The 60948-nt window shown below is 44.6% G+C and overlaps 1 protein-coding gene and 1 pseudogene across 1 annotated transcript; one reads left to right on the top strand and one right to left on the bottom strand.

Annotated features, from left to right (window-relative positions):
• Positions 1 to 4417: 4417 nt before the first annotated feature.
• On the bottom strand, positions 4418 to 36159 carry TRIT1 (tRNA isopentenyltransferase 1). The gene is made up of 11 exons (XM_083173791.1): positions 35797 to 36159; positions 16997 to 17137; positions 16815 to 16910; positions 16543 to 16709; positions 13385 to 13527; positions 13099 to 13210; positions 10143 to 10255; positions 9902 to 9979; positions 7485 to 7594; positions 6827 to 6944; positions 4418 to 6682 (listed from the first exon to the last, which is right to left on the bottom strand). Exons 1-11 carry the CDS (start codon positions 35929 to 35931, stop codon positions 6456 to 6458), a joined length of 1440 nt encoding a protein of 479 aa, XP_083029917.1. The 5' UTR covers positions 35932 to 36159; the 3' UTR covers positions 4418 to 6455.
• Positions 36160 to 50480: 14321 nt separating this feature from the next.
• LOC146058490 (piRNA biogenesis protein EXD1-like) lies at positions 50481 to 52157 on the top strand (annotated as a pseudogene).
• Positions 52158 to 60948: the final 8791 nt, after the last annotated feature.

Below are 60948 nucleotides of genomic sequence, written 5' to 3'. Positions count from 1 at the left end.
GCCGTCCGGCACCCCAGGTGATGACTTTTCTAATCTCAGTCAGTGATTCGAGTCTGAAAAATCTGTTGAATTGTTTATTTTAGACTGCTCCCATCATTTTGTGCCTCCACAATGCTGCCATGTATGTGCTGTCTGCTGGCTACACGTTATGTGATCTTCTACGGTAACTTTCTGGGGTTCCATAATTATTTTTATTGTCTGATGGGGTCCCAGAGCAAAATAGTTTGAGGACCCCTGACCTAGATCATCAATCATTTCTTTTACCACTCCTGGTGTGTCTACCCTGTTGCATACCTTTGGGTAATCTGCAAAAAGGCATATTTTACCCTCAATTCTATTTGCAATGTCACCAATAAAGATATTAAAAAGCACTGGTCCAAGTAGATCCCTGGGTTACTCCATTGGTAGCCTTTCCCTCCTACAACTTTGTTTTCTATCCTGCAGCCACAGGTGAGATTCAGTTAAACAACAAAACGAAAGAAAAACTGTCCCACCACTGGCTTACAGGTTGTCATGTATGCAAAGGCTGTAAATGATTGTGCTCACCTTGGGCCACATGCCAGACTGCAGGGAGTGTCAAGCTTTCCCCGCGTACAAAACAAAGACTTTGCCGCCAAGAAATGTAGAGCGCAGAGTGTGGCGGGAGTTCATGTGACCAAGGAGGGTGTGGAGAGCAAAGAAAGAAGATGTTGGAAGAGCAGTGACAGTTAAAAAAAAAAAAAGTATTTCTAGGAAAAAAAGCCACAACCCTGTACATAAGACAGACAGGCTGTAAGCACACACATATACTGGTTAAACTTGACAGTCCAGGAAAGGAGTAAACTGACAGCTCTGGTTAATGCACAGAAAATACAGTAAGAGACTGATTTAGGAAATACATGTGCTCAAAGCAGTCTATGGTTGTATATTCTTATATATATTCTTGTATATTGTCCTAACTCTAATGGAGCCTACACACATAGCGATTAAGGGGTATTTTCGGTACTTGTTTCCTAGCACGGCCACAACGATCATAATCGCGGTCATCGGGGGTAAAATCGGGGCCATCGCGGGCATCGCATGCGCAAAAAAATCGGGTGCGATGGGCCAGACGCGATGCCTGCGATTTCCCCATAGAGAACAATGTTAAATGCCTCAATTTACCCGCGATGACCACCATTTCCCATAGGAAACAATGTGAAATGGCTCAATTTACTCAAATTATCATAGGAACAATGGTAAATGGGCCAAAAACACCCCTGAACATTGAAATGTCCCCCCAAAAGTAGTTTACGCCACCACGTGATCAACGTGAACCCGAAGCGTGGCGAGCACAGCGAGCCCGCGAGGGGCGGCGGTACACGTCCTCCGACCTATTCATACCCCTACTATCCACTAGGGCGTGGAGTTGAGAATAGAATAGTGTGGCGAGCGCAGCGAGCCACCGAGCCCGAAGCGTGGCGAGCCCCGCGAGGGGACGCGGATACCTGTGAAGCCCGCGAAGGGACGCGTTTACCGGTGAAGGTATCCGCGTGCGCTCGCCACGCTTCGGGCTCGAATATTCTATTCTCAACTCCACGCCCTAGTGGATAGTGGGGGTATGAAAAGGTCGGAGGACGCGTACCGCCGCCCCTCGCGGACTCGCTGCGCTCGCCACGCTTCGGGTTCACGTTCATCGCGGGGTGGCGTGAACTACTTTTGGGGGGACATTTCACTGGTCAGGGGGGTTTTTTGGGCTTTCTGGCCCATTTACCATTCTTCCCTATGATGATTTGGGTAAATTGACCCATTTAACATTGTTTCCTATGGGAAATCGGGGTAATCGTGGGTAAATTGAGGCATTTAACATTGTTCCCTATGGGGAAATCGCGGCCATCGCGGGTGGACCATTTAAGCATTTTTAGGCGCACACGACGCGACCGACCCGATTTTTCACTGTTTTCAATGCATTTCAATGGAAAAATCGGGGGCATCGCGTCGGTCGCGTCGCAGGCCACTAAAATTACCCCCGATGGCCAAGATTTGTGGCCGTGCTAGGAAACAAGTACCGTATTTTCTAAGTGATCTAACTACATCGCTTAGAAAATGCCCCTATATCACTGTGTGTAGGGGCATAGAGATAGTGATTTGTGGACCCGCGCGTTGCTATCGCCCCGGCGACTAATATCCAATACGCTGGATAAATCTAGTTAATCGCCAGGCACAAGGCCAGTGTTCTCAATGAGAACATTGGCCCTGGCAGATCTCTTAGCACCACATCACGGTGCAGCGCTGTGTGTGGAGCGCTCTAGCATTGCTCAGAACGCTCATCGCTACGTGTGTAGACCCCATAGGACTGTCCTTCATTTGACTTCAGATTCTATAAGGCAGTGCTGCAATCTTATACTTATGCAAGTGAGCCACCAGCTCCTGTGCAATTCTGCTAGCGGCATGGGTCTTTTTGGCAAAAATGCATTTCAGTTGCAACACAATGTGGCTAGGGGCCATCAGAAAACTCTGCTGATTCATTTAATATAACACTTGTATATTGCATGTGAATGAGGAGGGTATGCAATCCGGCCATTTTCACCGGCTTCCAACAGTAATTCGAATGTTGGTATTCCAAGTATCGGAATTATCAGAAAGTCCTGAAATCGTCAAAAATGATTTGTCGAAAACCAGCCGTGAATTAGACAATCCATGGCCATTTCCAAAAAACAGATCTGACTTCCATGCTGTCAGTAAGGGTAGTATTGAATAGGCTGTCGGGAAACATTGGCACACATTAAATACCCAGAGTCTGTATACAGAGCACAACTTGTTTCAGAATAAAATGTGTCATATCAAAGTTATCTTTTGCCTGTTGACCAATAGTAGTTGATCTATTGACTGTCGCCTTAATGATCCACGCCCATCTAGACCATGTCGGAATTCTGGACACTGAAATTATCATTATATAAGGAACAAATAAATGTTTTGTTGTATATTAACATATCAACCAGATTTATTGAATCAATTCTATTTACTAGTTTGAAGAAATGAACCAGCAAATAAAACAATGAAACAAATAGATACTGTACTGTATATTAAAATTATATTAATATTCTATAAGTGTGAAGAAAAAAAAGAGGTAGGTCAGTGTCTTCTAAAAATAACAATTTCTTGGATTCTAAATATATAATGCATAGTCTATTTTATAAAAAAATATATATTAATAAGGAAAAAAACTGATTGACAATAATAGTGCATATTAAAATTGCCACAATTTTTAAGGAACACTCTAAAGGCCCATACACACTGGGCAACTTTGATCTGAAATCCGCTCAAAACAGCAGGTTTGAGCGGCTTTCAGCTCAAAGCCGCCCAGTGTGTATGCCCCAGCGGTGAGCGCTGCTGCACGCTCCCGTATCATCGCTGGGAAAGCCGCTCATCTGCTGGTAATACCAGCAGATGAGCAGCCTTGAGGACGGCTTTGCATAGCTCTGCGGTATGCAACGCTGTCCTCCCCTCTCCGTCTGCGCCGGGAAGGGGGAAAGCCGCTCAGTGTGTATGCACTGAGCGGCTTTCCCCACAGCAGTGATTGACATCATCGCTGTCCATACACGCTGGGCATAGTCGCCCAGTGTGTATGGACCTTTTCTGGATTTGGCTGACTAGGACATCTCCAATATTAGGCAGCAGGGATTTACCAGGTGGCTGTAGGAGTCCCCATATATAGTGAGCGGTTGTTATTTCCACAACGGTAGCTTTTAGGAGCGATTCCAAATGCAAGATGGGTAAACTTGGATGCAGTTGCAAGTCTGTGGCCGCCAAGGAATTCCTTTTGAAGTATTCCAGTGGAGAAATACTAAAAGTCCAAATGTCCTCCAGATAATAGTGTGACGCAATCCATATATCCTCTATAGCTCAGCTCAACGAGTTTTCTCTGGGTTAAAAGCTTCCCAGCTTCCTCAAGAGCAAGTGAACAGCTCACATGTCTAGAGAAATGGCGCAGATATTAATTTGCGCCTTTCTTGCAAAGTCTCTGCTAATCGGTAACGTGTGGGCATATATTCCAAAACTCCTTATAAATGATATGCCCAGAAAATAGACCAGGGGTTGTCAAACTCGGTGCTCAAAATATTGGAGCTAATAATTTCACTTGCATTTCTGAGGAGACTTTGAAAACATGAAATCTTTGGGGTCCTGAGGACAGGGTTGGAGAACATATGGAAGAGACCATATCCCACTCTACACAGATGTCTAATGAGCTACTTATCTCCACTACTCAGAGCTCTCAGATTGGCAGGTTGTAATCAGTGGTTAATTAATAGATGTTTTGTGTTACAGTGTCTGCTGTGTAATTAGAGCACAGGGATTATCGACCAAATCCACCATCGATACGGTTTAAAGCGAGAAAGAGACAGAGGGACATGCAGAAGAAAAGAGATTAAACAAACATATATTTACGTCAATAAACTAAAGAAAAACAACTAAAGTTATTACATACAGTATTTAAACTTTTTGAGACCTTGCAAATAACCACAGAACCTTTCAGTAGAAGTAAAAGCTTTACCCATTTCCTCAGCCCATTTCTCACTAGGGCTTAACAATTCAGATTAAGGAGTGTTTTAATGCTGGTAAAACAAATATGCAATGAATATAAAGCATTTAATGGGCACAATTACTATATTTTAGAGCAGGGGTGGGGAACCTTTTTTGTGCCATGGGCCATTTGGATGGGGGAAAAATCCTTCGGGGACCATATGTAAAAATGTATCTTACAAATTGTCCTGCTGCAGCCGTCCCACGCTCCGGTGGCTGCAGCTGAATAGGACTGACAGTCCTCTTAATCAACAGCTGCTGTTGATTAAGAGGAATCTCGCGAGAACTACCGACGTCTTGCGAGAATTACCCTGTACTTGACTCCCGGCAAAGCCACCGGGCAGGGGGGGGGGCGCATACGGCCCCCGGCCCGGCGGTTCCCGGCCCTGTTTTAGAGATTATTGGTTGAGATTCAGAGGTTGTTGCAAAAGGTGCAACAGCACCATCTGCAGCAGAAGGCATCTTGTATTAAAAAACAAACACTGATCAGATGCCTGCATCCTAAAGCGCAGTATTGGAACACTATCTCAACCATCGGTTGCAGCACCAGCACTCTATGGGTGCCACATCTTCGCTGCAGGAGCAAATAAATATGTACTAGAAGGTGCAGTCACTGGCTTGATAATACCATAAAAAGACTTCTCTCCAAATAGCAAGAGACTGTCTAGCAGACTGCGGTGTCTGACACTACAGCACATGCGCACTGCAACTGATCGGGGACTATTAAAAACTTTGAGGATGTCGCCTAACTCTTTGAGTGAATTTGTCAAAATAGGTGTGAAAATTGGCAAGCAAACATTTTTATTTATCATAATGACCTGTAATTTGTGCCTTTTATAGGAAATATAATCTTTTTTTAACACAATTTTTTTTACTTGAATTTATATAACAAATGTGAGCAACAATGGCATTTTTTGTGGACATTTTGCGCATCTATCACAGAGATGTTGGAACTTAAAAGGTTAATATATGTGAACGACATCACCATTAATCTTGGTACAAGTATATTTGATGTACACACAGGTAGACTAGTTATAAGGCTAATGTGTATCTTAATCAGAGATGGGAAACCTTTGGTGTTGTAGAACTACGCATCCCAGCATGCCCTGCAACAGGTTTAGCATGGCCAAATAGCAAAGCTGTAGCAGGGCATGCTGGGATGTGTAATTCAACAACAGCTGGAGGGCCAAAGGTTCCCCATCCCTGATCTAAATGTACAACAATATCTCTGGGTAAAAAAATATATATATTTTTTCCTATAAAACTTTCAGTGAAATTATCTTTTTCTTAAAATAAAACAGAATTTTGCATAGAAATGTAAATAACATATTAAATTTAAACATATAAACATGGCAAAAATATCAATATGGAAGTAAAGTATATTACAGAGAGAAAAGCAACAGAAGTATAAACAGATTTAGAGGGTATGCAATGTGCCGCCGCTATTTCCGACGTGGAAAATAATGGCGGCTCCCTATTCAATGCTGTCTTTAACCACAGCATTGTTGCAGGATCATGGCAGAACGGGCCCAACTACAGAAGCCGTCGGGCCCGTTCTGCCGATAATGGCTGTGGATTGTCACACTCTCCCGGGAGCAGATCGACAATCCGCGGCCGTTTTTATGGCCACGCCCCCTTTGCACCCAGCGGCAGGTGGGACATTGAATCCTGTCTGTTGTTATGCGGTCGATTTGACCGCAAATGGGCCTGGATCACTGCAGTCGGCGGGGATCACCAGCCGTGATCCCAGGTCGCATACTCCCCCAAGTCACTTCTCCCCATTTCTCTAATTACTATATTGTAAAGGAATTGAGCATGGGAGGAATTGGCATGCAATATAAAGGTTATACAGAGGCTGTCATGTACATCATTTATGGCAAAATAAATAAAATGGTTGGTACAGGTGGTCCTAGTTATTGTATAGTACTTTGTGTTTGTTTCAGAGAATTATTTTGGATGTCAGATGTAGAGTTTATATCATGGTTGCACAGTCTCTTGTCAGGGTGAGACGTCCCTTCCAGAACCAGCGGTAGACTCTCTGCATCAGAGCTAGGCCCCATCTTCCTCTTTTCTGCATTTCCTCTATTTTCTTCCAGTTTCCTCTTTGTTTTTGCATGATGCGATTTAGATTTTGTGTGAGCTATAAAAAAAAAAAAAAAGAAGTGCTTTGAATCGAGGAACGTCTCCTATTGCATTAATTATATATTGATGTTTTGTATTGTGGTGATATACAACTTTAATTACAATATTAATAATAATAATAATAATAATAGTTGCCACCTACCTGCCCACTCCCGATCACCAATGATGATTCGATTGCACACGTGGCACAGTCTATTACTTCTCTTGTTCTCACTATTATCAGAGCTAATCTGGATAGGTTCCATGATAGGAGGAAGACCCTACGGTTACATAAATAAACAAATAGAAACACTTGCTGAGGAAAGGCTGGGGACACAGCTGGCTGATGGGTTGGCCAACCTATCAATGGATTGGATAAGGTGCATAAGGTGAAATGCTCTAATGCAGTGGTTCCTAAACTGTGTGCCGTGGCACCCTGGGGTGCCTTGGGAGACTTGCAGGGGTGCCCTGGATTGGTGGTCCAGGACCAATTCAAGTTTTTTTATGTCCATTATAATAGTCAAATTGTGGAAAAACACAAGGGAATCCTGGCCATTACCACATAACTGATCCTTTGGATGAGATATTAACACAATTGATTTAACTTAATATTTGTTTCTTACTTTCTAAATGAGAAACTTTTAGCCTAAGGGTGCCGCGAAAACATTTCTGATGCATTGGGGTGCCATCATTCAAAAACTTTGGGAACCCCTGCTCTAATGTGAACATTATAGCCGTAGACCACATAAGCATTATGTTCAGTATTAAAAAGAGGATACAAAGACCAGCTTATCGTGCCAAAATCAGGTGAGGGCACCAACCTGCAACATGCTGCTGACGATCTGGACAGAGGGAGAAAGGACACATTTGTCCCAAGCAGAAGTATCGGTCACGTCCAGCCCATACACACTGGGCACGTTTGGGCCAGGCCCTGCAACATACAGCAAAGTTTTGGGTCGTTCATTGATATGGATTATGTAAATACAAGCTCAGCTCCAAAGAGAGATCACAAGCATTGTTTAAATGTCTTATAAAAAAAACTACGAAAAGCTGTTTTAAGTATTAAATTCCATAACTCAGTTTTTTTGTTCATTTCACAATTATTTTAATGTAACAATTGACATTTACATTCAGGTATTGTGTTTATTTTCTCAAATCAATTACTCATATAGTTTTCATACTGATAGTTGAAGTATAACAAATTAAAAATACGACTGAAATAACGTTTGTCTCATATGTCACTATTCTTATGTACTTCAGAGAATAACCTTCATCCGCACTCCCTAACTGAAAGAAAGTGTGCCACAGTCCTGTTCAGTGGAAGGCAGCAGCGCAGCACAGAACCGGTCTTCCACCTGCTCTTTTCATACAGGAAGCTCAGCACAAGTCGAGCACCTGTCCCACACTCCTGCTTGTGGCTCAACACTCGAGTAGCAGCTGCTGACACTGGCTTTAATCCAAGAGAAGTAGGGGTGGGGCGAAGAGCCAGTACAAGACTACAACATAATCACATGGCTAAGAAAACTCAGCCACAGTATAATGGCAAATATAGAGGGGCCTATTTATCAAGTCAGTGTACATACAATTATGCAGAAGTTGCTTCAGTTTATACATCGTTAACTGCTTTGTAACACAGGAATGTCCTGCTTCACAGAAAACTCCTGCACAAGGTTAACCATGAATGTCAATGGGGACTGTGGAATGACATCTATGTACCAAACTCCTTCATACCAATAAAGGCATTCTGATGATCCCTCTCCCACAACCTCAGCCCGGGTAACACTGTGCACATGCGGAGTGACAGGTTCTCAGGAGAAGTCTTTAAAAAAAAAAGGGAAAGACTTCCCCCTACTTTGGGAATGTCACTACCAGGGACAGTAGTTTGCACTACCACTCTCCATGCAAGTTACATTTCATTTATAGCGGTAATAATCATGCAACCAATTCCGCAATGTAAAATCAAAACACAGTACAACAGCACTTACGCAATGTTTAGCACATAGGGGAGGGGGTGGGGTAAGATGAGCCAGTGGGTAAGTTGTTCCAACCCAGAACCCCCCCCCCCCCACCCCCCCCACCAGCCATCATTTTAGCATGGCTAAGATAGAAAGTATTTATTTCACCAAAAAAACTGCTTTTTGTAAGTACCTTTTCTACATGTCAGTATAATAATAATAATAATAATAATAATGACGCATGCCAGATAAAATCCTGTGGCCAAATGTAAAAGGGTGAGAGTTTCAGAAAGTGAGAGATTTTGGGAGAGTTTTCCCATGTTTTTTAAAGCAGCAATCAATTACATGGCAAAATCAACCTGGTTTTGCAGTGTAATTTATTGCTGCTTTAAAAAAAAAAAAAAAATATGGGAAAACTCTCCCAAAATCTCCCACTTTCTGAAACTCTCACCCTATTACATTTGGCCCCTGGAGAGCACTAGCAAAGAGAAACATGTGCATTTAAATTAGCATTTCTCCCACAAATGCAGACTCTCACTCTCCAAGATTTGATAAACCTCCCCCAAAGTGGTTTGCTGAAGAAGGCTGGGGGAACGGCAAATACGGAGCAACTATCTGTATTGCCCTGCATCGTTGATGGGTGAAAAGTTGTATATGTATTGAAATGCTATACAGAGGATGTATGGGAATTGTTTCATCTTTAAATTATAATTTAAAACAATATAAAACCAACCAAATAAAGTCTATCTGTAAGAAAATAAATTAGACTATTTGAAAAAGGAAAAGGCATTAGTAAATATTAAAATTTTAATGATGCTCATGTTTAGACTTCAAGTCAGTTGGTGAATTTAACCCATTGGATTAATCGATTTGGCTCAATTTTCCCTAATCTTGGGCAAGCTAAACCACAAGACTACTTTTCACTGCCGTCTCATTTATTCTTGCCTAGGGGATAACATAAGTAACAAATGTCTCATCTTATTACACTTTCCCCAGAACAATAGAACTGGAGAGGGGGGAGGAGGGGTGTTCTGCAACTGGTCACAGATTGTGGACTGGGAGCAACAATCAATCTCTTATATCTAAGCTGGTTTGTAATGTTTGGAGTTTGGCCCAGCTGATTAACACCATCCTCCGATATAACTTTTCAAGTAATTTCATTCATCAAATTGTTGATGAGATATTTTCTTCAGTTTATTAGTCACAATATGAACAGACCATTAAGGTTAGTAATAAGAAAAAATGAAAAAAAAAAAAGGAGAACAAAGTGTAAAGAAGCATACGTTTCAAGAATCTGTTCTGCACCCATTTATTCTGTTTCCTGGCATACTTCTGTGTTCTTTGTTTGAGTGCCTCGATACCTACAAAAAATTACTTGGACAGGTTACACCCTCATCTATTAAACACAGATTTATGGATTATTTCCACATCTGTCATAAAATGGGTCAGGATTTAGATTAACATCTCACAACTGTATTACAACAGCGTGGCACACTGCACACCCACAATTAAAACACTGTTCACCTCTCTGCAAAAGTATCTCCACTTGATCTGGAGACTTGCTGTCCTTGGTCATCAGATAATCATGGAATTCCTTGAAGCCAATTGATTGGAAAATGCCATGCTGGTAATCCTGGCTGAGTACAAGAAATTGTAAATGATTATTGTTGAGGAGTTAGGTGCCAAATACTTTCCAGTATAGAGGAGAAGGGCTGCCGCAATGCTGCCCCCCCCCCTCCGCTGCCGCTACCATCCACCAGCATGCTCCCCGGCCGTGCGCGCTCCCGAGTCCCCTGCACGGGGCCAGCGCATGCGCAGTAACTTCATACATACAGCGCATGCACTGGCCCAAGCCTCCGGGGGCTACCTTTGCAACAGCCCCCGGAGGCTTGATCGGGTCCCCGGGTTCTGGCGCATGCGCAGTATGGTCCGCAGTACTGAGCCAGTCACAGGGAAGCCTGTGCAGTAATTAAACTAGGGAGATAAAACGTAGGCAAAGGAATTGTGAAAATAAAAAAAACAAAGGATAGTGGTAAGCGTACCACTGTAGGCTAACAGTCTAGCAATAAAATCATATCAGAAGTAGATATAAAATGGCACAGAGGAGAGTATTTAAAGATAGTGTCATCCTAATTTGGCGGCTGTGGGGGATGCCAGACAAACTGACTTTTATTTAAAGGAGCAAATACTTAAGGGTGTGGTATGGTGGTCCGAAATCAGGATACCGATGGTCAGTATCGGAATCCCGACTGCCAATGCTCCGACAGGGGGGTGAGTGCAAAGAAGCCCCTTGTGGGTTCGCAGTGCTCACCACAGTGCAGGTTCGGTGGCTTGCCACGCTGCGTACTCTGTGGCACACTTCGCTTGCCACAGGTTCTATTCTCCCTCTATGGGGGTCATGGACCCCCACAAAGGAGAATAGCCCCTGTCAGTCGGGATCGCGACTATCGGGCATTTAAACAGTCGGATTCCAATGTTGGAGTGCTGGCTGTCGAAATCCCGACTGTCGGCATTTTAACAGCTGGATTCCGATGTCTGAGTACTGACCATGGGAATCCCGACTGTCGGGCAGTCATCTAGCACCCATACTTACAAGGCATATTTTTGTCTTGTAAGTGAATGCCTCTTTAAAAAGAAAGTCAGCGTTCGTCCGGCATCCTGCACAGCCACCAAACTCGGGCGGCAATATATTTGGCCCAGTATGAGATGGGCACAGTGGTGTCGCTGGCTTTGGAGAAAACAATTAATAATATTAATTGAATTTGGGAGGATATGGGTAGCTAGTAGATTGATTTACAGAAGAGTGCAGCAGATGTACAATGCTTAGAAAGGAAAATCTGTCTTGCTGCAGACTGAATGTGAGGAATACGTGAGAGGAATCCCAGATACAAAAGGACTTCAGTAGATATAAAATGGCACAGGGAAGAGAATTTAGAGATATATAGTGGGCGAAATATCATGCCTATTTTTAGGCTTGTTTTTACCAATGCGAATTCCTTTTTTATTCAAAGTCGAATTAGCATTGGCGAAAAGTTTATAAAAAGAAAACACGTGAAACGGCAAATTACTCTGCGTTTTTCAACCGTGACTTTTTTGACTAGTCAAAAAAATGGCACTTTAATTGAATAGTTTGCATCTAAAAAGAGTCTAAACGCTGAAAAAGTTGACTAGTCAAATAAAGACACCTAAGGAGAACATGAGTGGTAAGATGAATTTCAGTGTTATCAGTGTGGAGGTTGAACCCAGAGTTTCTTTGAAGGAGTGCAGTTTGGCACAGCCCCAGCACCAACGTTTCTGTAGTATTAAGAAAAAGGACACCAGAACTCCACTTTACTGCAGCCTCTTTACAGGCTGTACATTTTGATAGCATTTTGCACTGCAACTGGTGACATGTTCCAGCCGTTCATTATTCAGACAGTGCAGACACAAACAATACAAGCACATTTTTGTAGTGTATAAACGCTGGCAGCTTGGCCCGGTTCTGGATCTGTCTCAGCGCAGATGTATATTGATGGCCAGATGATCAAATTAGAAGACATGTACTGTGAGAACAGCAGACAGCACATATAATGAAGAACAAGTCCCACCCACTAATTTGCAAAAGGTCTATAACGTCATTAGTATTTGACAGCACTGAAAAATAGTCTTCCTGGCCAAGTAGCTATTGGCCTTACTCAGACTTGTATGCTAACTTGAACAGGTCCTGCGTATTTGCATGCAGTGCTCTCAAACCCCAAGCCTGCCTGACTGACAGGCTAAGGGCATTTGAGGGCGTGGATGGGGCAGTGATGGGTCAGCTTCTCAAAACAAAGGTGTCTGCATCTGGTAAAACAGATTTACTGACCTCGGATGCAGACCGGAGACAGATATCTGAGTATCTTGAAAGTTTGTCAGATGACTGATGGTCATACAGATCTGACGGTGCGTATTGAGACTCAACAGCGGGTCAGTGAAGCAGAGAGGAGGCATCTATTTACACCCGACACCCCTTGCTGCATTTGCACATACTGGGCGTCTTCGCCTGGCAGGAGGGTGGCGATACCCTATAGAAGCCTATGGGCGTCTATCGCCGTCCGCGCGCCCCCCCTCCCGTCCTCCTTTGATCTCCTCCTTCCCCAGCAGGTGTCACAGCCGGGAGGACATCCGGCTGCAGGGGGAGGAGGAGACGCAGGGGGACACTGACAGCCGCCGGGATGTGACTGAGACCCCCGCAGACCACATCTCAGGTATCGCGGGGGTCTCAGTCACCGCAACCCGATGCTAGCTGCATATGTTAGTACATATGTGGCAGCATCGCAGCGGCTGTCAGTCGAAGGGCGGCGATGTATATTAATACATCCCGCCCACTGTAGCTGTACAGTATTGTACAGCTGCTTCTTTGCAGCCGTGCAATATCGTACAACTTTGAATCAGGCCCTCTGTGTATAAAATCATCTATAACTTAAACATACATTGTGTCATTTTCTAGGGATTCACTTACCCGGATTGTGCAATGACCTTCTCATTGTAGCGCGTGTGGAAGTCTTGTAGCTCCTTAAGCAGTCCCATCCCTATCATTTCATCCACTCTGGCACGCAGCCTGGTATTAAGAACTGAGGCACAACAATAGAATAAAATCAACTGACATTGACTAACGCAATCAGAATAATAACAATATTACTACATCTCCATAAACACACATACATTTGGATATATCAATAAGCTTGACTGATCTATAGTAAATAAACCAGTTTATTTTGATTTAGTCCTAGAAGGATAGGTTTTACCTTCCTGGTCTGAATGTAGCCATAAGATGCAGGGATGTGGATACCTCAAAGCTCCACCTAAGGGACCACCTCCTTCCTCCTCCTGTTGGCGTCTCAGGTGCTCCGTATGAGAGATACCCGTTTCCTCAAACACCTGAAGGCTCCTGTGTGGAAAACATAACATCACTTGGCCATAAAGCATTTTTATAGGGCATGGCAAAGTCCTCTATGCTAAACTTACAGAGGTCCCTTTCAGCAGTAAACAAAGTAAGCCACAGACCTATGTTCCTGCAGCCCTAGGGAAGGGAGAAGTTAAAGTACACTGATTTCCTAAATGGGTTATAGCGAGTTAGTTCTTGTAGGAAGTATGTAACTAGACTGGCTAAGCAACTACTAACCTACAATACACACTGATAAACTTTATACAAAAGGAAAACAGGAACCACATACTGTAGCTGTATAATGTTGGATCTAGAAAGACAAATAATATATGCACATCTTACTCAATGAGTGAGGTCTGGGGGGTAATGGACTTATTTATAGAGTACCCCTGGTCCACATTTTGCGAATTATATTATATATGTACATACAAACTGACATACACACACACTATATAGAAAAAAGTATTCAGACAACTGACCATTACACCAACTGTAATTTCATTGTATTTAAATACATATTTAAGATGGAGTTGGTCCCCCTTTTGCAGTTGTAACAAGCTCTTCTTGGAAGGCTTTCCACAAGATTTTTTTTGGTGTTTCTGTGGAAATGTGTGCCCATACATTCTGTAGAGCAATTGTCAGGCACTGATGTTGGCTGAGCAGACCTGGCTCACTATCTCTGTTGCAGTTCATCCCAAAGGTGCTCATCGAGGTTAAGGTCAGGGCTCTGTGCTAATATCTGGTATGCTGAAGCATTAAAATTGCCCTTAACTGCAGATAAGGGGCCTAGCCCAAACCCTGAGAAACAGAACCATACAATTATGCTTCCTCACAGTTGGCATAATGCAGTCAGACAGGTAACGTACTCCTGGCTTCTGTTAAACCCAAACCATAGAAGCAAGAACACATTTCCACAGTCCAGTGTAAGTGTGGTTTATACCACTCCATCTGATGCTTGACATTTATCTTCGTGAGGTAAGGCTTGCGTGCATCTCCTCGGCCATGGAAACCCAGTCCATTAAGCTCCAGCTGCACTCCAGTTGTACTTACATTAATGCCAGTGGAATTTTGGAATTCCTCAGCTATGGAGTCAGCAGAGCATTGGAGATTTTTACACACCACTCACCTGAGCAGTTGTTGACCTCACTCTGTGATTTGGAGTTTGTTCCTAAATGCTTTTCTCACAGTTGACCATGACAATAGCCAGCAGGCATGAAATTTCACAAAGTCTTATTGCCAAAGGTGGCAACCTATCACTGTACTACGCTTGAAGTCGCTGAGATCTTCAGAATGACCCATGTTATATCACAAATGTTTGCAAATGGAGACTGCATGGCTAAGTGCTTGATTTTATACATCTGTGGCAAAAGGTCTAAATAAATCACCTGAATTCAATAATAAAACAGGTGTAGCCAAATACTTATAGTGTATATCTACACAAACATACATAATTAATAATATTTTTAGGCAGGTGTGGAAAGAAAGGTTGTAAAGTAACAATGCTTTCAAAAATAGAAGTGTCAGTAGTTTATTTGATATCAATTAACAAAATGTAATTTTTATATATTAGACAACGTATACTAGAGTTTCTACAGGGAGTTAAACTGGTTACATTACAAGGGCATAGAGCATATACTGTAACTGATACTATTTGATATATTATTAAACAAATTAACAAAGTGTGCATATACAGGGATGCACAGATGGTGCAGCTCTCACTTCTCCTGGCAATTCTATCGCCAATCGTCATCTGCCATCCTCCGACAGAAGGGGGCACGCCACCCGTCTCCCCAGCTACCTGCCCATCCGCAGCAGCCTGCTCCCGCTCCTTGCCCATCTCCCTGAAGGGCAAGAAATCCGCTCCCCGCCGTTTTGCTGACAAGGATGCTCGAGCGAGTGAGACCCAGTCAGCCAGTCCGCCTGGTTGACGGCGGCTCCATCTGTACCTAGAACTTTGTAGGCCCCATAGCAAAAAATTGAAGCATATAGAAATATGGGTGAGGGCTGAGGTACAGGATTTCACACACACACACACACACACACACACACACACACACACACACAGGGGTAGGGGGGTGTACAGTTTCATACACGGGGGTAGGTGAGTGCAGGATGATACACATAAAGGTACAAGAGTGCTGGGTGTCATACACATTGGGGGAGGTACAAGGTGTCATACACATGGGGGTAGAGAGGTACAGGGAATTTATAGGTAGTCACACACAGGAGTGTATACTGTCTCCTACAAGGGGCCAGGGTAGGGGGGTACATGATATCTCACACACACACATACATGTATGTATGGGGTGTAGTGTGCTACACATGGGGAAGGGTGTAGTATAGAGTGTACCAGCTGTCATACACACAGGGGTAAGTGGTACAGGGTGTCAGACACAGATGTACACATCATCCCTATATGCTCTGTTCGCAGAGTTAAAAACTTCCTATCCCTGTATGCTCGTATCTCGTTTAAGCCAGACTGCTTCTGTGATCCACTGCTGCGTCTGAGAACACACCATTATATTATCTGCGAAAACAGTGGCCATCTGGGTGAGCCTGGGGCTACTCAGGTTGGCTGTCACAGCTCCATAGCAAAGACTAGGAAATCTTCTTCGGAAGATGCAGACATTGGCCTTGGCACTCCCAGAAAATGGAGGTCATTTGCCCCTCTTTTTCAACAATACTGCCACTGGCCCTCCCCCCAAACAGATGCATTATGTCAATCAGGCTATGGCTTTTGGAGAACTTTGAGAGATCTTCCAGTCAAAAACAGAGCGTGCACAGTACAGATCCTGCACATGCGCTAATCCTCTAACATTGGAAAAAATATGCAAACCATCTGAATCAGGCTCTTTCTTTAGCTGAATTGAGATCTATTGTATTACTTACTTATGTTGTCACCTGCTAAGTGCATTGGAAACTGAAGTTTATTGAACTTCTACAAGAAACAAGGTCATACATTGAACTGATAATTACAGCAAGGAGACAGTAAAGTGCCCTACAGCTATCTGTGCCCACCTTGCCACTTTACGTTTATCATGTGGATGTAGCTTGGCTGCCATCTCTGGGTCCACATTTTTCAAGCGTGCATGAAGTTCGTGACTGTCTAATGTCTCCAGTTCCAATTTCCTATCAGTTGCGATCTGCTTTTGGTGTCCTCTAACACTAGGCTTTGTGTCAGGTCCCTGTAGGTCAAGCAGCAGTTAGTTCATAAGTTAGGGAATATATAAATACATAAAATGCAAGTATGTAGCAACAGGAACAGCAAGATTCAAGCATGAGGCACGTACCGTGTTAACTAGGACTTTCCACAGTAGTGACTCAATGTAATAGTTTGTTCCGCCCACAACAATTGGGATTTTGTCTCTAGAAAATATATCTTCAATGTGCATAGATAAGGAGCATATTTCAGTAGCAATGGATAGAGGAATATTGATGCAATGGAAGGAGCATGCGGAAGTGTAAAGGATATCAGAGCCGTGGCTTTGTTGCGGAAGTCAACTACAGTAAAATTGGTAACTAGAGGATCCAAAAAGCTGATCATGTGATGTCTGCAGAGAAGCTGCTCCTCAGCGGTCACCTTATTTGTGATGATATCCAAACCCTGGTACACCTGAAACAGAGACCATGAAGTAGGTCATGCTGACAAAAATATCATCACATCCCAAAGCAACACAATTTTGTTTCTAACTCATAATGAATTGCAAAACTGTCTGTGCAGTGAGACCTACCATGATTACTTTTGATGTTAATTACTACAAGTAAGAATTGATACTACTGAGAAGTACTAAGTGCATGCATATGCAAGAGAGACGCAGAGGAAAGCATTTTTGAAGCTTGATGCAGCAGACACATCAGGGCACTAATGGTTACAGGATCTGTTACATAACGGATCTGTTCACCTTAATTAACAGGCCCCTAGACTAGCGGAACCCAATCTGTGTTAAGTACACCCCATTGGGCTTAATGCTCATCTAATTGAATAGCTCAGGGCTGACAATTAGACACTAAGTAAACCTGCCCCTTAAACTGGGTACACACCTAAAAGGCATATCTGTAGATATCTCTCTAGACGGATAAGGCAGTGTGTTCTGTATACACGCTGCCTGATCCCTCATTAACTGATGGCACAACTGGACCAATGTTTACATGTACCCACCCAGTTGCTCTGTCAATCACTGCCAATTTGTGCAGGAATTGTACAGCTTGTCGGCAGAGTCTCTGTACACACAGCACGATGGGCCGATATATGTTTAGATGTATTGGTCATTGGCCATGCAATCTGTCTGAACAACCCCATTCACCTCCAACGGATGAACAATATATTAGCCATTCAGTTGATTAGCCGATATATCTGCCAGTGTGTACCCAGGATTAGGGTTTAACTATTCTGTTTTGACATTATCTTTAATTGGCTTTATAGGGTCACATGGAATTTTGTGATGTCAGTACATTTATTAGAAAGCAACAGTACACATTTTAGTTTTTTTTTTTGCGATTTTGGAGTAAACTAAAATTTACAGGATTTCATTCATAAGGAATGTTTTCTGTGAAATTAAAAAGTAGTTACATCTTATTTTGATTTTTTATAATATACTTTGAAAGAGAGCACCGCTATTAAAAAAAAGAGCGTTTACACCAAACTAATAAGCAGGTTTACAGCTAAAAGTGGGATGGAGGTGGTGGGTGGTACAATAACTACATTGTGCCGTACAGAACAGTACATTACATTGCAAATACCCATATTAGCAATAATCAGCTATTTTGACTACCTTCTGTCAACAATGCAGCCTAGAAAAACAACTCTCTAGCTGTACACACCATACAAAAACACATCATTCGAGATTGGGAAACAAAGGAATGGTGCTATGGAACATTTATGAAAAATTTATATAAACAGTTACAAAAATTAAAAAAGTAGCACCATGAGAGACTTACTAACAAAGATGAAGCAACTCCTCACATCACTCAACCCAAAACAAGTGAATATACTTAGAGGGGTATGCAATCTGCTGCCGCTATTTCCGATGGGGAAATAGCGGCGGCTCCCCATTCAATGCTGTCATTAATGACAGCATTAATGCGGGATCACGGCAGAACGGGCTGACTTCAGAAGCTGTCGGGCCCCTTCTGCTGATAACGGCCGTGGATTGTCGTTATCCAGGCCGCAGAGCGACAATCCACGGCTGTTTTCACGGTCACGCCCCCTTTGCGCCCATCAGCAGGAGGGACATTGAATCCCATCAGTCGTTATGCGGTCGATCTGACAGCAAACGGGCCTGGATCACGGCTGTCGGCGGGGATCGACAGCGGTGATCCCACATTGACATTTGTCCAACTTTTCTGATTAAAGTGAAAATCTGGTATGGGACGAATAACCATTTGCTCCAAAAAGCTGGAAATTGGACAAAAATGGGTCATTTGGATAAATTGATAAATCAAATGGATTTAACTAGTTTGTCTGAACATCCATGTTTTGGTTGTTTTCCCAGTGTTTGGGAGCAAATGCTCAAATGTGATTCACTCCCATACATTAACAGATTCTCGTTCCAACTAGAAAGATTAGACAGATAATCTTATGGTGTGCATCCAGCTTTAGGGGGTATTCCACCCCGGATTATGACTGTCGGGATGTCTCGACAGTCGGTATCCGGGCCATTTTTTTGATCCTTCTGATAGGAACTCAACAGTCTGTATTCAATGTATCGACTGTTGAAAAGTCTGCAAATCGCCAAAAAATGGCTGCAGAATGACAAAAAAATGCTCTGAGTTTGACAATCCGCAGCCATTTCTGACAAAACAGATCAGACTTGTTTTAAATTCGGATCTGTTTTGTCGGAAAATGCCTTCAATGCTGTCGGTCATGGTGACATTCAATAGGCTGGAGATTGGATAGCAAGAATACGAACTATGAAGGCTACAGCTTTACAAAATCTTTATATTCGAGGCCCAGGAAAAAGCAGTTCTAGATCTTTGAAGGTTTGCACATTAGTTTTCTATATTAGTGGAAATATTTTCAGCTGTTTAAGTAAGAAAAATTAAACATGATAAAAACTATCATTTACATACAGAAAGAAAACGGAGTAGCAGCTGAAGATTGTATTAAGGCATGGGTCCTCAAACTGCGGCCCTCCAGATGTTGTGAAACTACAAATCCCAGCATGCCTTGCCACAGTTTTAACACTCCCTTATAGCAAAACTGTGGCAAGGCATGCTGGGATTTGTAGTTTCACAACATCTGGAGGGCCGCAGTTTGAGGACCCATGTATTAAGGTATGTCACTCAGGAAATGTTTAATGTAAAATGTGCTTGATCCTAACAGGTGAGAAGGGAGCAAATTGCCATTGCAAAATGTGGAAACAACGGTAACTGCAATACACCAGTCGCAAGCTGATTGTGCCTCAAACTCACAGATTTCTTAACATAATCCTAATGAGTTACCAACAAAAATCAGCAAGTCCAGAGTTACCGTAAGTGCTAAGGCTTGTGAGAGAAAGTGGAAAAATTATGCCAAAATAAAGAGCATAAGAAAAATGCTGATCACCTCCGGGGCCTGTTCGCAAACACTCCATGCTGAAATATGGGTGCCTGAGGCAAGTCTGTGCTGGTCCCACAGCAGTACCTTGTCTGATGATAAACAACCCACGAGCTGGTCCCACAGCTTTAACCACTGCCATCAGATACAATTAGGGATGGTCATCAATTTACAGGTACCAAATCCAATCCTTTCTATCCTCTACCACACATAGGGCCTTATTCTAGTTTACTCTTTCTGACAAAATCCTTCTTATGGTGTGTACACACGGGGGGGGGGGGTTCTAATATCATGGGCAATATGGTGCGCGCTCCCGTTTTTTCCCCGTAGTGATCGCTGGTCGCAGGAACATGCTCCTGAGACCAGCTGATTTCCACTGCCAGGCTCCCACGGCAGTTTGTTTTTCATCAGCGACCATCTCTGGTCGCTGATGAAAACGGGATACTGAGCGATATATCGCCCCGTGTGTACAAAGCTTTAGATGGACAAAACCATGTGCACTGCAGGTGGGGCAGATGTTACTTGTGCAGAGAGAATTAGATTTGGGTGGGGTTTTACTTCAAAGCGAGATCTATATTGGAGTGTAAAAATAAAGCAGCCAGTATTTACCGTGCACAGAAACAAAATAACTCACCCAAATCTAATTCTCTCTGCACATTTTACATCTGCCCCCCCCCCTGCAGTGCACATGGTTTTGTCCATCTAAGAAGGATTTTGTCAGAAAGAGTGAACTAGAATAAGGCCCATAGTGACAGGAGACGTTAGTATATAACAATTAAACAATTAAAATGTTCCCCTCCTATATCCCTATAGATTGTAAGCTTGCAGCAGGGCCCTCTTACCTCTAATTCTGTCTGTTGTTACACAGTTTGTTTTATCTCTGTTTACAATAGTAAAGCGCAACGAAATCTGCTGCGCTATATAAGAAACTGTAAATAAATAAATATTTAGTACATACATTGTACATTAAGTTATAATATACTACACTAGTGTTAGAGTAGTATATTATCTCCTTTAAATGCCATGTAATCATGTATAAATTACAGTATATAAAAGTTTTATTTTTGTTAATTAATGGTGAGCAAGGTAGATTTGGGAGAATTTAATTAGGCATGGTAATGTACAGAGCGTTAATTGATCCCCCGGGACCATTCAAATCAGCCCTGAATGAAGCCCGCAGGCTGCACTTAACAGGTATTTATTTTTGGTACGAGCAGGCCTGAAAATAAATCCTCGATAAATAGCCTATCGGGTGTTAACACATAGGTCCATAAACTTATGCTGATTATATGTGTTAACACCAGATAACAGTAAATTAACCGGTGATAAAAAGAGTTCCAAAATGTACAATGACCACCTCTCCTCTACAAGCCCTACACGGACTCCCCTTCTGAATCCAATTCATGCTCCTCACACTCATTTAAAAAGCCCTTCCCCATTCCTCTCCCACTTACATATCTGACCCTATCTCTTTACACTCCCTCCCGCTCTCTTCACTCCGCAAATGCACACCACCTCTCCTGCCAACTGGTTACCTCTTCCCACTCCTGCCTCCAAGATTTTGCCCATTGTGCTCCTTATCTCTGGAATTCTCTACCCCTCCCTATCAGACTCTGCACCTCCCTACAAAACTTTAACTAGGCTTTCAATACACATTTCTTCATTAAGTCCATCCATCTCTCATCCTAACCTTCTGTTTATGACAGGCATGTCCAAACTATGGCCCTCCAGCTGTTGTGAAAGTCCCATCATGCCTTGCCACAGTTTTGCTACTAGGGAATGCTAAAACTATGGCAAGGCATGCTGGGATGTATAGATTCACAACAGCTGGAGGGCCGAAGTTTGGGCATGCCTGGTTTATGGTTACTTCTATCCCTTCTGTAAGCAAATTAGCTTATTTATTAAATGGCACAGATTGCACAAACTGCAAGCCAAATCAGCCACTAAGATTCAAAAAGCATTTTTTTAGTACAGTAAAGCCCTGACTTAAGTCCTTATCGAATATGAAACACATTCTGGGTGGTTTATAGGAATTATGTAGGACTGATCGAGGATCCTTTGGGCCAAATCTTATAGGTCAGAGTTTTCTGTGATTTTGCTACAAGATTTGTTTGATCTTTTTAAAAAACTTGCTTTAAATCCTGTGGCAATAACAGAAAAATCTGCAAAAACAAACCCAATTACATTAGGTCTTTTGGTGTGTACACACGGGCCGATATGGCTTCCGATGTTGCCGATATAGTGAACATCGGAAGCCATATCGGATACATATCTCATGGTGATTGTAGAGTTTTTAAGGGCTTGCGAGCCCGATGCGCGCTCCCGTTTAAGTAAAAATCGGTGGTGATATAGTGAGGGCAGCCAACACTATATAGTTAACATCGCAAGGTGATTGCATGCATAGTATGTGCCTTGCGATCACGATGCGATATACCGGGACCTGTCACTCACCTGGCCCGGGTGGGAGAAGACGCAGCAAGCCAAGCAGCATTTCGGTGAGTACAAGCCGCTTATCCACTGGTCACCATGTATGGAGCATGCAGCGGCACTGCCGTCTGCTCCAGAAGCCAACCCTTTTTTTCTTAGTAAAGTCCAGCGCCCCCCAAATCCCGCCAGCCTGCCCGCCAGACGCAGACTTAATAGGGGATATGGAGCTATGGGGGGATGCTGCGCGCTGCTCGGATCTCTGTGGATCCGCGGCACTGCACCCCCAGCTGACTTCTGAGCTGTCTGTGCACAACGGAAGACGGCATACACCCGCCGCATCTAACCTGCCACCCGGCTCCCACAACGAACTGTAACTAAAGGGACCCGGGGGGTGTGTTATGGGGTGTATATTGGGGGACAGGATAGAGAGTTATGGGGTGTGTATTGGGGGACAGGATAGAGAGTTATGGGGTGTTGAGTTATGGGGTGTATATTGGGGGACAGGATAGAGAGGGTGTAGAGTTATGGGGTGTATATTGAGGGACAGGAACTGAAGTGTAGGATGTGTTGGGGTTAGAGGTATATAGGGTGCTTCTAGGAGATAGGGGAGTAAGGTATGTTGGGGGGTAGAGAGGTATGGGGTGCATGTGGCAAGACATGGGACTTATTGAATCATCCATCCCCAATCACAAACCCCCCCCCCTCATCACCCCCCCCCCCCCCCCCTGCATCATCCATCCCCAGTCGACACCCCCGCCACCCCCCATCATCCAGCCCCTCCTGGCAGTATCATCCCCAGTCACCCCAGCGGATCCTCTGACAGCATCATCCAGCCCCAGGTCCAGCTGATGGACGGATGGATGGAGACCTACGTACGGGGTCAAGATAGGTAAGTTTCAGTTTGTATGGGCTGTGTATGTAATAAAGTTTTATTTTTATGGCGTCAGTGTGTTTTTATTTAACTATTGGTTCTGCTTTGGAACTAAGAGTCCCAGCAAGCCCATGCTGGGCCGCATGCTGGGACTTGTGGTTCTCCAAGTCCCAGTATGCAGTGCAGGCTTGCTGGGACTCATAGTTCCACAGCAGAACCCAATGGTTTTTTCTATCTGTAACAAAAAAATCAGCCAGGACGCAGGACCCCCGGACCAGGACGCCAGACCAGGATGCCAGGACCAGGATCCCTGACACAAGACCAGGACCGAGGGCTACCTACGGACTCAAGATAGGTAAGTATCAGTATGTATGTGCTCCGTGTGTATTAAAGTTTTATTTTTCTTATGTGTCAGTGTGCTTTTATTTAACTATTGGTTTTGTTGTGGAACTAAGAGTCCCAGCAAGCCCATTAATGGGCTGCATGCTGGGACTTGTGCTTCAACAAGTCCCAGTTTGCGTTCCAGGCTTGCTGGAACTCATAGTTCCACAACAAAACCCAATGGTTTAATCTAATTTTTTACACTTTATCAGCCCGGTACCCACAGCCCAGGGGTACCGGGGACAGCACCAGGCTTCAGCCTGGCCAGGTAAGTTCTGGAGGAGGGGGACCCCTTTATTGGGGGGGGTCCCCACTCCCCTAGGACCCCTGGCCAGGCTGACCGGTCACAGGGATGAATGCTTTGGCCGGGGGGACTTGTATTAAAAAGTCTCCCCCTGGCTGCGGCATTACCCTGTTGGCTGGTTGGGGCTGGTTCTTAAAATATGGGGGACCCCTAGTCATTTTGTCCCCAGTATTTTGGGAACCAGCCCTGGCCCTGGAGCCTGGGGCTGGTTTTAAAAAAATACAGCGGAGCTCTGTGCAAATTGTTCCCCGATTTTTTTATATCAGCCCCGGCTCTTTCAGCCTGGTGCTGGTTAACGGCCGTGGGGGGGACCCCACGCCGTTTTTTTCATTTATTTATTTTTCTATATTTACACTGAAGCCTGCAGGGATCTGACTGATCCGTGCAGGCTGAAGCCAAATGAAACAGGAAAATGAAGTGTATTTTTCTGGTGTATTCGGCCAGCAATTAGCGAGCGTATCATGATAATTACCGTCCGTATTGAAATTACGGTCGTTTAGTAAATTAGGAATCACCATTCTTTTGAATAGTGATTCCTAGTCGTATTCTATCGACGTATTTGTAAATACAAATACGAATGTCCCATCAATACGAATAATCGTATGTTTGGCATAGTAAATGCCCAAAAATATAAATACGCAATACGATTTTTTTTAAAAGAATTTTGTTTAGTAAATTTTCCCCTGCCCACCAATGTGTTAATAGGGGATACGGTAATTTGGTCTACAGCATTTAGTTCTACAAGCATTAGGTCAACAGGAATAAGATCGACATGGGGAAGGTCAACAGTCAAAGATCGACATGGGGAAGATCGACAGGCAAAAAAAAAAGACATGTTTTTTACTACTTTTTTTTTGAGCCGACATCATGTGCAGACAGGCAGTATTTCATGCCCTACCATCCACTAGGGCGTGGTGGGAGAATAAAATAGTGTGCCCGAAACATATTGAGCACAGCGAGGGGACGTGGTGCTATGTTGACTGTATCGATTTTTTCACTGTCGACCTTACCCATGTCGCCCTAATGACCCTGTTGACACTGTCTACCTCAGCCATGTCGATCTAAATGCATATCAACCTAACGATTGTCGACCTAAATGCAGTAGACCAAATGATCCCATTCCGATAATAGTTTGTCCTCCCCACCAATGTTTCAGCATGCATGCTTCGTAGGCCACTGGCCACCAATGTTTGTTGTATGCACCCCCTGCCCACGAAGGTAGCATTGTAGCAACACAATTCCATAAACTTCTGCTCTCATTGAATGCATATGCACAGTAGGGATGTCCATCGTTGCCATTGCCATCGATGGTTGCCATCGATGGCAATTCTGCAACTGCCCATCGATAGTCCTAAACTATGCAATTGATGACCATCGATATTTCTACATATCGATGGTCATCCATTGTGTTTGATCGATTGGCCTGTGGGCCAATAAATACACGGGGCCGGGGCTTTGCGGGTGACGACGAGCGAAGCAATGCTCCGTGTCCCTGCACTTTGAAAACAAGACATTGTTCTGCTGTTCCAATGTTTCTATTGAGAAATGCTTTTAATTAGCTAGAAATAGACACACCCCCTCTGCAAGTAAAGAACACCCTTTATTCAAATATACAGATCTTATAGCAAATCTTATAGCAAATCTCATAGCAAATCTCAAGCTGATCTCACATGAGTAGAGAAAAAAGGGAAAAGCAAAAATCGGATGAAACATCGAATCGAACATCGAATCGCATGGCACATCTCACCATGTGTACACATTATAATACCCCTTTCCCACTGCAGGCTTTACACGGTAAAATGCCGTTTTTTTAGCCTTTTTAAACGGCTAGAGCTGCAGTGGGAAAGCTCCAGGTTGCTTTACACGGGTAACAAATACCGGTATTTGTTAACCGGGTAAAAAGCAGTGTTTTTACCGTGTAAGAGACGTTTTTTCACCAGTGGGAAAGGGGTAGCCCTTTACCCGTTAAAAAAAAAACGGCATGGGGCCCCCCCCCACTGCCTTAACCAGCACCAGGCTGAAGGAGCCGGGGCTGGTATTAAAAAAAATCAGGAAACCCGACAAATAGGGGTTCCCTGATTTTTTACAACCAGACCCAGGCTCCAGGTCCGGGGCTGGTTCCCAAAATACGGGGGAAAAAATGACTAGGGGTCCCCCGTATTTTAAGAACCAGCCCCAGGCACAACCAGCCAGCAGGGTAATGCCACAGCCGGGGGACACTTATTATATAAGTTCCCGCGGCCAAAGCATTAACCCTACCGACCAGTCAGCCTGGCCAGGGGTCCTGGGGAAGTGGGGACCCCCCCAATGAAGGGGTCCCCCCCCTCCAGGACTTACCTGACCAGGCTGAAGCCTGGTACTGTCCCCGATGCCCCTGGGCAGTGGGCATCGGGCTGATGGAATGGTGTAAAAAAATAGAATAAAAACTATTGTCTTTTGCTGTGGAACTATGAGTCCCAGCAAGCCTCCCCCGCAGGCTGGGACTTGGAGAACCACAAGTCCCAGCCTGCGGGGCATTAAAGGGCCCGCTGGCACTTGTAGTACCACAGTAAAAGAAAGAGTTAAATAAACACACTGACACACGTGAAAAATAAAAGTTTAATACATACATACAAACACACTGATACTTACCTATCTTGAGCCCGTAGGTAGCCTTCAGTCGGTGTCGGCATCCGGTGTCGGCATCCTCCTCCGGTGTCGGTGTCCGGTTCCGACGCAATCCATAGGTGTAGCTGTGGAAGGAAACTATACTTACAAGTGTCCTCCGGCGAAGATCACGTTTTCTTCTGTCCATGTAGCATCCCCGGGACTTGGCAACATAACAAACCGGCTTAACGCGAAACCCACGGACTGTGAGCAGGAGCCGCACGAGTGTTTGTTTACATCGTGCGGCTCCGCCCCCGAATGCCGCTATTGGCCGCCTTGCAGCCTAGCGGCTCCTGATTGGCCGCTAGGCCACAAGGCGGCCAATAGCGGCATTCGGGGGCAGAGCCGCACGATGTAAACAAACACACGTGGGGCTCCTGCTCACAGTCCGTGGGTTTAGCGTTAAGCCGGTTTGTTATTTTGCCAAGTCCCGGGGATGCTACATGGACAGAAGAGGACGTGATCTTCGCCGGAGTACACTTGTAAGTATAGTTTCCTTCCACAGCTACACCTATGGATTGCGTCGGAACCGGACACCGACACCGGAGGAGGATGCCGACACCGACTGAAGGCTACCTACGGGCTCAAGATAGGTAAGTATCAGTGTGTTTGTATGTATGTATTAAACTTTTATTTTTCACGTGTGTCAGTGTGTTTATTTAACTCTTTCTTTTACTGTGGAACTACAAGTGCCAGCGGGCCCTTTAATGCCCCGCAGGCTGGGACTTGTGGTTCTCCAAGTCCCAGCCTGCGGGGGAGGCTTGCTGGGACTCATAGTTCCACAGCAAAAGACAATAGTTTTTATTCTATTTTTTTACACCATTCCATCAGCCCGATGCCCACCGCCCAGGGGCATCGGGGACAGTACCAGGCTTCAGCCTGGTCAGGTAAGTCCTGGAGGGGGGGGACCCCTTCATTGGGGGGGTCCCCACTCCCCCAGGGCCCCTGGCCAGGCTGACTGGTCAGTAGGGATGAATGCTTTGGCCGCGGGAACTTATATCATAAGTGTCCCCCGGCTGTGGCATTACCCTGCTGGCTGGTTTGGCCTGGGGCTGGTTCTTAAAATACGGGGGACCCCTAGTCAATTTGTCCCCCGTATTTTGGGAACCAGCCCTGGACCTGGAGCTGGTTTTAAAAAATCAGCGAAGCCCTATTTGTCGGGTTTCCTGATTTTTTAATACCAGCCCCGGCTCTTTCAGCCTGGTACTGGTTACGGCAGTGGGGGGGGGGGGGGCCCATGCCATTTTTTTTTTTTTTTTTTAAAACCCCTCCATCTTTACTATAATTTTAAACGGGTCTTTAAACGGGTAAGTGGGAATGGGACAAAAACGGCTTTTAAACGGTAATTTACCGTTTAAAAGCTGCAGTGGGAAAGGGGCTTTATGGCTCTTACACGTTTAAAGACCCGTTTAAAAAAAACAGGTCTTTACCCGTGTAGGCAGTGGGAAAGCAGCATAAGTTACTTAAGCCTTCCAACTCAAAGTGGGGGCAGTTATGGCTAGGCTGCAGGAGGGAGATTGGGAGGATTAAGGGTATGGATTAGCCATTAAATACTTGCCAAAAAAAGTGTTGGGATACCACTGACAGGATCAGGCCTGTATAGGGAATATTGCCACCAAAGACGTAGCAACAAATATTTAAAATATGGGTCTAATATATAAACAAATGTTAATTCCAGTGGCATGTTTAGTTTAGGATTACTACAATACTAACCAAAATGCCATTGGTATTCAGCATTAATTACCTTACCAACAAGGTCCAGAGATGTCTCCCATCTCAGTGGTAACCTCCGCTCTGCTGCTAGCATCTATTGCTGCCAGAGTCAGGATTCCGACTCAAACTAGAGCTGGGTAAAATGGATCATTAAGCTGAACCGGGACCCGCCGGATCTCTCAGAGAACCGATACGGATCTTTTAGACGGGTCCTCGATTCACTTTAAGAGAAAAAAAAAAGGGGAATATACATGACCGAGTAAAAACACTGATCGATGGCTGGGTGCAGAATCGCCATCGATGGCAACCATCGATGGCGTCTGCACCGATGGCCATCCCTGGCAGCAGCAGCTAATCTTTCGATCACTTGTAGTCACAGCCCTGTACTCATTCAACAGAGGTAGTACATCTCAGCTGCCACAGGTGGCAGCACTGAGATTAGGGAAATGCATTGTAAACTGAAACGGATCACCTTTTTGGGCTCGGCGGCTCATTCATTCTTGCATGGGATCCGTCCAAAAGATCCGGTTCGTTCGCGAACGACCCATCTCTAACTCATACACATCCACAACGTCATGTGCATGACAGTTTTATCCACTGGGGATCCAGCAATGGGGCCCGTATATCTATAGGTGACGAGAGCAGTAAAGGGGCAAGAAGTGGTAAACTTGTTTGTTGAATACTGAAAGGAGGACATAACCCCTTTAGCCAGTAAATTATATCAATGGAGCACTTCATTTCTGAGTCTAAATAGAACCAATAAGCAAAAAAATCACGTGTGTTAACATCGGCAAATTGATTTAGTTGGCTGCATTTTCATACACTGCAAGCTAAAATGCTTTACATAATATAATGTCATTCTGTAGGATAGCCGGCATATTGTAAAGGATCTTGATGAAAATGTGCTGGTATACATCCTATTTTATCCAATTTTTCACCGTATGTAAAATTTGAATGGCCTAAATGTAGTTATTTACATTTTTTTATATAGCGCAGCAGATTCAGTTGCGCTTTACAATTGTAGACAAAGACAAAACTGGGTTACAACAGACAGACTTGGAGGCAAGAGGGCCCTGCTGCAAGCTTACATTAATCTATAGGGACATAGGAGGGAAACACAAGGACAGGTACCAGTAATAGCATAGCAGTCCCACCAAGTTGCAAGTCCAGAACAAAGCTATATAATACATAAGTGCCTCAGAAAGTTATGTGTGTGAAACTTAAATATGATAGGCTTGCCTGAAGAGGTGAGTTTTCAGGGAACGCATCAAATTTGGAGGCTAGTGGAGTCTTATTGGACGTGGAAGGGCATTCCATATGGTGGGGGCAGCCCTATGAAAGTCCTGTAATAATGAATGGGAGCTAGTGATCCGTGCAGAAGAGAAATGCAGGCAGAGTGAAGTGTTCGAGACGGGAAATATTTTGTTATAAGTAAAGCGATATATGCTGGTGCAGTATGGTTAATAGCTTTATATGCGAGTAGAAGTGTTTTATATAAAATACATATATAATATAAATATAAAATACGGTAAAATAAAGGCAACCAATGGTGGGACTGGTAGAGCGGATCAGCAGATGATGAGCATCTTGCTGGGAAGATCAGCCTAGCAGCAGCATTTAAAATGGATTGCAGTGGAGAGAGTCTGTTCTTGGGAAGACCAGTTAGGAGACTATTGCAATAATCAATGCAGGATATAATGAGTGCATGGATAAGAGATTTAGTAGTGTCTTGTGTGAGATAGGGTCATATGTTATATGACCCTATGGATATGTTTTTTAGATGCATGTAACATGATTTGGAGACAGATTGAATGTGAGGAACAAAGGACAGTTCAGAATTGAGGATGACCCCTAGGCAACAAGCTTGTGGGGTAGGGTAGATTGTCGAGTTGTCAACAGTTATGGAGATATCAGGATGGTAACTGTTCTTGGCTGGTGGGAATAAAAGTAATTCAGTTTTGGAAATATTGAGTTTGAGGTGGCAGAGAGGCATTCAGAAACTCAAACCACTTGTGACAACTCTAGGGTTGATAGATAGATTTGAATATCGTCTGCATACAAGCGATACTGAAATCCGAAACAGCACGGATTGTGTAATGGTTAGCATTACTGCCTCACAGCGCTTAGGTCATGGGTTCGATCCCCACCATGGCTTTTACTGTGCGGAGTTTGTATATTCTCCCCATACTTGTGTGGGTTTACTCCGGGTACTCTGGTTTCCTCCCACAATCCAAAAATATACAGATAGGTTAATTGGCTTCCAACAAAATTAACCCTAGAATGTCTGTGTGTGCGTGTAGATGTAGTAGGGAATATAGATTGTAAGCTCCACTGGGGCAGGGACTGATGTGAATGTTCAAATATTCTCTGTAAAGCGTAATATGTATGTGCTATATAAGAAAAGATAGAAAAGATAAGAAACTGTTAATAATAATTAGTTTGCCAAGAGATGAAGTATAGATTGAGAAAGGCAGAGGACCTAAGACTGAGCCTTGTGGAACTCCAACTGACAGAGGTAGCGAAGAGTCAGAGAAGCAAACACTGAAACAGAGATCAGATAGGTAAGATGAGAACCAGGAAAGGGCTGTATTAAAAGACCTAGGGAGTACAGTGTTTGTATGAGAAGAGTGTAATCAATAGTGTCAAGTGCAGCAGAAAGATCTATAAGAATAAGTAGTGAGTAATGGCCTTTAAGCTGGCCATACACACACAGATTTATCTTCAGATCTGGCTGGTTGGAACAAAAACATGGTTATGGATGAGAGCAAATGACAGTTGACCAGTTGCTTGGAAATGCTGGAAAACTGACAAACTGTCACTCATCCATAACCATGTTTTTGTTCCAACCAGCCAGATCTGAAAATAAATCTTACTAGTGTATGGGCACCTTTAGACTTAGCAGTTACCAGATCATTCACCACTTTAGTCAGTGCTGTCTCAGTGGAGTGTTGGGAATGAAAGCCTGACTGAAGTGGTTCTAATAGGGTGTGAGAGTTAAGAAAGTGTGTGAGGTGAGAGTAGACAAGTCTCTCGAGTAGCTTGGAGAGGCATGGGAGCTGAGAGATAGGATGGTAGTTAGAAAGATAGAGTTATGGTCAGAATTGTGTTTTTTTCAGAATGGGAGTAAACACTGCATGTTTGAACAGAGAAAATTCACATCTGTTCCCTATACATTTGTAGTCAGTGTTACTGATAAAACATTTTTTTTTTTTTAAATTATATACCGGTAATATAATATAAAATAGTGTAGCATTCTAAACTACAGTAGCACTCATTTGCACATTTTTTTTTACTGTGGCTTGGGGTTAATAGCTTTGTTTCCATACTTCAAATACTGTAACATTATACTCCTGACTATTTATTTGCCAAATGCAGTGGCCAGGGATAAATTAAACAAAATGTAGAAAATTAGACAAACATTGTAATAATGAAGTCTCTTATAAGTTATTTATCATTAGAAGAGCTCACACTAGGTGATTTTAGCAATGCTTCATGCACATTTTGCACACAGTAGAATGCACCCTGCCCCCTTCTAAAGCTCCGCGGAGAGTTGTTCCTGGAAGTCACCCCTCCTACAGAAATCTTAATTTCTCGCTATAAGTGGCCATTTTGGAATTACTGCCACGGTCAGCACACATCGCATCACTCTGTGGTCTCATGTATATTGGGCACATATATGCGGCATAGCATGAATTTTGGACGCTGTAGTGTGGTATAATATTATTAGGACTCTGTAGTGTGGTGCAGCATATACTGGGGGACACTGGAATGTTGTATAATGTATCAGATGTTTTTAGTGTGGCATAAATATGTATTGGCCACTTTAGTGCGACATCGTGAATTGGGGCAATGATGTCTAACAATTTTGCATTTTAGGCACTTTTCAGAGGCATACTATTTAGGGGTGTGTCAAGTGGAGATAATATGACTTGAAGACACTGCTATGAGGCATATTATGTATTTGGGGACATTGTACTGAGGCATATTATGACTTGGGGCACTACAGTGTGGCATGTTACTATACATGTTCAGCTTTAGCGACAGGTCTAAAGCTGGCCATACACTAGTGAGATTGTGCTTGATGTCACCAGATTCCAATGCATCGGTTAAGAAGATCATGTGAAATCAAATGTATTTAAAATCGGATCCAATGACGGTCTCGTGAGCATTGGATCGAAGACCCTTAATCGCAAGTGCTGCACATAGGATCTGTCAGATTGGACAGACTCAGGCAGCCCTTGTTGGGATTGTTTGCAATATATATTGCATGCAAAAGGACCTCATGCGATATATTGCTTGGGATCCTACCACTGCTTTCCGGATGAAGAAGTCACAGTAATGCACGAAGGCCTTAACATTTTGCCCTTTAAAATTAATATGCGTCTTCCTAAGTAGACAGCACCCTGTATAGAAAAGATATGACATTTATATTATACCGCTCCGATTCTTTCTCCTCCTACTATTCAAATACAGCAGGGTTGGCGACTTTCAAATTCTCCTCTCCGGGAGAAGCCCAGAGAGGAGACTTTCATTACCCGTTCGGGGGGCGGGGCTTGACTGTGACATCATTAAGCCCTGCCCCCATTACGGGAAATAGTCTAAATCACTGATCTCCATGAAAGGGGCGGGGCTAAAAGGACACGTGTGTGTCCTTTTAGCTCCGCCCCCTCCTCTGAGACCCGCGGATAGCGGCATTTAAATGCCGCGATCGGGGGGGCTCAGTGGGGGTCCCCCTGATTCCGGGAGGGTTGCCCACCCCATCCGGGGGGCCGGGAGGGGGACACGATTTTCGGGAGACTCCCGGTAATTCCGGGAGGGTCGGCAATCCTGAAATACAGTACATGACCTCTCATTCACTTCAGAGCTGCCTCAGTCAGTCTCATGTCTCAGGCATCATCTTTTCATTCTTCTGACTGGTTCATAACAATTTTTGGAAGAGGAGAACTGTGGAATTTAAATAGGTAGCCGTAAGCAGGGCTGTAATTAGGATTTTTGTCACCAGGGGCAAGACAGTAATTTAGTACACCCCCCTCCCTCAATTCACAGTATAACCCCTTATTAATGTTACAGTATATAGTGAGGGTAGACAGCGGGTAGGTGTGTAAAGTATATAGTGAGGGTACGCAGCAGGTAGATATATAGTATATAGTAATAGAATACAGCAGATAGCCATATGTAGGGGGTCCATTCTATTACACCCGAAGGGTGCGGATGATTCGCTAGTATAAATAAATCTTGACATCGGGCACATTTTACAGTGGGCCGAATTAGCTAAAAAGTGCTTGCACCTCCATAGGGGTGCGAGCACTTTTCAGCAAATTTGACGTTGTGAAGGTGCCATTTTCAGCGTTAAAAAACTTAAAACAGCACCTGAACAGCAACTCGCACCCTTCGGGTATTAAGGAAACGACCCCATAGTATAGAGAGGGTAAAGGCTATGGAGCATAGTCTAAAGCTGGCCATACATCAGAAAGATCGATCTTAAGATCGATTGCACTCATGATTGTGTACAATTTCCCTTGAAATCCCCAGCAGTCCTTGGTGGTTTTTGGACACACAATCTACACACAATCGATCATATGATCAGTCATACAATCCATCTGCTGCATGATTTTGTACACAAGATGTGCACACAATCTGCATACAATCCATCATACAATCAGTCATACAATCCATCTTATGATTGATTGTAGGATTGTGTACACAAGATGTGCACACAATCTGCATACAATCCATCTTACAATCAATTGAGATTGTATGATTGGGTACAATATCTTTCTGATGTATGGCCAGCTTAAGGAAAGGGATCTTACGATTAGGGATGGCCATCGTTGCCTTTGCCACCGATGGTTGCCATCGATGGCAAAAGTGCAACTGGCCATCGATAGTGTATAACTATTCAATGGATGACCATCAATGTTTTTGTATATCGATGGTCATCCATTTTCTGTGATTGAGTGGCCTGTGGGCCAATCACAATGCAGGGGCGGGGCTTTGCGGGCGGAGCTATGCTCCGTGTCCCGACACTTTAGGGAAAATGCAAAAAACAAAACTATTTGTTTAAGCTTTACATCGATGATGGGAAACCATCTGTTCTCCCCCATTGGTGGCAAAACTATTCGACATTGGACATAAACCATCGATGATTTCTAATCATCAATGGTCGATGGCCATCCCTACTTATGATTCATTTCCTGCAGCTTCCTGAAAAAGACTATACACGTGAGTTGTATCCGTTTCCTCAAAGGAGAATGTGAAAGACTCCGACAAATACCCCTAGGATATAACTCGCAGGGACAGCAATTATCGATGTCCCTGAGAGTAACATTTAGTAAACAGCAGGAATAATAATTTGGAAAATGATTACCCCCACTGTGATGTATATTTAAAAAACACATTGAAAAAGACACTTCCGCAATTCTTTGTACATACGTATGCCAATTCACCTGTAAGCTCTAGTCTACTGGGTAAAGGACTAAAGTGAATTATTAGCATTCTTTATAGAGGGTTTAGTATAAATAATAATAAATAGGTCTTTGAATAGTAAAAATAAAAAAATCTTTTCATTTACACATTGACTAGTGAACTGGTCACTATCTATGTGAACATCTAATGGGCACAGTAACCTAAATCAACAAGACGCTGTGCCCAAAGAGTGGCGACTGGCGAGTGAAGTGGCAAGGATACACTTTTTTATGTTCTGAACAAGTTTAAAGGAAGTTCTGAAGGGTATGGGTGAAAACCGGACCAACACAAAACCTCCGGACCGCACATCAAACTCTGCATTTTGTAGCTTGTAGCCTCCGGTCCGGGGGGTGTCCTGTCCGGGGGTGTCCTGTCCGGGGGGGCTGCCTGTCACACCTGTCACCAGGTAGAGGAGGGGGGGTAGAAAAAACCTCCCTGTATGGTCCGGGCATGTAGCAAAAACCGGACGGTCCGGACCAGCCGGGGAGCTGTGATCTCCCCTCCACCATGTCCCTGGTGATAGCTATCACAGGGACCCCCCCGGACAAGACACCCCTGGACAGGACACCCCCCCGGACCGGACCCTACAAGCTCCGGACTGCAGATTTTGATGTCCTGTCCGGCAGTCCGGGGTTTAGTCCGGTCCGGTTTTTACATAGTCCCAGTTCTGAAGCAGTTAAATTATGTAATCCATGGGGTCCCAAGTCCTGAACTTAAACCATCTGCTGTTAGTGTTAGGAGATCTGTTTCTGTAGGAAAACAAATCGTCATAAACAATGTTTAATCCGTGTATGCAGTACAGTAACCATTGGTAAACTCTACTATAATAAAATGGTTATTTCTTGAATATATTGGGAATGCAGACATGAGTTAATACTAGGAACAACAATAATATTTAGCAAGCACGTCATTCCTTCCTGTCCTTATCACCTGCATGGAGTCTGCGCTGATGATTTCCCCTCCAAGAGTCTGGCCCAGTTGCAGAGCTAATTTGGATTTGCCAGTCCCAGTGGCCCCTAGAATAACCACGAGAGGCAGGCAGCGTTTCGCACTGTGCGCCGCCATCTTCTCGGCGTCTACTGCAGCTGCGGGCGGGCTGACTTGCCATGGACATGGGGAGGCGGTTCTTTGGATGAAAGATCAGCCCTTGACAACGAGTCATTTCCTAGCAACGGAGACGCTAACAAAAGATGATATTAGGATGTAAAACAACTGCATGTGACAGTAAGCGGCAATGTACGTGTGTCCATGCAGAACATCTGTGCGATGTACGTTTTAGCAGATTCCTGTGCATCTCACGTTACGTCCAGTCCTAGTTATACAGCCGCTGCTGCTCCTACACCGTGCTGCCTCATTCTCACGTACAGTTCGGCTGTCATTTGCAGTGCCCATGTTAGTATATGTAATGGTGGTTTGTTACATACACTCCAGGCAATAAACATAATGTAAAAGCACAGCACATAGTAAGTACACCTGCCAAATGTAAGTGTTCTTGAGTGTTTTGTTTGTAAGCACAGAAACACTAGTATTCAGCATGTCAGAGACCATTCCCTTTCTGTTTCTCTTTATGGGGCCCATTTATCATGATCGCATTTACAATGAAATGAATATTCCGCCCAGGATCGCATTGTAAAATGCGATCACATCGGGCGAATGTATCAATTTTAAGGGAACCTATGGGGGATGCGGCCGGCGGCGCTGTAGGGAGGATCGCAGCAGGGATCAGAGATTCCTGCTGCGGTCCCCCTTTGATACATTTAGGACATACTTAATATTTGCGGCTAAACCGTGTGTTTTCGGGGATTTAGACACAAATATGGTTTGATAAATGGGCCCCTATATCTCAATAAAAGTCATTTAAAATTAATTTCATGCTCTGTTCCTGGACTTCCCTGGTAATGTATGATTGCCATCACCTGTGGTGAAACACCTTTCTTATCAATTACCTAGCTCCCCACAGGTGATAGCAATCATACATTACCAGGGAAGTCCAGGAACAGAGCATTTTCTCCCTCATGGAGAGGGTCAGGTAGGCAAGTATGAATAACCCCTTTATCACTCGATAAGGGGTATGGGTGAAAACCGGACCAGGACAAAACCGCCGGACCGGACATCAAACTCTGCATTTTGTAGCTTGTAGCCTCCGGTCCGGGGGGTGTCCTGTCCGGGGGGGCTGCCTATCACACCTGTCACCAAGTAGAGGAGGAGGGGTAGAATAAAGCCTCCCTGTATGGTCTGGGCATGTAGCAAAAACCGGACCACCCGGACAGGACACCCTCCGGACCGGACCCTACAAGCTCCGGACTGCAGATTTTGATGTCCTGTCCGGCGGTCCAGGGTTTAGTCCGGGTCCGGTTTTTACATAGTCCCCTCGATAAGGGGGTTATGTACTCCTTTGAGTAAGGGCTTATGTAGTCTTTTCAGTAAGGGGTTATGTACCCCTTTCTAGGGATGGCCATTGGTCTGGTTGCCATCATTGCCAACATACTAGTCAATTGATGACCATCAATGGTTTCTCCTCCATCAATGGCAAAAGACAATGGGAGACAATTCATTTCCCAGTATATTTTTGGATTGCGAGAGAAAATCTGAGTACCCAGAGGAAACCAATGCAAGCACGGGGAGAATATACAAACTCCACATGGTGACGGCCATAGCGGGAATTGGACCCACTCCCACGTGTACGCCCAGATTTACGCCCAGTTTTGCCCACTTTGAAACCGCGCCCTTGTGTACGCCCACATGACGCCCATATTACACCCATATTTCCCGAGCCAATTCGGTGCAAATTTCTGGACGGTATTGGCGAGAACGAGTGCGGAGACACTACGTTGCACATGTGCATTGCGTTGCCTACGCATGCGCAGACGGCTAAAATGCGCCCTCCGAAAATATTCGGAACGGACCGCACCAAGCAGAATAAGGCCCAGAATGACAAGACCATTCTGTGTTTGACTCAAAAAATAATAATAATTGTTACCGGAGTACCATAGCTAAATGAAACAGTGGAGTCCAGCAGACTCATTTAACCCTCTGGGTGCCAGGGTATTGAGTCTGTGGATCCACCGAGCCTCACATCTTAACAATTTTAATGCACGGTTGCCTCGTCGGATATTACTGGGCACGTGATCAATAATAATATATTTAAGCATAGGTAACGAGTGCTTGGCCATGAGCTCCTCCCTAAATCTGCCTCAGATAAACTACCATGGGTCAATTTTAACGACATCCACAAGAAAAGGCAGGGCTGACCCAGGTTCAGTGTAAATGGTGCAGACCCAGGTCGAAGTGCTGTGTAAATGGGGTATAAAGCAGGGTCAGACCCTGGAAACTCCAGCGTTCAAAGACCAGGGTCCGACCAGGGTTTTTAGTGTAAAAGGGTATTACTGTATGAATAGATGACACCCCCTCCCCAGCTTGTCACTGTCAGTGATAGGCTGCCCAGCACTCGGGATGGCCAACACACCACTAGGTCAACATGGGACAAGGTCGACAGGTCATTAGGTTGACAGTGTCTAGGTCGACAGTCAAAATGTCGACATGGGGTTAATCGCTTTTATTACCAGAATGTCGACACAGTCGACATGGACACAGTCAAAAGTGCACTGCATCGCTTGAAATGCTTCGGGCACACTATTTTATTCTCCCACCACGCCCTAGTGCACAGATTCTCAAACTTGGTCCTCAGGACCCCACACAGTGCACGTTTTGCAGGTCTCCTCACATAATCACAAGTGAACTAATTAGCTCCACCTGTGGCTCTTTTAAAATGTGTCAGTCAGTAATGAGTGCACCTGTGCGCCTGCTGGGTGACCTGGAAAATGTGAACTGTGTGGGGTCTTGAGGACCGAGTTTGAGAACCCCTGCCCTAGTGGATGGTAGCACATGAAATAACGCCTGTCGGCTCAAAAAACTGTGAAAAACCCCATGTTGACCTTTTGCCTGTCGACCTAGTCACTGTTGACCTAATGTTTGTGTCGACCTAGACCCATGTCGAACCAATGCTTGTTGACCGTCATGCTGTAGACCAAATGACCATATCCCGATAATAGTGCAAAAGGCCATCAATGGTGGTATGCTATGCAATGGATGACCATCGATGGCTATCTATTTTCTTTAAATGATTGACCTGTGGGCCAATCGGAACCTGGGGCGGGGCTTCATGGGTGTCAGGGGCAGAGCTATAATCCATATTCTGGCCCCTTGGCAAGAAAAAAATACAAAAAACTATTCTGTTATGCTTGCCATCGATGGAGAGAATCCATCTGGTTCTCCCCCATTGATGGCAAAGCTATTCTACATCGGCTATAAACCATCGATGATTAGGAGTCATCGATGGTCGATGGCCATCCTTAACCGGCACTTGCCTTAGTGATCTCAGCCACCAGCATATGTGTGGAATGGACCTGGCTGTAGAGGTATGAAGCAGTGATAAGGGAGGAAAAGTGATAAAGTGCATACTACTTTATCACTGGCCAATCAGCTCCTGACTCTCCCTTTTTAAACCCAGCATGTAACTCAACAGTCAGGAGCTGATTGGCCGGTGATAAAGTACCAGGCTCTTTATTACTTCTCCTCCCATATAACTGCTTCATACTTCTACCCCTGAATTCCAACCTCTACCACTAGTTTCAATGCTATCCATGCTTTAGAACTGATGGTTAAATCAAAATAACTGGGCTCCTAATTAAGCCACACATGCTTAACTATGGCTATCATTAAAACCTGGACTGTTAGTCTGGCTTGGGAACCCATGTATTGGGCAGTGGCATCAGGGGGGTATTGGCCACACATGGGTGTAACCCACTGAGTGGTGACACCAAAGTGCTGGCTCCTGGTCAGTTACACAAGCTATGTAAAATTATGTGCAGCACCCGGGTTCTATCACGGTGTAGGCGACAGCACTTGCAGCAACAGCACTCCCCGGGTTCGAAACCATGGTGCCTCCGGAAAGCCATGTCCCTTTTTTGGGTTGAGATCTCTAAGTGCAGCACTGGGTGTCATAGGGGCAAGTGACACCACTGGATTAGGGTGACTTTTTAGTATCGGGCCAATTAGACAAAGGCTGAATTCTGATTTTTCCTGCTATCAGCTAAATAGAACAGTTCTGCATTCCCATAATAGGCGCCAATGCTTCACCTGCCTGCTGGACGGTGCTCAAATCATCATAACTAATTGCCATGGGGGTGAGTGGGTGGTTCTATTGCTTTCAATCACGAGCTGCTGTTCTGTATCTGGTCAATAGGTCAACATCATATAGTCAACATGCAAATGGTCAACATGGGGAAAATGTTGACATGGTCAAATGGTTGACACATGAAAAAGTCAGTTTGGGTTTTTGTAACTTTTTTATACTTTACGGTACTTGTTTAATATCTGGGCGCCCATCGCGGGCATCGCGGGTACATCGCATGTCATTATAATGACATGCGATGCGACCGACGCGATTACCGCGATTTTACATAGGGACCAATGTTAAATGTCCCAATTGACCCGCGATGACCGCGATTTACCATAGGAAACAATGTTAAATGGATCAATTTCCCCAAATTATCATAGGGAACAATGGGAAATGGGGCAAAAACACCCCTGAACATAAAAATGTCCCCCCAAAAGTAGTTGACGCCACCCCGCCATCAACGTGAACCCGAAGCGTGGCGAGGGGCGGCGGTACGCGTCCTCCGACCTTTTCATGCCCTACTATCCACTAGGGCGTGGAGTGAGAATAGAATAGTGTGGCGAGCGCAGCGAGCCACCGAGCCCGAAGCGTGGCGAGCGCAGCGAGCCCCGCGAGGGGACGCGGATACCTTCACAGTTATACGCGTCCCCTCGCGGGCTTCCCAGGTGTCCATGGCGACGCGGACACCTGGGAAGCCCGCGAAGGGACGCGTTTACCTGTGAAGGTATCCGCGTCCCCTCGCGGGGCTCGCTGCGCTCGCCACGCTTCGGGCTCGGTGGCTCGCTACGCTCGCCACACTATTCTATTCTCACTCCACGCCCTAGTGGATAGTAGGGCATGAAAAGGTCGGAGGACGCGTACCGCCGCCCCTCGCGGCCTCGCTGCGCTCGCCACGCTTCGGGTTCACGTTGATGGCGGGGTGGCGTCAACTACTTTTGGGGGGACATTTCAGTGTTCAGGGGTGTTTTTGGCCCATTTACTATTGTTCCTATGCTGATTTGGGTAAATTGATCCATTTAACATTGTTTCCTATGGTAAATCGTGGTCATCGCGGGTAAATTGAGGCATTTAACATTGTTCTCTATGGGAAAATCGCGGGCATCGCGTCTGGCACATCGCACCCGATTTTTTATCGGCCGCGATGCCCGCGATGGCCCCGATTTTACCCCCGATGCCCGCGATTAAAATTGTGGGCGCCCAGATAGGAAACAAGTACCTACTTTACCATCCACGTGGTCTTTGATTGGGAGCAGTAAAGTGTGCTGAGCGCAGTGTTAGTGTTGTGAGCCATGCAAAGCGGTAGTGGAATGAGCCATGCTAATGGACGTGGTACACTCATTTGGAGTCCATGTGCTCAACATCTACAAATCCACGCCAAATAAACTTGTCCTCGTGTCAACCTTTTTGCAATGTCGATCTTGTGTATGTTAACCTTTTGGGGTCAACATAGACACTGTCAATCTAACTGCATTGCCGAACTTCCCATTAAGTACAGGAGGTGCGTGCCTAGGAGTAGCACATGTTTGGGGGTGGCACTTGGATGCCTGTGATAGTACTGTCAGCCTGAAATGTACCAGCAGCTGCAAAATATCCACTGTACTGTACCATATACCACCTAGAATAGAGTGCAAATGGATAGGACATGCAGATACTGCCCCTGTAAACTCTATTACTTAGTAAATATGTCTACATAATAAAAATGGCAGTTAATGAATCCATTAAATTGGCTATCACCCAATGAGGACTTATAAGTAATCAATAAAAATAATACAATTAGGTAGTGGGGGGGGGGGGGGGGGGTTGGGGGCATTATTGTTGTGTCTAGGGGCACTCTCAACCCTAATCCTCCCCTGTCTAAAGGTGCCCATACATGCTGCAAAAATAGTAATGAATTTTGGTCCCGATCGTACCGCATGCAAATTGCATGTGTTTTGCGTGCGATGGGATCGGCATCTAGTATAAAAAGTATCCAACCCTATGATCTGCACTGCTGCTGATATGGGTACATGCACTTCGGGAAATGTCTATGGCTGCATAAGGGTGGGAAATTCCCACTGGGAATGTGCGAAAAATGTGAGTTGCTTTTGCTACTAACTCATTGCCTACAATTATGTGGGACAGTCACAATAAAAGTGATACTTCGCTTGGAATCGGAAGTAAAATATTAGCGACTGTAATTTGTATTTTTGCATAGGGGGGGGGGGTCATAACAGTAAGACAGATAAACTAAAAATGAAAAATATAGGTTCAAATACATTAAGGACTTCTTTCAGAAATAGCATATTATTTACTAACACAAGGAAGTTTTTTACACTCTTTGTTCTTTCAAAGCTATATATCTTTATTTGTTTTCTGGATGCTTAATATTGACATTAGTTCCCAAAACACTTAATAGAAAGGAAATAGTTATGCATAATAATGCAAGGGAAATAGTGATTTAAAATAGCAAATTAGCATAGGAAAACAAGATTAACCATACTGCTCATGTGACAGAATTTATGCCACAGAGCTTTTTGTTTGTTTGTTTTCAGTTCTGGAAAAAACATGCTTCTGATAAGATTGTTGTTTTGCTTATTTCTTACCACAGCAACAGGCAAGAGGTAATATCTGTGTTTAGCCAGACAGATGGGGAGAATGTGTGCCCGTGGTAACAGTGGAGACTGGTCCTGATTCAGGCCAAGGTCCTATAGCAATGAGATGATGTGATGGGGATTCCATAGAAACAGAGAACCAGCGGCTGTCCAATAGCAACCACGAGCAGCTCTGTCAACCCACAGCAACAGTTTCCATAGGAACAAGGAAGAGTGCAGTATTTATAAAATGGCATGATAGGTCTGTTATGGAATTACATTGGGTGTGTGAGCAGATTGTGTCTGTGGCAGAAACCAGACAAGGCAGAACAAAGACAAAGGAGACACAAAAGTCTGCACCTCAAATGATAGACATTAATAACAACTATCAATGTGACTGCACTAGAAATACCCTTTTTCACCTAAATATGTCTAGCTCTTAGTTTCTGCGTCATTGTCTGTTAATCCGCAATCTTTATGTGAACTTTTTCAACTCTATCAGTAGAAATTGCCAAATACTGAAGGCTGTCAGTTGTATTTATTTGCTTTGCATCAATAAAATGTTGTTTCAAGTTTTTATCCACCCTTTGACTAGTGTGCATGTGCCATTTTGCACCTAACTACATCTGTAGCATTTTAATGTAACCATACCTAAACCTATATACTGTAATAATGTTGGAATAAAGCTTGACAACTTATTATACACTACACTATATTATCTTAATGCTTATTAGCTGTTAGGATTAAGACATTTTAAACTCCAATTATGCTGATGCAAATGTTAGGCTAGGAAGATATTGGCATAAAAAAACAAACAAAGATCATGTCGAGCTATTTATCCTAAACAAGAGCGCGCCAGATGAGGCAGCCATCTTGGGTGCTGTATATAGAGGGGCCTGATTCTGACTTGTATACTAACAAGATTGCAGTGGGGTCGCTGCACATGTGCAGAACAGGTCCTGCGTTCTTGTGTGCAGTGCGCTCTATGCTCCAGCCTGACAGACTCAGGGTGTTTGGGGTGAAATGGGGTTGCCACCCGGTCCGTTCCCCAAAACAGAAGTGTCTCATTAGTTTTGTAGGAGTGCCAAAGTCAGTGTCTGAATCTGTTGACACAGATTTACTATCTTTAGCTGCAGATCTGATATTGTCATGCAGAGCAGGATTAAAATGGTCCTGGAGAAGTGGTGGAACTCATTTTTCCTACGTCCCCCCTCCCAACCATTAGGTGGTCAGGGCCAATTCTAAGGTTGTCTGCACCCATTACAAATGACAAATTTGTGCCCTACATCCAGGGGCGAAAGTTTACCTCAGTCGCCCAGAGGCAAGTTGGAGTTTGGTACTCCCCACCCCAAATATGTGTGTGCCAACATTCACCTATGTGTATCATCTCAGAGTGAAGCAGCATTTGCTTGCTGCAGTGCAAGCTGAGTGGTACTAGGCAGGGGCCTGGTAGATGTTATTGCATTGCAGATGTTAGCGGGGCTCCTGGTATAGAGCCAATTAACTACAGGCAGGTGCACCACAGAGCTCCATTGCAAGAGCATTGGTTACACTTGGATCCCGCTGTGAACCGCACAGGTGCTGCTGTACATGCAGGTGCCCTTTCAGGGCTTGGAGCTAGGAGGCTGGCGCCTCCATTTCCTCTAGGAGTTACACCCATGCCTACATCCCATACTTTATAAAGGGTTAGTGCCCAAATCGAATTATGTCACACAGTAGAACAATCTTCTTCACATTACACTGCATGGAGTTCCCCTGATTCATATTTCAGCACATAGTAGTGTCCTTATTCATGCTATGTCTCTCAGTAGTGCCCCTTATTCACATTACATAACTCAGTAGTGCTCCTTATTTACATTACTCTACACAGTAGTACCCTATATACAGGTTATGAAACATAGAAGCAGAATTTGACGGCAAATAAGAACCACTTGGCCCATTTGGTCTGCCCCTTTTTTAAACATGTTACCTCAAACCATATTTGATCCTTATTTTTTGTAAGGATATCAATATGCCTATCCCAAGCATGTTTAAATTGTACTACTGTATTTGCCTCTACCACCTCTGATGGGAGGCTATTCCACTTATCTACTACTCTTTCTGTGAAGTAATTCTTCCTCAGATTTCCCCTGAATCTTCCTCCCTCTAGTTTCAGTGCATATGGCACACAGTAGTGTCCTTTTTATGCAATGCACACAGTAGTGCATCTTATGCACAATTCCCACAGTAGTAATGCCTCTTACACATAATGCCCACAGTAGTGTCGCTTATATACATAGGGGGAAATTTACTAAAGGAAATGTGTAAAAAATAGGTGCATTTGTATCCAGAAATACACTTATTTTTGACATTTACTGTCCCGAAAATACGGCAATTTGTATTTGTATTGATAGCACATCAATACGATTACGAATTGCCGTATTTTCGGGATAGTAAATGTCAAAAATAAGTGTATTTCTGGATACAAATACACCTATTTTTTTTACAAATTTCCTTTAGTAAATTTCCCCCATAATGTCATCAGTAGTTCCCTTATACACATGTCCACAATAGTAGTTCCGCTTATACACATAATGCACATAGTAGTCCCATTTATACACATCTCTGCCTCTATCACTCCATTATCTCACCGCCTGTGTTTCTTCAACAGCTCAATGCCCTGTGTCCCTCCATCAGCTTTGCAGGCTCTTTGTGTCTCTCCAGCAGCTCCCGCATCACTCTGTGTCCCTCCAGGAGATGGCTGCAGTTTGTCAGTGGCACTAGCGCTGCCTGCATCATCTATTGCTATGGGTGGTGTGGGGTTTTTTTTCTGCTGGAATTACTGTGCGGGCCATTGTGAAAGTTGTGGTTTCGGTTGATAGATCTACAGTTTCTAGATAGACAGTCAATAGGTCTACCCCAGAAGATCGACATGCAATAGGTCAACAGGGATAAAAATGTAGACTCATGACACGGTCGACATGAGGTTTATAAAAAAAAAAATTTGGGGGGGGGGGCATGGTGGGAATCGAACCCATGACCTCATCGCTGTGAGGCAGTAATGCTAACCATTACACCATCCGTGCTGCAAAGTGCTACACTCGCATCGCTCGCCATGCCTCAGACTCAGTGCCTTACTGAGTCTGAGGCATGGCGAGCGATGCGAGTGTATGCGTTACTCAAAATGTGGGTCCATGGTGACACTGACACAAAAAAAATTTGAAAACCTAATTTTAACTTTTTCATGTTTCTATCTTTTTTCATGTCAACATTCTGACTGTGTTGACCTATTGACCCTGTCGACCTTTTGACCCTGTTGACCTATTGCATATCAAACTTTTGGGGTAGACCTACTATCTATCTAGACCAGTGGTAGCCAACTCCGGTCCTCGAGAGCTACCAACAGTTCACACAGGTGCACTCATTACTCACTAACACATTTTAAAAGATCCGCAGGTGGCGCTAATTACTTTACTTGCGTTTCTGTGAGGAGACCTGCAAAACATTAATTGTTGGTAGCTCTCAAGGACTGGAGTTGGCTACCCCAGATATAGACACTGTCTATCACAGTGATGGCTAACCTTGACACTTCAGCTGTTGTTGAACTACACAGGGCATGCTGGGATGTGTAGTTCAACAACATCTGGAGTGTCAAGGTTAGCCATCACTGGTCTATCTAATAATCCACACCCGGAAGTGGAACTAGTTCCACCTGCCATTACAGGTGGTGGAACTCAGTTCCACCCCATTCCCCGCCACTTTAATCCCTGATGCAGAATGATCCAATGGTTCATCTTGAGACAGAAAACTAGATCACAGAAGCAGACAGGAGGTGTCTATTTACACCAGACACCTCCTGCTGCATAAGCATATTACCGCTTTCCTGAGGCTGTGCAATATTGTACAACTCTGAATCAGGCCCCATTTGTGAGACAAACAATACACAGAAATAAGGTATACAATGGTAAAATAAAAATCTAGACTAAGAGCTACCTACCTTGGAGCAACCCCATAATACTCCATGTGGCATATCAGGACCTGCATCTCCTCCTAATGCAGGCCCGTTTCTGCCTACCTCCCAACAGTCCCTATTTTAGCGGGACAGTCCCGATTATTAGGGCCTGTCCCACTGTCCCACCCACGGGCGGCAGTGTCCCGCGGTGAGGGGGGGCTGTTGGGAGTCCCCCCTGTCGGCTGCTAAGCAGCGGGGAATAAAAGCGTCTATTCCCGCAGCCAGGGGGCTGGGGGCATGGCTAGAGGCTCACAGAGCCTCTGGGTCATGCCCCCATAGCGGCAAAATGGGGGCGTGGCCTCGCGAGAGAGCCGCGAGTGTAGGCCATGCCCCCTAAATTAGGCCACCTGAAGAAGGTGACCCCGGACGAAGTCCGAACCTGTGACGAAACGCGTTGGGCGTGGCTTCCAGTGATCCCGACGTTGTGGCGTCTCTGCAGTCCATGTCGATCTGAAGGAGTTGACCCGAGTGAGCGGTTGTTTGACGAGGTTCCTGCCGGCGACTGATCACCGCCTACGGCTGTTACATCTGTACCTTCCTGACGCACTGCCCGACTACTCCCTGGCAAGCATTGCTGTTTTTACCCTAAATGTACGTCAGTATTTTATAAGTAAAATCGTGTTATATTATATTACTGATTGTGCGCTTCATTTACTTCTCTTTGCATATATATATATATATATATATATATATATATATATATATATATATATGCAAAGAGAAGCATATATATTAGTGCTGTTTGCTCTGCTATGTGCTGTTTTATATGTGGGGGACCTACAGTATGTGCTGTACTATTATCTGAGTGGGGGGGACCTATGCGCTGTACTATTATCTGAGTGGGGGAACCTATGTAATGTATTATATGGGGGACCTATGTGCTGTACTATTATCTGAGTGGGGGGACCTACAGTATGTGCTGTACTATTATCTGAGTGTGGAGGACCTATGTGCTGTATTATCTGTGGGGGCTATTTGCTGTATTATTATCTGTGGGACCTATGTGCATTATTATTAGGGTGGGGGATTTACGGATCAGATGTCACACACCTGCGATTTTGGGCCGATTTTGCCTGATTATCGGCCCAGAGTGCCGAAATCGGATGAAATTGGCCCAAAATCGCATAGTGTATAGCCACTCCTCTCTGGTAAGGTGGCCACACCCCTTCAAAAAGACCACGCCCTTGGTGGGCCCCTGTGAGTGCATTTCCCTGGTGGGCCCTTCATGTCCCAGTCCGACATTGGATGGAAGGTTGACACAAGTATTAGGTTGACAGTCAAAAGGTCAACATGGCTTTTTTCACTTTTTGTTTTGTCCCGAATGTCAGTATGATCGACATGGACACCATATTGGTGCACCACCTCCCCTCGCATGGCTCGCTGCGCTCTGCACACTAATCTCTTCTCTCTTCACATCCTAGTGGATGGTAGGGCCATCGAATGATTTGGAATGTAAACGCAAAACTAAGGCACTCTCAGGTGCCTTAGCTTTGCGTGTTCCTTGTACGGGAACAGGGCGGACAGCTGACATCTGGCATTAATCGATGCCTAATTTCCTGGGGAACACCCAGCATTTTCATGGTAACACCCATGAAACGCTGGGCGTTCCCGCCACCCTACTCCTCCCGCCCGCACTGGTGGGTTCGAACAGGATGAAAACGAATAGTTTGCTGTGCCTGTCCGCACCCAGCATATGAAAACACCAGTCCTCAGTGCGAACCAAGCAGATGAGAATAACCCCCCTAATCTGCCGGCAAGGGGATTCAAGAGAATGGGGCACATTTATCAAACAATTTTTGCAGCTAAATCCCATTAGCCACAAATATAAAGTATCCCCTGAATATCAAAGGGGTATGTATCAAAGGGGAATTAATCAATGGGGGACCACAGCACAAATCTCCAATCCATGCTGTGATTCCCGCTTTCTATGGGGGATGCGAAGCTGCACGATGTATCAACATACACATTTAGCGATTTAGGGGCATTTTCTAAGCGATCTCACTACATCACTCCGTGTGTAGAGGCATTGTGATAGTGCGGCCCGACAATTAATATCCAGCATGCTGGATAAATCTGGTAATATCGTCAGACAAGACCAGTGTTCTCACCGCTGACACATCGCTGTGTGCTGTGGGTTCTGAGTAGGAATGTGCACCTGTCACTTTTCGTGTTCCGTGAAACACGTTTTGGCTCTGGATCTCGGGCAGTGTTTTGGATCTGGATCTGTTCCAAAACACCACCATTTTCGTGTTTCATGTTTTGTGTTTCGTGTTTGGGTTCTGATTTTTTTTTAAAGAAGCAAAAAAACTGCTAAATTTCAGAATTTTGGGTTTTTTTTTTTTGCTCCTAAGCTATTATTAACCTCAATATCATTAATTTCCACTCATGTCCAGTCTATTCTGAATACCTTACACCTCACAATATTGTTTTTAGGGCAAAAAGTTGCACTGAGGTAGCTGGATAACTATGCTAAGCCACACAAGTGGGTGGCACAAACATGTGGCTCGTCTAGGAGTGGCACTGCAGCAGCAGCAGACAGGATGGCTGTTTGAAAAACTAGGCCCCAAAAAGCACATAATGGCAAAAAAAGAGGTGCAAGATGGAATTGTCCTTGGGCTCTCCCACCCACCCTTATGTTGCGTAAATAGGGCATGCACACTTAAACAAACCAATCATTTCGGGTCTGCCATACGACTGTGGCTGAAATGATTGGTTTGCTTGGGCCTCACAAAAAAAGAACTCAGTTAAGCTGCCCCCACATACCAGGGATCAGAGCGCTATAACCAACAACCTATTACTACTAAAAAAAGAAGCAATTCACCTCTCCCTGTGCAAACTGGCTCTATAGAGGCAAGGGAAGCGGTCATCTATTAGAATGAACTTAGGTCTACAGTCATTAGGTCGACCCCACTAGGTCGACTGGCAGGAAGGTCGACCTGACTTAAGGTCGACATGGGCCAAGGTCGACATGACTTAAGGTCGAATTTGCATAAAGGTCGACATGAGGAAGGTCGACTGGTCATAAGGTCGACATGGGTTTTTCACTGTTTTTTGAGCCGACATGTGCCGACAGGCGGTATTTCATGCCCTACCATCCACTAGGGCGTGGTGGGAGAATAAAATAGTGTGCCGAGCGCAGCGAGGCACCGTGCCCAAAGCATCGCGAGCGAAGCGAGCAATGCGAGGGTCCGATTCTCATTGCCAACTGTGTCCATGTCGACTGTGTCGACATTCGGATCAAAAAACAGTGAAAAACCCATGTCGACCTTATGACCAGTCGACCTTCCTCATGTCGACCTTTATGCAAATTCGACCTTAAGTCATGTCGACCTTGGCTCATGTCGACCTTAAGTCAGGTCGACCTTCCTGACAGTCTACCTCGTGGGGTCGACCTAATGACTGTAGACCTAAGTTCATTCTGACAGATGTACCGATTCCGAGGCAAGATGTCTTCCTCATACAATTCATTTTGATGAACATCATCTTCTCCCCATTTTGCAGAAGCAACCTTCTACACTGCTCACTGACCAGGTTCCCCGCTACACTAAAAACTCTTTCAGAGTACACACTGGAGGGGGGACAATTCAGGTAAAATAGAGTCCGTTTGACTTTGTACAGGGGCTTCCAAACTGCCTTTTTTGTCCGGCAAGTACAGGTAAGGACTGTCTGACATGTCTACCAATGATGATGGTGATGCTGTCACCAAAGTAATCCTCCACCACAGTGATGGGATGGTCCGGCATCGCAACCACCAACACCCTTTGACTCTCCTTGGGGATTTGTCATAAAATGTCTTTAGGAGGGTGCGGTTGTTTTCAGTGGCTGCCAGCGGTGTGGGCTGCGCTCTGTCCTGTGCCCGTAATACACGTTTAGCATGGACGTAGTAACTGATAGCAGCTTCCTAACAAAGGTCATTGGGAAGAATATCAAATGTACAACCACCAATAGATGCTTTCAGGGCATGCCAATGAGTATTGATGCAAGCTGTACAATCACTTTAAGAAAAGTTAGGGATTTAGCAACTGGGAAAGAAGTGCCTGGAACAAAAATCCTCTTTGGGCATACCATTCTTAAAGTGGAACCAAGAAGAATCGTCTGATCCTTCAAGTCAAGAGCCAGAAAATGCAGCTAATGAAAGAGAGCGTTGAAGATGCTGGGAAACCTGACGGGGAAGTGAAAGAGCCTGATCTACCTGCACCTCATGGGATGTATGACAGTATCCTACATGCCATTAAACTGGCAGTTGAGGATGAAGATGCAGACTATGTTGTGACAGACCAGTTTCAGCCTATGCTTGGTCCTGCAATTCGACATCTACAGAGCAAGAAAGTCCTGAGCTTAGGTGCAGTGGGACTGAACTTGTGTCACCATTGAAAGTTGTGCTGGCTGCAGGTGGCTACGAAAAGATACGTTTATTTTTTTGATGTCCTTCTCTTGGGGCCTGGAGTTTTCAGAAACGGGCTACAAATGTTGCTTGAAGACAAAAGCTTTCTAAATGTGGTCCATGACTGTCGCTGGTTGGGGGATGTCTCCTCCCACCAATATGGGGTGGTTCTGCAATGTCTTTGATACACAGGTAGGAGATGTACACCTGTTCTTCATGGAAACCGGGGGCTTCCTTCCTAATCGTACGTGTTCACTTAAGGAATGTTTGACTCGACATCTCAACATGCCGTCTTCACAGGTTTCATTCCTTCCTTGCAAGCAAACTTTAATAAAGGATAACCCCAATATATGGCTTGATCGTCCAATGTCTACACATTTGCTGAAAGAATTGTCTCTGGAAGTCTTATACCACTTGGCTCTGTGCCTAGCAATGTTGGATGTCATGTTAGCTGATTTTACATTATTGGTTGATGGGTATTTAAATACGTATAGCCAAGGAGCAGCGGATGATTTGGGCAGCACTGGGATCTGCTCCAAGCATCCAAAAGAAATTCAGCAACTTTGTGTTTTCCAGCAAGTTAATAAATGATAACCCCACTGTATGGATTGATCGTCCAATGTCTACACATTAGCAACTTTCTGTTTTCCAGCAAGTTAGGCGAGAGGAAGCAATACACAAATACATTGTCAATGGCCAAGGTTTCTTACCCAGGTGAAAAAGACAAGCCAATGAATGCACCGAGGAAGCTGGATTTGACTCTCAACAGTGGGATTCCTGAGCTCTGTGATTATTACCAACTGACTTGCAATACTTTGCCGAAGCAAGAAGTGGAGTGCAAACAGTTGTATGCAATTCAGGACGAGTCCACTTATCTTACATATTATTGACTCTCAGTGGTGGGTTTAATGAATGGTGATGCAAGATGGAATTGTCATTGGGCCCTTCCACCCACCCTTATGTTGCGGAAATAGGACGTGCACATGTTAGCTGATTTTACATCATTGGGTGATGGGTATTTAAATACATATAGCCAAGGAGCAGTGGATGATTTGGGCCGCACTGAGTTCTGCTCGGAGCTTCCAAAAGAAATTCAGCAACTTTGTGTTTTCCATCAAGTTAGACAAGACTTACAAGCTGACTTACAAGCAGTTTAATAAACGATAACCCCACTATATAGCTTGCTCGTCCAATGTCTACACATTTGCTCAAAGAATTCGCGCTGGAAGTCTTAGGCCGGTTTCACACACTCCGGCTCCTGCCGGACGGTGAAATCCCGCACGGCCAGGGAGCCGTGCCGCACACACTAGTTTATCATGGAAGGGATGGCCACAGCCCGGCAGCCGTCCCTTCCAGTGGCGGGATCCGGCTGCAGCCGTGTGGCCGGGCCGTGGCCGTCCCGTGTGAATGGACACAATAGTGTCCATTCACAACTAATGTGTGCGGCACGGCTCCCTGGCCGTGCGGGATTTTACCGTCTGGCAGGAGCCGGAGTGTGTGAAACCGGCCTTACATCCCTTGGCTCTGCACCTAGCACTGTTGGATGCCATGTTAGCTGATTTTATATCATTGGTTGATGGGTATTTAAATACATATAGCCAAGGAGTAGCGGATGATTTGGGCTGCACTGAGATCTGCTCGGAGCTTCCAAAATAAATTGTTTTCCAGCAAGTTAGGCGTGCAGAAGCAATACACAAATGTCATTTGTTGCTGTGTAGGTTTGAATGGCCTTTTGCTGCTCCTCCATCCTCTGCAGCATATAGAGGGTGGAGTTCCAGCATGTCACAACCTCTTGTTTGATGTGATGGCAGGGCAGGTTGAGGAGTTTTTTCTGCCGCTCCAGCCTTCGGCAGGCAGTGGCAGAATGGCAAAAGTGTCCAGCAATTTTGCAGGCCACCAAAAGCATCTCCTGCACGCTACTGTAACTTTTTAGGTTGTCTTCCGACGGCGTCTGGTTGTGTGGTGCAGGGTGAGAGCAGCAGCGACGGGCTCCCGGAATAATATTCAGAATATCTTCATCTGCATTACAGTGTGTCTATGAATGTGCACAGTCATGTACATGTTATCTGTGCTTAAGGTACAGTGCTTCCATTAACACTGCAGAATGGCTTCCCGGAGACACCTGTAACACCCTATCTAAGTGTGATTCCGTAGCAGGTGTGAGAAGCAGCCACCATTTTTAATCCTTGTCTGGCACTTGTGATTTCAGTATATGGTGCAATATTTAGATTAGTGCAGGGTTCCATTAAAATAAAAGTGGCCTTGCCTTAGTTTAAATCTGGGTCTGCTATTGTGATATGTCATCACCATCAGCAGCATCCTCCTCCTCCTCCTCAACTTCCTCCTCAGTGCCAGCTACATCAATTTCCTCCTCCTGGACTGTGGGTGATCCTTCCAGCATATGCAGAGGGCGCACTGTAAATGGTGGAAGGAGCCATCTCTTCCCATACAGTGCTGGGAAGGTCAGGCTTCGCAACCACCAATACCCTTGGACTCTCCTTGGGGATTTGTGATACCGTGTCTCTAAAGGTCAGTAACCCTTATTGTCCAAAACAATTAGATTATTTTGCAGCACCGGTGTGCACACAGGTGAGGTGAGACTTGTAGTACTCTCTCCCAGCTAACAGTCACACAGCAGCAGACACAGAAAAATTGAAAAGGATTTTAAGGAATTTATTTACGTCAGTAACCCTTATTGTCCAAAACAATGAGATTATTTAGCAGCACCGATTATTTTGCAGCACCGGTGTGCACGCAGGTGAGGTGAGACAGTCACCTGAGGTGCTATCAGTCACACAGCAGTAGACACAGAAAAATAGAAAAATTGAAAAGGATTTTAAGGACTTTATTTACGGCAGTAACCCTTATTGTCCAAAAAAGATTATTTTACAGCACCGGTGTGCACACAGGTGAGGTGAGACTTGTAGTACCCTCTCCCAGCTAACAGTCACACAGCAGCAGACACAGAAAAATTGAAAAGCATTATTAAGAAGTCAGTAACCCCTTCATTGTAAAATAAAAATTATATTTTGCAATTTGCACCGACGTGCAGCCTGCACAGGTGAGGTGAGACTTGTAGTCAGAGGCGTAACTAATATTGTGGCGCCCCCCCGCCAAAAAATTACCTTACCCCTCCGCATGCCGCCGCCGCCGGCCCCGCATTCAGTCCGGCACCGCAGATAGCCTCCGGGCTCCGTCTCCTGCAGTAATGAAAAATGACACGACAAAATGGCTGCCCCTGTACAGCAGACAGTTTTTTTAGGGATGTTAGAGGAGGCGGCGGCCTCCTCTAGCATCCGTAAAAACTGTCTGCTATTAGGGGGCAGCCATTTTGTTGTGACATTTTTCATTACTGAAGGAGACGGAGCTCGGAGGCTATCTGCGGTGCCGGACTGAATGCGGTGGCGGCGGCATGCGGAGGGGTAAGGGGGGGTCTGACCAGAGTGCCCGGGCACCGGGGGTGCCCCGCTGGCGCTTGCTCCCCCAAGCAGCCGCGGTGCTGCCTTACGGTAGCTACGCCTCTGCTTGTAATATCCTCTACTGGCTTACACACAGCAGCAGACACATTAATTTTTTAAAGGATTATTAGTAAGTCAGTATATTTATTAACCCCTTTATTCTAAAATAAAAATGATATTTTGCAATTTGCACTGATGTGTGGCCTGCACAGGTGAGGTGAGACTTGTAGTACCCTGTTCCAGCTTAGTCACACAGCAGCAGACACAGAAAAATTTAAAAGGATTATATTATTAAGGAATTTAGTGGTAGGGACTGGGAGTGGGACTGGAGGACAGGTAAATCAATCTGTATGAGGCACAGACACAGACTACAGGGATAAATATATAAATATACAATAAATATATAATAATAAGCACAGACTCTGTCGCATACCTCCCAACCGTCACCTACCATACCTCACCTATTCATCAAAGCATACCCTTTATTCTGCCACAGATGCACGTGAAGGAAGTCTCTGATAGTTGTGAGTGGCAACCCTTATGCAAACAGTGGAAGATAGTGAACTCGCTATGTTAAATTCCCCTAGCACACCAGTTGCATGTAAGGATCCAGTGAGGAGGATACAATGGTAATGCTTTAGGTATTTTATTGCTGTACCTTGAGATGATGCACAGATATACCTTGAGGGATGATACATAGAGGTCAAAGCAAAATCCTTTCTGCAGCTCAGGAAAACATGTCTGCTACACATGAGGCTGACACAGGAACTGGAAGTGAGCTTACAGAACAGGAGTAGTCACATGACACATACATATGCTAATTACATTAACTTATAGAGGTAAATATAACATTGGCCAGTAGATGGCAGCAAAGGATAACAAATACATAAGAACTCAATAAATCATATAGCATCCATACAAAATGGTGGATTCAACTTGAGAAACCCTAACTAGGGCAGCACACTCCCCGTCTGAAATCCTAGGATTTCACTTTACCATTTGACATTATGGATTAATGTCCATGAGATAATCAATGATGGTTCTGACCTGAAAGACAAAATACACAAATACAAAACACAACAATACTGGAATGTGTATATGGAGTAGTCCAATGGACAAGTCTCTCAAGCACGTATCAAGTGATGAAACAAATTAAACAAAGTTCTTGAAGAAGAGTAAGGTATTCCCTTTTCCATCTGTTCCAGAAACAGTAGGCGAGATGTTGAACATGTTTCCACCTCTTCTGATATGAAAGGTTTTCAGGTGGACTAGGAACAGTTCCAAGTTTTTGAGTGAGAAAAGTTGCTGGAGTGAGAATAACAGGGGTCTCTGGATCCGTGGATACAGGAACAAGAGGTCTTGAATTGACGATAGCAGTCACTTCAGCCAAACATGTAGTTAGAGTCTCATGGGTGAGCCTTGCGATGGCGTGTACAAGATTTAGCCATCTGGAGAAGCATTCAAAGCGATGGCAGCCCAAACCAAATGTTTCTTTGGATCTTGTAATAAGGTTACTTATTTCAGGACGAATCTCTGGGTCGATGTCAGGGTCTTGGAGACTGAAGACATCTTGTAGGGAAGTTTCTTCAGGCTGGTTCTGCAAGAACTCTGGGCCCTTCAACCAAGAAGAATTTTTAGAGGCACTATAAGACGCTGGTCTGGTGGCACAATCTGCAGGATTGAGATGTGTTGGAACATAGTGCCATTGTTTAGGTTTAGAGGATTTTCTGATCCTTTCAATGCGGTTACTGACATAAACATAGAAGCGTTTCTTCTGGTTGTTTATATAACCCAGAACGACCTTGCTATCTGTGTAGAACTGAACATCATCTATGTGAATATCCAACTCTCGCTGTATAAAGTCTGCAATCTCTACAGCCAGTACAGTTGCACAAAGTTCGAGCCTAGGAATGGTATGTTCAGGCCTAGGAGCTAACTTAGCCTTCCCAAATAGAAATCCAACATGAGTTTCATTACAAGAGTCTATTACCTTCAAATAGGCGACAGCTGCTATGGCTTCAGTAGATGCATCTGAGAATATGTGGATTTCCTTTCTCTGACTTGTGGCAAGAGTGTAACATCGTTGTACATGAATCCCATCTAAGGCTTGTAGAGATTCCTTCCAAGACTCCCAGCTTCGCTGTTTGTCTGTAGGCAGTGGAGCATCCCAGTCCTCAATAGACTCTGAGAGCTGTCTTAACAGAAATTTGCCTTGTACAGTTAAGGGTGCTACAAATCCCAGTGGATCATATAGGCTGTTCACCACTGAGAGGACTCCCCGCTTGGTAAATGGCTTATCTGCACAACTTACTTGAAAGCCGAAGGAATCATGCAACAAGTCCCACTGCAAACCCAGACTTCTCTGTACTGGTGGATTGCCTTGGCCGAGATCCAAGTCTCTAAATTCTGTGGCATAATCGCTGGGTTGAAAAGCTTTCATGACAGCAGCACTATTGGAAGCAATTTTATGTAACCTTAGATGAGCCTTAGAAAGCATACCTTGTGTTCTTTTAAGCAGATCTATAGCTTCTTCTGCTGTAGGTAAAGATTCGAGCGCGTCGTCCACGTAGAAGTCTCTTTCAATGAAGTGTCGGGCATCTTTTCCAAACTCTGATTCGCCATCAGAGGCAGTCCTATGTAGACCATATGTAGCGACTGCGGGTGAAGGACTGTTGCCAAACACATGCACCTTCATGCGGTATTCAACCATTTCCTGGCTGGTATCATTGTCTCGGTGCCATAGAAACCTAAGGTAATTCCTGTGATCTTGTTGTACAATAAAACAATAGAACATTTGTTCAATGTCTGCGGTAATGGCAACTGGCTCTTTTCTGAATCTCATAAGCACTCCTACCAGATTGTTGTTTAGGTTCGGACCAGTGAGGAGAACGTCATTTAGAGATACGCCACAATGCTTGGCACTTGAATCGAATACCACCCTGATTTGATTGGGTTTACGTGGGTGATATACTCCGAAGGAGGGAAGATACCAGCATTCTTCATGCTCTTGCAAGGGTGGAGCTAGCTCTGCATGGTCATTTTGAAGTATCTTATTCATAAAGGTCACAAAGTGATCCTTCATTTCAGGCTTGCTTTTTAATGTACGTTGCAATGACATGAATCTGGATAAAGCCTGTTCTCGGTTGTTTGGCAGTCGTGTTCTAACATTCCGAAAAGGTAAAGGTGCAACCCAGTGGTTAGATTCATCCTTGCAGAATCCGCTGTCCATTATCTTAATAAACTCTTTGTCTTCTATGGACAAGGCTATTCTGTTGTCATCTTGCGTTGTGCAAAACACTGATCTTCCTAAGTCATCATAAGGTGTAGGAATTACTTCTGGCACCTGGATGAGGTCAGAGAACCTTTCTCTCACTTCATAGTGATGTGAGCATGGCTTGAAGTGAGTTGTGCGACCGTTTTTGAGCACATAAGTTTTAAAAGAGTTAACTTGAGAAGGTTTATGGCTCTTGCCCAGGCACACATCGCCCACAATTACCCAGCCTAAATCGAGTCTTTGTGCATATGGGGCGTCATCTGGACCATTGCAATATTGGCGTACCTTATGGGCCCTCAGAATGTCTCTTCCCAGTAGTAGTAGAATGTCAGCATTCATGTCCATCGGAGGAATTTCTTTAGCAAGGTGTTTTAGGTGAGGATGATGAAGTGCAGCTTCTGGAGTAGGAATTTCTTCTCTTTCATCAGGTATCTGGTCACATTCAATTAATGTTGGTAAGGGTATGTGGGTATTCCCCTTGATTGAGGAGATAACATAGCCAGTGGCCCTTTTGCCGAAAGTCTCTGTATGACCGGAGCAGGTGTCAATGGAATACGGCGTTGCTTGTCCCTTTATACCGAAGATCTCAAAGAATTTAGGTTTTGCTAAAGACCTGTTGCTTTGTTCATCTATAATGGCGTACATTCTGGTGGCTTTCTCAGATTGCCCTTCTGGGTAGACCTTGACCAGACAAACCTTAGCACAGCATTTGGGATTGTTCTCTTCCCCACATACTTCCATGCATGATGAGGAAACTGTGGGTGTAGCTGAGTCTTGAGGTTGTAGCTCCCCGCCATGTTTTGCAACGGGGTTAGGCGCTGTTGAAAGTTGTGTGTTCTCTGGAGGTAGAGTGGGATGCATGGCTGTAACATGTCTATCGCTATTGCATTCGGTGCACTTGACGGTAGCTTTACAGTCTTTTGCAATGTGGTCTGAAGAGGCACAACACTTGTAACACACTCCAAGCTCTCTTAAAGTATCTCTGCGCTCTTGCAAGGTCTTAGCCCTAAGCCCACGACATTCCTTTAGTGGATGAGGCCTTTTGTGGATAGGGCACACACGACTGGAGTCCCTTTGTTTAAGAGCAGGAGCATCTTGCTTGGTGTATGAGGGCGCAGTAAGTGGGACGTTAGTCTTTCTGACAGATACTGTTCTCCTTAAATCTCTATGTTTGGTAGCAGTGTTATCATACCTTGAGGATGACGGTGAAGCTGCTGGAATAGGTTCAGTGAAGTCAAAGCTGGGATCGTTCTTCTTCTGAGCTTGGTCACTGATGAATCTGGAAAAGTAAGAGAAAGGGGGAAAGGACACTTTGTGTTCTCTTTTGTACCTGGAACCCTGGTCTGCCCATTTTTCCTGCATGCCGTAAGGTAGTTTGGACACCACTGGATTCACGCCATGAGCAGTGTCAAGGTAACTCAGTCCTGTCAGACGAGGATCTAACTTGGCTAGTTCTAATTCTTTTAATAGGTCGCTTAGATCCTGGAGCTTGTGGTTGTCTTTGCTAGTTATCTTTGGGAAGGCTTGAAGTCTTTTGAATAAGGCACTTTCTATAGCTTCAGAACTGCCATAAGTCTGTTCAAGTCTCTCCCATGCTGCAGCAAGACCTTCCTCTGAGTGGCCGGTATGAACTGCTCTTAATGTCTTGATGCGTTCTGCAGATTCTGGGCCTAACCAATTGACAAGCAGGTCAAGTTCTTCCTTGGCGGTGAAGTTAAGATCATGGATTACAGCTTCAAAGGTCGATTTCCAGGCTCTATAGTTCTCAGCAGAGTCATCAAACTTTGAGAGACTGGTGTTTATAAGCTCCCTGCGTATCATGTATCTGGCAAGGTCAGACATGTCTGTTCTCTCATTCCTTGTTGCTGGATGAACTTGTGGTGCCGCTGGGGTATGTAAGTTCTCTGGCGTATAAGGCTGAGATATGTCAGGCCAAAATGATGTAGCATAAGGATTAAGCTGTGGTTTAGTTACTGGGGAATCTGCTAGCTTGTAGCTGGAAATTACCTTGTCATTGGTAGGTGGCATCACCTGTTGCTGTGTCGGTATGTCTGCATTGAAGATTGGGGGTGGCATCGGTATGCGCAACTTAGAAGCTTCTGTTTTGAGAGCTGAATCTTCATGGTAAGCAGGAGGTATAGGTGTTAGTTGCTTTAGCACATAATCAGCAGTGCGGTCTGCTGGGTTTTCTACTTCTCCTGGGATGTAGTGGTTCAGATCAGTACCTTGGCCTAATGCTTGTTCAAGGACTTTCAGTTTGGCTAAGGCAGCTGCTTCTTCCTTTTCCATTTGGAGGATCTTTGCCTCAGCCTTCATCCGTGCCATTTTTTCTCTTACCTCTGCTTCCTTCTTAGCAAAAGAACTTCTTACACTAGCTTCTTCTGCATCTGCACGGATTTCTATTAGCTTCTCATGTAAAGCTGACCTTCTGGAATGAGACGATCTGGCAGATGAGGATGTAAGCTTGGTTGAAGTTGATCGATGTGACCTAACTTCTTGTAAGTGTGCGATGCGGAATTCTGCTTTATTTTTGGCATCTTGAACTGAAGCATTATTTCTTTGGAGTAGAGTCTCTATCTCAGCTAGCTCTGCTGAGGCATCATCAAAATCAGAATTACCCAGAAATGTGATGTATTTTGCGGACAGTCTCTGGTAGCGATCATAGGCGGTAGATAAGCGATTCAAAACCGCGGTTAACTCTGTTGCATCATTGTTAAAGCGTGGAAGAGCTGCTATGTGGTGTTCCGCTTTTTCCCATAAGTCATCTAAATTGTCCTTAAATTCATCTCTGGTTGTCTCAAAAGTCTCTCTAATCTTTTGTGTAGGCTTGAATGCACGTTTAGGGCGTACATCTTGTCCTTCAGTAAGCTTGAACTCTGTTTCCTGTACATCTGAGTTATCAAAGGCATGATGGACTTGCTTTTGTGCAGCCACGGAGGAATCCACAGAACCTTTTGTGGACATGTTATAACTAGCTTAGAACTGCCTCTTGAAGGTAGAACTGTGTTTAACATACAGGTGGAGAGCTGAGTTAGGAAGCACTTGTGGCCATGTGTTCTCATAAGATGGTGGCCAGCTCTAAACTTGCTTGCAGACTATGTGTATACATGCAGATGCTGTAGACTTAGGTTTGCTTTGACTATTCTGCCACAGATGCACGTGAAGGAAGTCTCTGATAGTTGTGAGTGGCAACCCTTATGCAAACAGTGGAAGATAGTGAACTCGC

Source organism: Crinia signifera, chromosome 2 (assembly GCF_055691185.1).
Source record: "Crinia signifera chromosome 2, ASM5569118v1, whole genome shotgun sequence".
In the NCBI taxonomy this organism is placed as follows: Eukaryota; Metazoa; Chordata; class Amphibia; order Anura; family Myobatrachidae; genus Crinia; species Crinia signifera.
The sequence above is the reverse complement of the archived record's forward strand: the minus strand, read 5'-3'. Positions and strand labels throughout refer to the sequence as shown.

Bases quoted from the DNA above. Each gene is read 5' to 3' on its own strand.
- TRIT1 (XM_083173791.1), bottom strand. From the start codon at position 35,931: ATGGCGGCGCACAGTGCGAAACGCTGCCTGCCTCTCGTGGTTATTCTA. The intron at 10,256-13,098 runs GTAAGTGAATCC...TCTTGTACTCAG, and splicing joins AAGGTCATTGCACAATCCGG to CCAGGATTACCAGCATGGCA. The intron at 9,980-10,142 runs GTGAACAGTGTT...AATTTTTTGTAG, and splicing joins GGAGATACTTTTGCAGAGAG to GTATCGAGGCACTCAAACAA.